Below are 68,661 nucleotides of genomic sequence, written 5' to 3' on the forward strand. Positions count from 1 at the left end.
AGAAAAGGGTCTGTTATTTCATATCATACGTCTTCTTGTGCGTAAGCTACACGTCATGATGGCTTATACGGTGGTGTGGAGAAAAGACTCCACGCATTCTTAACCTCGACACCACGATGTTATGAGTGCTTACTTTCCTGCTAATGTCGCTTTAATTATATAGCTTTATAGAAAGCGTGGCCAACGTGAAGAACGAAAATATCCCAGCTCCTGTCAAATCCTTTTCCTCCAGGTAGTCATTTTATGGACCGAGCTGTCCCAATAAATTAAGTTGAAAGAAAAGAAGAAAAAAATGTGTGTTGGTTTATAGCTTTAATTTGTAAAAAGTACATAAAACTTTCTGGTGGGGTGTTTTTGAGCTATAACAGAATCTAATCGTAGCAAAGAAATGGTTAATTCAATAATAGATTTTCTATAAAACTCAGTAGAAGTCCACAATGAAAGGATTAAAACAAAAGTGAAATAAGAGACAAGAGACTAACGTTGAGATATATTTTAAAGAAAATTAAGAAAGTTGTCACGTCACGTCACCGCAGTCCCATTAGAACGACTTCAAAATGTAGGGTTCGCCGCGCAAAGGGCGACTGACTTTCGGCTTCTAATACGTGAGGCGGGTTACTGTAGTCAGACGCCAGCCTGGCGAACACCTCACTTATTCATGCCCCACCAGTCAATAGCACGGTATTCGCATGCAACTGTCAACCGAAATGTTCTAATGAATTCGAAACTCCTATACAACAGAATGTCATTAATAAGTGAACGAGTTTGTACCTTCCTGAAAAAGGGGCATATCTCGAGGTATTATTACATATTTCACATTCGGTAGGTTCAGTGACACAGGACAATGTAGTGCGACTGACGTCACATCCGGGAGGCACCCACTTCAAAAAAATAAAAGGCAGACCTGTGTTTGATATACTGAGACAGAGGGGTATACCTTCACGAAAGAAGAAATAAGGGGATATAGGAAGAAATACGAAACAAATGTGGACACTAGCTTATCTACCTTTCAAATTTCACGAGATAACAAATCGATACACATTCTCACCACCGTGAAATCCTCAAATACAATACAAATTATAAATATAAACAAATACTTTAGCGTCGATAAAGTTGTTTTATTTGTGAATAATTACAAATATTAAGGATTTTTTTTAATTATATCTTTAGTGTATCAGGTAGTGGGAACTCTTTTACGACGAAACTCATCTAAATATTATTTAAGAATTCGGCCCGTACCGCGAAGAAAACACAACTCTTCACCATTACAAAGATCGACTGGTTAACGCTGTTTAAGTAAATAATCGATGTTTACACTGAGAATCATACGAAACCTAAAAGAACACAAAATTTAAGAGTTACTGATTGTCAAATCAAGTAGTACATATAGTTACCAACGAGCATTAAAGAGTAAAAGAAGTATTATAGATCCTGTACACACAGGAAGGCTATTAAATTTACAAATAAACAGTTTCTGCTCGTCATGACACTAAATACTGCTATCATCATGTTTTGCTACCCCTGATTTAAATTTGAAAGTTAATGGAGTTGGTTTTCAAGCAGAATTTTCCCCGGGTAAGATATTTATGCTGTTGACCGTCTAAGTCAGTCAAAAGGTATACCTGTTTTGAACTCTGATTGATAGCAACGCCACAGCCACTGTGCTGGGTGACAGGGGTAGATATGTAAATGTACATCCTGCTGAGTTCCTTAACATTTGAATATAAAGCAGCCGTGGTCCCACGTCACACAATACTGCGCGTTAATAACGCAATACGCAACCACAGCTGAGGCCTGTCTGCTACGGAGACATTCCTGTAATTCCAAGTACAGGGTGACTACCAACGTTAAGTTAACTAACTGCAATAAATATAAATTGTTAAAACACAGATTATATTTATATGAGCTTCGTGTGATTCTTAAAATAGACAACGATCATTTCCTTAAACAGAAAAAAAACAGTTATTTTTTTCAATTCGTATGTTTTCTTTGCGGTACGGACTGAATTATTACATGCTAATATTTAGACGAGCAACGGCATTAGATAGACAACTGGTAATAATCTGTTGATGTACAGTCTTATTTATTGTTTTTTTTATATTCTGTCATGTAGTTACATGGTTCGTTGACTAATTACCTAGCTAAGTAGTTAATTAATTAGTTGATTAGCTCTTTAAGTCGGTCCGTATGTAAAATAAACCAAAGTTTCGAATCATGTGAGGATTCAGTTCACGTCACACAGGTTAAGAAACATTACGTGTGTGCGAAAAGAAATGCGAAACAGGAAATTCGCTCTCCATTTACAAGTAAAATTGAAATTGTAATTTCGAAACACCCAGTTGCAACCAATTAATAATAACTCTCTTCTACCTGCCTCAAGCGTTGCCGTAAGTGTTTTTGTTTTTTCTAAACGCGTTCACAGTCTGAGTACCAGCTGCCTATAACATTACACGACTCTCCGAAAGCTTGACCATCATTCCCACAAGAAAACAGCCTTCAGACACGGGCAGTGCATAACAAAATCTGTAAGACGTAATGACGTCTGGAATTTCTGGTTCCGCTTTAACGAGATAATCAGTTTCATTATTGACGCAGGAATTGTTGAAAGGCCGTCACAGAATAATGTACATAACGTGATTATTGTTCATCAGTTTCCATTATAAAATGTGATTATTTAAGAACATTAGTTACCAAGCCTTTACTAAATTCCTACGATCAAGGGAGTGTTTTTGATTTCGAATGCTTCAAGAACTTAACGAATATTTAAGTCATTCAACGCAACGACTTACCAGTAAATGTTCCCTCAGTACGTCCGTCCTTTAAAAACACCTGGGGTCTCGGGTTCGATTCCCGGCGGTGCCCGTATTTATAACTTGTGTTGGGCAAGGCCGTGGTCTAGGCAACACGGAGTTTTCCTCCGTGGCATCCCAACAATTACTCCATTCACACACAGAAGAAGGCAATGGCAAACCACTTCTGGATCATCTGCCAAGAACGTATATGAACAGGTCCCAGTCCGAGAAAAGGATGGAAGGATCCTGTTCATATGGACCTGTCGTCAGACAGAACACTAAATAAATAAATAAAAAAAATCACCAAGGGACTGCCTTTAAAAAATACCAAGCGACTTACAATCTTATCAAATTAATCCACATGCAATATAAAGTACTACAATATGACAGAGAATGAAATGAAAGCAGATATTAAATGTTATTGTTGTGCTAGTATCAGAGGTTTTGAGGTTTTCACTGCGGTGAGTACAAAGATGGCTTATTTCCGCCCACAATTCGTCCGACAGAGTAAAAAAAAAATAGGTGAACTGTAATTTACAGATGTTAAAGTCAACTCAGTGCACGGGACAGAGAAAAAAAAATGGGCTCGTCCGGGATTTGAACCCGGGACCTCTCGCACCCTAAGCGAGAATCATACCCCTAGACCAACGAGCCGATAATAACACAACTTAGTCGTCATAATATATAAAGCGAAAGTAAGCTAATTAGTGAAAGTAGAGCGAAGTTTCCTCTGAGCAATCGTGGCTAGTTTAGAGCTTGGTTCATAGGTGTCACTATGGTACCAACGAGACGACGACCTCCACGAGATTCTGAGTTTAGATCCGTGTGGAACAACTGATGAAAATCAATATTTTTTTTTTAAATTTTAATCACTATAAACGTCAGATTTTTTTTGCACATTTCAGACACCCCTTTCAAAAGGCGACGTTACGTTTTGTTTTCGCTGGGCGAATAAAGAACAAAACCCGGTAACCATTGCATAGAAGACTCAGGCCAAAACATTTGAACTCTGTTGTCCAGCGCGAAGATTCCGTAAAAAAAAAAAATTGTATAAATGGGTATTTCTGTTTCTCAGGTTGGTAATATTACCTCCCTTCTGCAGCACAGTGTACAAGCGATTATGTAATTTTTACATAATAAGATAATATTTAAGACTATGTACGTGTTGAGCACAAATTATTACAACAGTTGCCATGGTAACGCTATTAATCGATTCTCGGCCTTGTGGATTGCGTGACCGACCGTAAAATCACTGCCTCCGGTGTCTGATAAACAATCGTCATGGCCCACTTCTGTCAAATCTCGTAGTTCTCGAAGGCTGGTATATTTCAGCAATTGAGAAAATCTACTCGATTCTTTAAGGTAAGAAGAGAAGCCCGTGGTTCTCAGTTTTATTTTATTTTTCAATATGACTGAAATGTTTTCGTTAATGTTCTTATCGTTGTTAATGTCAAATACTTTTTCTAACAGAGCTAAATGTTTACAACAATAAGTGTAGACTGTTATTTACAGCGACATTATATCATAATGTATACTTATGTTATGGGTTCGTCATCATCATTAAGCACTTTTTAATTTATTTATTTAGTGTTCTGACTGACGACAGGTCCATATGAACAGGATCCTTCCATCCTTTTCTCGGACTGGGACCTGTTCATATACGTTCTTGGCAGATGATCCAGAAGTGGTTTGCCATTGCCTTCTTCTGTGTGTGAATGGAGTAATTGTTGGGATGCCACGGAGGAAAACTCCGTGTTGCCTAGACCACGGCCTTGCCCAAACAAGTTATAAATTCGGGCACCGCCGGGAATCGAACCCGAGACCCCAGGATTACAATAATTATTTTGAAATTTGACATTGGTGGCTATGTTTTAACTTCGACACACCCATCTTGTATCAAATTTTGAACACGCGTAGAGAGCCCTGTCCCCAAGCCCCCTTTTCGTCTGTTTACAGACAGAATCATCGCAATCATCAACGTTGGGTCTTCTGCTTAGCAACCAGCTGTGTACAGAGAGTCTGTGTTAATTATAGTGTCTGCGCTGGCCACATGAGTAATGACGAAGGCCTCGGCCTATACCTACAGTAAGTCAGTCGCTTTGACCAAGTAGCGACTGCCGACAATCACGAGCATGCGCAAAAGCGTTCATCTTAACTGGCAAGTCGTACGACTCTGTCCGTTATTATTATAAATTAATGGTTAACTTGGGTTCATTTCTACCGACGTTTCGGTCGCAAGTGCTGCTATCATCTGCAGGACAGAATTTTTAAACGGCGTCGATTCCCGGCGGTGCCCGAATTTATAACTTGTGTTGGGCAAGGCCGTGGTCTAGGCAACACGGAGTTTTCCTCCGGGGGCTTCCCCGGTTTCTCCGTGGCATCCCATTCACACACAGAAGAAGGCAATGGCAAACCACTTCTGGATCATCTGCCAAGAACGTATATGAACAGGTCCCAGTCCGAGAAAAGGATCGAAGGATCCTGTTCATATGGACCTGTCCTCAGACAGAACACTAAATAATAATAATAATAATAATAATAATAATCACACACAAGCTTGGCGATACAGAGCAAAATTCTCTCGACCCGACATTGAGTCTCGACTCATATTTTGAGAAACATAAACTCAGAGTAGAGGGAAGTTTTCCATTGATGGAATAACCAATAGCCTGGACTGTGCGCGTTCTCTTCTCAGCAGGCATTCTGAAAGGTCCAGTACGCTCAAATTACAGCTTTCACCTCCTCTCCGTCGTAAGCTTGTTTTGACAGGGATGTTAATATTGATCAGGGACTTGATTGATGGACCGTGGGTTGGCTTCACACCGGCAGATCAACACCTGCCCATGCATCAATACAATGAGTGGGGGCGAAGCCTTCAGATCACACGCATTCAAAACGGATTCTTCGGGAATTCGATCTATATTATTATTATTTAGTGTTCCGTCAGACGACAGGTCCATATGAACAGGATCCTTCCATCCTTTTCTCGGACTGGGACCTGTTCATATACGTTCTTGGCAGATGATCCAGAAGTGGTTTGCCATTGCCTTCTTCAGTGTGTGAATGGAGTAATTGTTGGGATGCCACGGAGGAAAACTCCGTGTTGCCTAGACCACGGCCTTGCCCAACACAAGTTATAAATTCGGGCACCGCCGGGAATCGAACCCGAGACCCCCAGGATTACAAGGCCAGCGTTCTAACCGCTAGACCACCTCATCTTATTATTATTTAGTGTTCTGTGTGACGACAGGTCCATATGAACAGGATCCTTCCATCCTTTTCTCGGACTGGGACCTGTTCATATACGTTCTTGGCAGATGATCCAGAAGTGGTTTGCCATTGCCTTCTTTTGTGTGTGAATGGAGTAATTGTTGGGAAGCCATATAGTGCATGAAGATTGGCAGGATATGTAGCATGCACCAGGAAAGAAAGAAATGTCTACATACTTTTAGTCAGAAGACCTCGAAAGAAGAGATTACTTATGGGAGAAGCCGCTTATATGTAACAAAAGATGGATGTTAGACAAATATCCTTTGGACTGGATTCGACTGACACAAAAGTCTTCTATAATAATTATCTTTTAAATAATCTTATGTTAATTCCCGACCGCTCCACAAAATAGTTAATACGTATATAAAAAGTCAATTTTTGAATTAACGCTGTCTAAAAAGACTTAATAAGTGTAACGTTTTAATTATCACTTCCTTTGGGAAGCCTCGTAGTATATAATAAGAACGCGCAATGTATTGCAAACAGACAACAAAGGTTGAGCCTGCCATGTTTGTGTGACCCACACATGACCCCAATCTACTGCTCTGGTGTGAGACATGTCGATCAGTGAACTGGCGATTAGGTTCCCCCTCGGTTGGGTCAACCCTCGACACGGCACGAACACAGTCAAGGTTTATTAGATGTACAGCACGGCCGCTTCGATACCAGCAACTTAAGACCGATTCACAACATGAGATAAAGCACGGACGTCGTACGAAAACACGTCAAAAACCAACAGATTAATAAATAGATTAAAAATAAACACTTGCAAATTATTTCGATAAATCAATTAATTTATAAATTACGAAGTTGGATGAAAGTCTTCTAGGTTGTAGCGCCATGTAGCCTGGTACAACGTTTCAGAGGTCCCTGCTGCCTCCATCATCAGGGCGATGAGTAACTTATCGCTCTGAAGATGGAGACAGCAACTTCAACCAGACCACAAGGCGCTACGATTCAAAAGACAGAAAATCTTTTCACTCGCTGTAGTCAGAACCTCAAACACTACTTAATTTATAAATATGTTCATATATGGGCCACCTAAAACGTTACATATTAGAAGGTAATAACAGATTCCTTAAGAATTAAGTGTTGTTGGTCTGAATCGTGTGCATTGTCCTTCATTGTCTGAAATTTTCGTAACTCAACAACACGACAATGCAGTGTCCAGTCACGCGTAGCGGAACCTTGCTTTCTTATTCAACAATCAAGTTGATAATTAATTAGGAGACATCAACCGTGACTGTGATTTAATGAGCATTGTTAAAAACTACACGTGTCTTCCCGACAATTGAAATATATTAATTTTTAACTGGCTGCATGGTGCGACACCGAAGGCCATCGCTGAGACTAAACGGTGAGATAGAAAAAGTAAGTGAATCAGAAAATGCCTGTAAATCGAATGAAAAATCAAATTGGAGGAGTAAGAATATACAAAGAAGGCATGAAATTCAAAATTTAATTAACAGCATCGACAATAACGGACGGACAGGCGTTCATTTTGTGATAAATTTCAATGAATATTTTTACCTGAACCGTTAATATGTGAAGTCGTGTCGTCGCCATGTTTATAAAGTTTAGCAAACAAAAATACGTACGAACTCTGTCCATACCGGATTTCAGATCCTTGGTCAACGATCCTACGTCTTGTTACGTCTCGCATAGAATTCGTTGCTAGAGGCAATTTCAAGCGAGATGACTTGCGGTAATGGTCAGCACCTAATATCGTCACGGCCGTCTTGATCATTACATGTACTGGTGCTGCCCTCTATTAGCAGATCGGCCTGGGGGCTTATCGCATTGACCATTATGGGTACAGTCACGTGTATTATGTAATACCACGATCTGGCCCTACACAATACGTTCCACCTCTTCTACCGTAGGCGTTTTACTCCTCAAACACACATTCACGTAGGCATTGTACTATTTTAATGTCGTTCCATCAATTACTAAAGTCTGATAAGTGCGAGACTGTTAAAAAGATACCAAACTTCACAGTCGGAAACAAAAGTGTGAAATGTCTGCATACATACATTATCATACAGGAACGGGATAAAGAAGGAAGTCGAACCTGTTTCCTAAGATATTTTAATATTATCATACCATGCACGTCTGAGTCAACCGAGTGTCTCAAAATTTCCGTCACGAAATTTCGAATGTATTAACTGTTTCCGACTTTGACATCAGAATTCACTTATTTCGCGTCCTTAATTTCTATTCCGTTCTGTATTTACAGTTGTTTTTTCTTTCTTTCTTTCTTTCTTTCTTTCTTTCTTTCTTTCTTTCTTCCTTTGTGTAATGCCCGCAGCAGATTCTAGCGTCGAAGCTTCAGGACGCTAGCTCATTCACCTGGCGTTACATAGCAACCGATGTTCACAGTTTCAAACTCGCCATCTCCCGAAGGAAGAATATTGATACAGAACAGTTACACGAGAACAAACATCTGACAGGCGTATAGATGTTCCATCAATTTATCGGAGGAACAATTAGAATCACTGACTCATCTTGAAACCCGGATGTTACCCCTTCTATAAGCATTGATCGGGTTGTCTTTTATTTGAAGTTTTTCTTTATTTTCCGGACGAAACTCTGGCAAACCCACTCGTGTTATGTGAGGGCAATCAGATGTGAATCTGTCCCCCCCCCCTTGGGATCTGTCGTCCATCAGGTGCACCTCGTACTGGGCGGGGAGATACGTTCTCCGGCAGGAAAAATGCCTAACCTCTCCTTTTCCTGGTCGCTTTATTAATAATCTTTTATCAAGCCACAATATTTTGTAATGGGAGGCACTGAAATTGTTACCCTCGCGGTAATGCATCTGGCTAGACAGATTTTTTCCCTCCATTTAACGACGCGTTTTCTGCGACATTGCTCGGCTCTGTTTTCACTAACCATCGGTGTATCATCCGCTTGTGCTGCTGTTCCTTTGTTAAGAGTCCCCACCCCACCCCGGGCTCGGGATTTGGCAAATGCTTCTGACATGTACCGCTAAACCACGAATCTAAGAATTTTTATTTTTGCGTGTGTTAACCGGGAAAACATGGCTAACATAAGCGCTCTGTCAAATTTTACGAATCACAGCTGAGAGAAACGAATTCATGGTACCACCGATCGAGGGGCAGTTTTCGATCGTGGTTATCGAAGTAGTCGAGAGCTATCGACGATCGGTAGTATCAGAGTCGACCGCGTTTTTGGTACTGTCTCTGACACGACCCATAAGATGAGAACGCAGATTTTCCTACGAAAAGAAAATTCAGGTGCTCCGAGAATGGGAGGGAGGGAGGGAGGGTGTTCCTCTGCCATGATGGATTACGAAGACAGTTGTTGAGTCACGGGGTGAATTCTCCTCTTACTTCTGACTTCGACGCAAGAAAAAGGGTTGGATTCACTTCCTGACCTGTTAACGCTGTTCGGGGTATAACGATTTGGCGTAAAACCGACACAAGTCAATTCTTCGGTTTGTTACACAGAAAAGGCAACTTAAATTTACCAATGCTTTCCCCTAGCGTATTTCTTAACCCTTTGAAGCCGAAGCTCGTCTGAATATTATTTATGAATTCAGTCCGTACCGCGAAGAAAACACTACACCTCACCATTACGAAAATCAGCTGGTTAACCCTTTGAAGCGGAAGCTCGTCTTCATAATATTTACGAATCCAGACCGTACCGCGAAGAAAACACTTCACTTAACCATTAGAAGTCGAATCAGGCGGTACCACATAAGATTTAACAAAAGAACATCCCGGTCAAAGCCTTAACAGAGAAATATCACAATTAATTACTTAAGTAGCGTTGTCACTACATGTTTCGAGGCCATGATATAATCTTCAGGAAGCAATTTGTTTAGTCTAATTCAAATCGGAAACGCAAGGTATGTATAAACTTTACATCGGCGATAGACGGTCACCTTGACAACGAGCGAAAGGTATAAGAAGTAACTTCATGGGTTAAGGATGGTAATTAAATTACTCGGGAACAATTTAAATAAAATATTAGAGCATTACCAGGTTTGATTCAGGGAGGCTCAGGGGTGAACATGTTCATACGCAAGGTGACTGACACAACGTCCATGGAGGAATCCATCTTGAGAAGCTAATAGTAGCGTACCCGGTAAAGAAATCGTCCTATTCATGGAACCTAAATGCTTATTACCGTGTTCACAACAGGCCGGTACTGATAACTATCCTAAGCCAGCTGAATCCAGTCCATTATCACGATTTTCGCGAGATTCACTTCAATGTCTTCAACGCACGCTGGATATTGGTAGTCAGAACCTCATGAGGATTATCAAATCAAGGATTATAACAGGTCACAACATTTCGGACATTTTTAGTCTCAGATTCCAATAGCACAGAAAACTGTATATACTTTTCTAACACTGGCCCATACGCCTGTCTTTCAACGAAGCTCGGCCTTCTTTTGACGCTGGATATGACTGAAGAATGACTTCTTTTTTCTATACGATGATGTACAAAGTTTTCACAGCTGATTGAGTCCAAAGACACTTTGAATTCTAAATTCTAGTATCGGCATGGGAGGTGCTGACCTCTGGGGTCAAGTTTCAAATCGTGCTGGGGCATCTGCGTGATATCAATGCCATCTACTGTTTACTTATGTGAACAACAGATTCACTGTTGTGAAACCGGTTTTATTGGGAAGGGAGTTGGCAGGATATAGCACATCAGCTCTTAAATTTAAGCATCTACAACCCTAAACCATTTCGGAGGCTAAGTTAGGTCTCCGCGGTTCGGCTATTTTCCTCCCTTTCCACGTGCTAGAATATGATTTCTTATCTAAAGGTTTCTCTGTCTTTATGTCCATTACCGTGTTCACTGGCGTCCACCATTAATTAGTCATTATCCGGAGCCAGATAAATCCAGTCTGCAACTTCCCAACACAATTCCCTTAAATTAATTTTAATATTATCCTCCCTTCCATGTCTTGGTTCTATCAAGCTGTTTCTTCCCTTCAGATTTTCGACCAAAATGTTATACACACTTGGCAGGTCAAAATTTTTCTCCTCAGTACCCCGTTTCGAAACACACTCAGTCTCTGTTCGGTGCTTCTTTTCATACAAAACAACAGTTAAAGTAATAGTTTTTATTTCAATCTTCATAGTTTTAGAGAAAAGGCTGTAGAAACAGTTCGGAAAATCCTCGAGGCAAGTATCCCTACTCTCCAATTCTTTTTCGTGAAATCATTTCCGTGTCGCTCCCTTGCGTTTAAATTTGTCCACACTTATGTTGTAATTTTTTCCTGGACCCCCGGTGAAGAGACATTTGCAACACAGGCCTACGTAGTTTTTAGATCAGTTCCCTAGCTAGTACCTAATTTTATTTTAATCTGACAGATTCTCCACGTTTTTGTTTATTCAGTTTATATTTTTAAGCAATAAATTAGCGTAAACAGAAGCTGGTGTATCCCTTTCAATTCCAATCTCCCTTTTCGTTTTTCTCATAACAAACAGCGATGATTTCCTTAAACAGCGTTAACCATTCGATCTTTTGTAATGGTGAAGTGTTGTGTTTTCTTCGCGGTACGGACTGAATCCTTATATTACACAGACAGTCTTCGGATTCAAAGAGTCAGATATATTTTAATCAACGCACTACCTTGCAAGTAATAGGCTAATGAAAATATTTCAATATTTATTTATACTTTATTACGTTTATGCTGTATTGGAGTAATCTAGGCGAGACATTTCCCGTCTGTCAGCGTAAAATACAATTTGGAATAGCAGTACAACCCAGCAGGTGGTAGATGTTCGGTAGTTACAACTGAAAGCCAACAAAGGCTTAAGTTAATATTTCTGTCGAAATCACGAGGCATTGTCATACACCGAAATGGACGACACCGAAGTGTGGGAACGTCCCGATACGTTATTGATACACCATTACTAGGCACAAATCAGTGGCGTGACTCCCGGTACGTTCTCAAGCCATGCGTCTTCATGAGCGTCTCAGCGCGAAAGTAGTATAAGTCACACGTCAGAGTTCTCTGAACTACGGAAAGGAATAATCAGCTGATAAAATATGAATCATACGTACAACGTGGCCGATTACCTTTACCTTTATTTATTATTTATTTAGTGTTCTGTCTGACGACAGGTCCATATGAACAGGATCCTTCCATCCTTTTCTCGGACTGGGACCTGTTCATATACGTTCTTGGCAGATGATCCAGAAGTGGTTTGCCATTGCCTTCTTCTGTGTGTGAGTGGAGTAATTGTTGGGATGCCACGGAGGAAAACTCCGTGTTGCCTAGACCACGGCCTTGCCCAACACAAGTTATAAATTCGGGCACCGCCGGGAATCGAACCCGAGACACCAAGATTTCAAGCCCAGCGTTCTAACCGCTAGACCACCTCATCTTATTATTATTTAGTGTTCTGTCTGACGACAGGTCCATATGAACAGGATCCTTCCATCCTTTTCTCGGACTGGGACCTGTTCATATACGTTCTTGGCAGATGATCCAGAAGTGGTTTGCCATTGCCTTCTTCTGTGTGTGATTGGAGTAATTTTTGGGATGCCACGGAGAAACCGGGGAAGCTCCGGAGGAAAACTCCGTGTTGCCTAGACCACGGCCTTGCCCAACACAAGTTATAAATTCGGGCACCGCCGGGAATCGAACCCTAGACCCCCAGGATTACAAGGCCAGCCTTCTAACCGCTAGACCACCGTGGCTGTCACCTTTCTCTTTTCGTTTAATTAATTTTCATTCTCTCTTTCTTCTTTAATTTTCCTTCCTTTATATCTTTACATTTCTTTCTGTTCTCAATTCCTTCCATCATTTGTATGGGCTGCACATGTAACATGCGTGTGAGAGAAGGAAAACGACGACACGGAAGACCTAAGAGTAGATGGAACAATAATATTAAAACGTGTCTTCATAATTCAAGGTGGGAGGGCGCAGACTGGATTCATCTGGTTCAGGGTAGGGACCCGTTGATTAATAAACCTTCTTATTCCATAAGACGCGAGGAATTTCTTGAGTTGGGCTACTATACGCTTCTCAGGACGAACTCTGAGCCATGTGACCAGCTAATTTATATTCCCTTTTGTGTTTTTTGAAGCCGCGTGACCCGAGACTCAGCTCCTTGCCGTCATAAACACGCACCGCAGATAACATAAGTCGTTGTTGCACTGAGCAGCCCATCTGCATACAATGGTCTGCATTCATTACTTCGACAGACCCATTCAAGCCTGAAAATTATATTCACGCAAAGACTTGTGACATATTTCATAGTCGCTTCATAAGTTACAGAGTCATCCCTGTCGGAACACGACACAGCGTCTCAGGGTTGAATTGAAAACCTACAATTTAGTCCCTACACAGAGGAAATGCAAGGGCTCCGAGCGACAGCCCTAACCTTCACGTGTGGGGGTTAATCAATTTAAAACAGCGATCGACATACGTCGGTAAATGTGAGGGTAGGAAGCGCGCCAAGTGAGAGATGTCGCAACTAAGAGGCTATTATGATACTATTCTGTCAGCATTTGCTTGGAGCCTAATTTTTACGTATTCCACGCATAAAGAACATGAAGTTTGTTCACACATAAAATGGAGAGGTGACCTTCCGAATCTTCAAAATGAATGTCGACTAATTTTGGTTAAAAATTAATGTTATTGGAGGAATTTAACAACAATTAATAACTCTTCGATTTGTTTGTATTGGTTTCGTTTAAGTCTTACTGTAAACACATTTTCTTTGTGGTACGGAAAATGGTGTGTGAGGATGTAGACTATGTTTAATTGTTTCAACACTGGGGCCCAGAGATGTTAACGCAGTAATGACAATTCGCGTGCCATAAATTCAGTTACCCCTGTGACACCCCTAGCTTCTTGGGATACCTGACTTCACTGTTATTGTAACTTTTAGTGTATCATTGGAAGGCGTGTTCATGACTTATTTCAAAGTAATGTGCAGGAATTAGCTTGGAAGGACTGACAAAAACCACGAAAATCCTCAGTAAAAAGTTGGTAATTGGTCTAGATTTAATCCGGACACCTCCCTAGTATATCTGCAGGGTTACCACTGAACCAACACCTCGGTAACTTGGAGAAGGATGATATTAAAACGGATCATAGGAGAAGCAAATTTTTCAGGGTGTAGGCTTGGATTCGACTGGCGGAAAATATACAGTCTAACGGCGGGAATTTTGTGGATACGGCGATGAATTTCGTGTTGTGTTTCCACATAACTGTCACCTGCTATAGAAGAATTCGGCTCATGAAGCTGTCTGCTGTGTTGTGTACAATGTAGTAGCGAAACACACCGGATGGGTTTGTAAATATATTCTTGGGAAGGAATCAATACCCAATTACAGGGCTGAAGAAAGAGAATACTGGTAGATGGAAAAATGCATTCACAAGTCTTCTGTCCCCCGTTGCAGGGGCAGATTCAATGGGGCTGAGCTGTTGCGTACAGCGAAATCTGATGAATGCGATCTCTTTCAGATCTTGATCTAACTGATAACGCGTATCACAAAACCCCGCTCCCTCCCGGAGCCTCTCGCTAATAAGCAGCACCAGCTGCGTCCTAACATTCTTGCTCCAGTGGCGTATTTTGGGGAAGAAACCCCAAAAGATGGGAGACGAAGATAGAACTGAACAAAAGATGACAAACACCTTTTCATCGTGAGACAAGGTGACAATGCATGGCCGATGACAGTCTCTCTCTCTTCTTAGTTTTGTACTGTATTTAACGATGCTTTCACAACTGCTTCTGTTTCGAATGGGGGGGGGGGGAGAGACCGTATAGATCTTTGATGAATTGGGGGAAAACGAATAAAGAAACTGTTGTGGTCTATTTAAATGTACCTTCCGTTATTTAACTCAAGACATTTGTTTACGCTTCATTCATTTATCAAGATGATAAAACGGGTAATGAATAATGAATTGGAAAGGATATGGAAGGAAGCGGTCGTGGACTAATTTCCCCGGTGTCTGCCTGGAAGGACTGAGGAAAATCAGGATAGCCGGCACCCGAGTCGAGATTTTCCCACCAAAATTCTGCATGTTTTTTTCGTATATTCAATCTACATTCCCAGGCCATCGTAGGTTCACAAATTTCACTACCATAAAAATATTGCGTGGATCGTTCACGACAAAATACTTTTCCACCTGATTTTTAAGAATCTGCGATCTATTTGATACGGCATGAAACACACAGCACGTGACCAATCATCGCGTTCCAGCAAACCTGTAGCTGATACTCACTTCTTGAAAAAAAACTGGCAATGAAACACGGAAGTCTTGCACCGTGGATAGTTACTTCATTTAACGACGATGTGTCAACCGCGTAAGTTTGATATCAAATGGTCGTCGTGGCATCTTAAATTACTATCACCGGAATTGAGAGCGACTTATAAAAACCAGATAAACCTTCAGACAGGATAGTCGGCTTCTGAGTTAAGACGCTAACGCGGGACTTCCCGATTACGGATTTGGAATGCACAGTCGCGTTAGTCAGGTCGTTAGTTAGTTAAAGACATGATCTGTATCTACGAATGACAGATTTAATAATATTAATGGAAGAATTTCTAATCTTTAATATCACTTTTACAGAACTAAGTCCCCCTTCGCCACTGACTAAAATTTACATGGGATCAAATGTTATTTTCTGTTCTCCCCCTTCCCTTCACTTCTAATGTTGTCCAACACAGAAGCAGGTAGCAATATCTTATCGATATCTCTAAACTCTATCGATAGCCAGGTATCGGTTCTCCGAGAGGTAGCTTTACCATATAATCTGGGCACAGATCTCAGATTGGAATAACTTCATTACCTTTTTGTGGCCGTACGCAGCGAGCCATGTTACTTTAAATTACAGTCGACTTTACGTTTAGGGGCTGGCATGCCGAATGTGACGGGTTGCCGTATCATGCACTCGTTCATTACACTAAACCACTAACAAGACTTACTGCAATGTAATGTGGGATACGAGGCTGTCCGACTTTCATTCATTTATAATTTTGAAGTTATACACAACAAGAAAAGAAAAATATACTTCATTTTGAAAAAAAAAGAGGTTCAGCCATTACATTATCGTGTTCTCAACATCTCGCCTATGGACCCTACCCTGAAGAAGATAAATCCTATTCAAACTCTCACCCTTAATCTTTAATATTTAACGTTACGCTTCCATCTACAGTTAGGTCTTCCAAGTGGTCTCTTCCCTTCACGTTTTTCGACAAAACTTCTATACGTCCTTCTAATCGCCCCACATTCGTTCTACATAACTTTCCCATCTCATACTCCGTAATTAATGACCCAAATAACATTCTGTCAATTTTGAATCTTAAATCGTCTCCATAATGTGCAAAACCTATATACGTTTTTAAAATAAACATATTTTTTTTCTATGGCTTCAAAAGTCCTCGTGAATATAATTTTAAATAAAAATCAAGAGTTTTTAAGGAATGTCTCATGAGAAGACTGTCGCGTGATTTCAGGTCCCAGGTACGGTTTGTGGGGGTGGAACTTCTCCGGCAGCTGATGGTATCTCAGCCTATCTGCCACATCCATCTGGAGCTGTGGAAGCGGACTGACAGGATTCTTCTAGCGAGGCTAACAGATACCATCTCCGGCAGAGGACAAAGGAGACGCTGGTTGCGGGTGGACGAACGCTATGGATCCAAGCTGGTTCCAACACGATGGAAGAAAGTAACACATCTGCAGGAAATCCCCCCCCCCCTCTTTAACCCTTTGAAGCCCGGTGGTAACTATATATACCATCTACCATATTTATATGTGTTTCGTACTATTCTCACTGCAAACAGCGTCAACCAGTTGATGTTTGTAATGGTGAAGTGCCGTGTTCTCTTTGCGGTACGGTCTGAATTCTTATATATATATATATTTAGACGACTTTCGACTATAAATGGATGATACAGGATCAACCTTACATGTTCATATTCATTCTTAATGCTTCGTGAGGCTTAACCCAAAGAAAACAAAGAACGAATCAGAATAATCTATAAAAATTGATAACCGTGACTTAACTTTTTAAACATCCTGTATTTTCAGTTCTCTGTCCTTGGCGACCTATAAAGCTGGTTGGGGGTTTTCAAAAGCAGGTTCTTAGTTCTGAAGTATTTACAGACAGCCTTTTAAATTGTAAGAAGCTCCATGGTCTAGCATTAGAACTATTATGTGGAGTTTATCGCGGTAACCATGCCAACCGGAGGAAATGTAATAGCCTGTTGCATCGTTATGACGTTCGACTGGAGGAGACTGAGGAATACCACGAAAATCCTTTGTGATGATAGTCGGTATATGGGCAGAGGATGGAGTACCTCCCGAATAAAACTTCAGAACATTGCCGCTACATCAAATCCACGGTGAAGTCTGTTTGTATAGAAACTGACAGTCGCACAGCTGGTCACGAAAGTTCAATTCATAGGCGCCTACCAACTGATAATATCCTCAGGCATTCCAATATGTGTTTCTCTCAATATCCGGTTTAATATTATCTTCTCTTTCCAAGATGTCTGGTCCCTCAGGATTTTGGATTTATATCGTGTGCCCATTTTTTCATTCGCCGCACGCGTGCTACATGTCTCGCCCATATCATCTTCCGTCCAAAGAACATGTGTAGGCAACCCGATGTTGCAGAATCACCGAAGACAGACGCGAAGGTCCTTGGGTGTTGTTCCAAGAAAGGCACTTGTGGGCGGAGTCAAGCTTTCCCACGGCACGAGTGAGGTCCTGTCGGCTCATATATTCTGATCTCGCGTTGTCCAACACAATACAGCGCCGTGACGTCACAGCTGTCACTTGACTTCAAAAGGTGCCGATTTCAAGGTCATGGCTCGAGGTGCTAACAGCGCGGGCTGAAGGTTAGGCGGGGTGACTCATTCTCCCCTGACCGACCGATCTACTGTCGACTAACAGATGAAGCGACTTGCTCCAAAAATTGTTTAAAGACGAAATTTAAATTTGTTGAAATCTTTGTGCCGTGTGTTCGCAAGAGACCGCGAGTCGCCCTCGTCCCGTTGCAGAAGAATTCAGTTCGTTAAAAATAATATTTTTTTAATTAGATCCGCTTTAATATTATCTTACCAGTTATCGAATTTCTCAGTGGCCTGACGCGTACTACAGCTCTTACCCATCGAATTATTCTTGATTTTATCGCTGTAAAGTCCGAGGAGAAGGTTGACCAAAAGAATTATCAAGGGAAATACTGTAAGGACCGAGTGGACTGAGCTGGCTCACTATCGCATCCTCCAATTCTCCTCGCCTAGATTTTATGGCTGATTTTCCAATTACGAATCTGCAACATTTGAACCGGTCGGAGCACGTAGCTCGTCTAAATACTGATTAATAATTCAGTCCGTACCTCAAAGAAAACAAGAGATGTCTCCATGATGAATTGCTCGATGATGTCTGAAGAACGACGCCTATAAATACACGCTGCGAGTTATAACAGTGTTTTGTGGCATTTTAAACGAGACGTACTCTCTTCGCATCGTGTAACTTTGGCTTCGTGCTACCAGAAGCGAGCACAGTCTCTCTCTCTCTCTCTCTCTCTGTCGACGGCACGTGGAAGCGTGTTGGGTGTTGTCACGGACCGCGAAGTACCTCATTCCGTCTCACTCCTGCCCACGTTCGTCGATTCTTCTGTCTCGAAAGGAGATTCAAGACGATAAGGCAACCGAGCGGGGTATTGGGACGCGCGGGGGACGTCGGAATGCGGTCTGTCCGACTTGCCGTTGTTTCCAGAACCAACCAATCACATGTCGAGTGGCGCATGCCAACATATTAAACATCCCAAAAACATTACCCCCAAAATAATGATCCCTCTGCTCAATCATTACCCCATCTTCGTCTTCTTTATCGCATTCATTTGCTTCTCCTGTCCCTTAGCTTCCTTCTTCAGGTCAGTTGGAGTCTGTACTTCGGTTTCAAACTGGTTGGTCCCCTTCAAAGAAGCAACCAGCCAAACAATCGACAATCCGCTTTCAAAACAAGAAAGAGGTTTTGAACCAGCGGTCTTGAGGTATAAGCCGTTTGCAAACAGTTTAACGACGCTGATTTTGATATACAATGCACTTCAACTCCGTGCTTTGTAGGTGATCTACGAAACTTCACTTTCAGTCATCACGAGACAAGTTTAATTCGTAATTAAGTCAGGAACCTAGTCATTTCGTTCGTGAAAACATGAATGACTATTAAACATTTATAGCTCAGTGGTAACTACATTTAAATAATTAATAACTTGAATTTTCTTAAACAGCGTTAACCAGTCGATCTTTCGTAATGGTGAAGTTCTGTGTTTTCTTCGCGGTACGGACTGGATTCTTAAATACGATTTGCCGAGCTTCGCGTTTAAAGGGTTAATAGGCTCCTCAAGCAGTCGAACTATGAAATTATATTGGCTCTGATAAGTAACAAACCATAATTTTTTTTGTTTCACGGAAAGAAAAGATCTTCACTAAACTGAATAATTACAACAATGAACTACTCTTTTTCTAACGCATGCAAGAAATTTGCAGCATGTTAATAACTGCTCACTGTCTTGATATTTATTCAAACTGGCAAAAATTTAAAAAAAACAAAAACCCGTTCATTGTTATTACACGCACGCAAAAACATCGAAATCGTTACTGAAACAAAGGCTAAGGATATCACAACAAACACTTCAAAAGTCTTTTCATCATTCACAGAGAACTTTTTACAAACACACACCATGTAACAACAATAAAACTTTTTTTAAAAGATGATTAAATACTATCTAAACATTTTCATGTGCTGGCAGACAGACCAAAATCACTTTATCTCAGTCCTTCGTCTGTCGGGGGGTCATCTGAACAAAACTTCGGAATTAAAACCACGACCGCCTCACACAAGAATGACGTAAGATGAGAATTGAAAAATGTTTTCAGGTACGTTAGTAGTGGGTGACGTAAGACATTCGGATTGGTCCATTGGGAGCCTGGGAACCGGGAGTGTGTGTAGTTTCTCACGGCCCCTCCGAGACATATATAGTCGATGCCACCGCCATCCTCAGAGGCTCCAAGAACCGGCTTCAAGACAGATGAGGAGCGTGTTCCGCGGGGTCGCATCCTAATGTCACAACCTTCCACGTCCCGTGGCCATACTAACGTATAAACTACTGTCACGAAAATTCGCAGACGCGACATTGCTGTTTCGTAATCGGGAGGTCCCTGTTGAAATGTCGGCCAGGAGACTGGCCCGAAGTTTCAATGTTTTATTTTAAGCTCTCCACCAAATGCAGTGAACTCACGAAGTAAATGGAACAGATTCCTTTTGATAGTCAAGATATTTATCGTCTTTTATGGAACATGAATGTTCATTACAGCTTACATAAGATCCCGCCACTGGAATCATTTCTGAGCCAGCCGAATCCACTACACGTGCCCCATTGCGTTATCCCGGTACTTTCAAAAGAGGAGCTTCTATCAGTGCTTTGACACATTCCTTCCACGTTCCAGTGAACTGATTCCAGTCGTGAATTTTTCACTACGCGCTAAAAACTTCCGTACTTGGCACAGCAGCTTTAAAAAAGGATCAAAATGAAAAAGAATTGTACAAACTTCAAATGTTTTCACTCAGTAATGCCATTGCATGAGTAAGACCTCTTACGCAATCCTTTACCAGTGACGCCTTTAAGATATACCTTACACAAATAACGAATTATTTGCCATCCACTCCGGATGTGGTAATTTGATGACTTGGTTTATTTAAACATAAGAGCCGTAATTCGTATTTTCATTATAAGGACCCGTGCTGGGCAGTTTGCTCAGGTAATGAATAACACGTGGATTTTGAGAACACGACGATGAAAACATTGTCTTTCGTAACTTTCGTGCCATTGGCGAGAAAACGTTAATATTTGCAACAACTAAGAAGAGACCTCAGTCCCAAAAACGCGGATAAATGTTTACACTGGCATTTAATAACGACTGTGATTTCCAACCACGGTTCCAGCAACCCTGACACCTTGACACCCTTAGGAAACCGAACCATTCTAAGATGAGATGGGCTAGGAAGGTAGCACGCATGGGAGAGAAGACATTAACATAAAACTTAATTTTGGAAAACCTAATGGGGAGAGACCAGTTGAGCAGAACAAGAAATAGAATGGAATATAATATTAAAATAGGACACTTGCATGTAGCTATGATCTATGCGGGGCTTGATGAGGTGGACTTGTGGTTAAGAAATTAAGGCAGAGTGGTAGCTATATGTACCACCTACATTAACATTCAACAACTTTGTATTTATCCCAGAGACAATATTTATGAATTACTCTCCTCATCTGTTTTGCTTCTTTTCTCAAGGATTTATCACGAATTCTACTACGACATCGCGAATCAAACAAAGCCCCTCCCCCCTACATTCGTCATGTCTGACGCTCCTGTCCCGTATCCTAAAAGTCCGTGGTTCTGTTCCCCTGACGTCATGTTCCAGCACAGTAGATACTTATTTATTTTTTCAGTAATTTTCAACAAAAGGCAAATACGATCTAATTCATTAGCGCCTTATCATACGTTTCGTTCGGTAACAATGCATAAAGCGATCTATGTCCAGCGCTATTTAGCAGTTTGGCAACCAGACAAGGTTTGATGATTAAATCACAGTCCAACGCCATATTGGTGAGAAATGAATGCCCCTTGGAGGCTCGCTTCTTTTCTTACATAGCGAACGTTGCAGTAAGTGAGACTCCCGGGTTCAAATTATTTATTATTTAGTGTTCTGTCTGACGACAGGTCCATATGAACAGGATCCTTCCATCCTTTTCTCGGACTGGGACCTGTTCATATACGTTCTTGGCAGATGATCCACAAGTGGTTTGCCATTGCCTTCTTCTGTGTGTGAATGGAGTAATTGTTGGGATGCCACGGAGGAAAACTCCGTGTTGCCTAGACCACGGCCTTGCCCAACACAAGTTATAAATTTGTGCGCCACCGGGAATTGAACCCGGGGCCCCAGGCTTACAAGGCTAGTGTTCTGACCGCTAGACCACCCTTAAACTCGTTATCCTCAATGAATCCCTTTGTAAATTTTCCTCAGTCTCACCAGGCAAATGCCTTGAATTACGCCACGAACGCTTCCTCCCACGTCCTTTCCAATTCACTTCTCATGTACGTATGATCACTCGAAACATTTTCTCGGAACCATGAGAACACGAGGAGCGGTGCCGGCAAGTCTCAACATTGGTACAGACCCGCGGTGCGTTGGCTTGCGTCACCATAGCAGCAGCCGCCGCCGATCGCCTCGACACTCAACTACGCCCGCTCCTGACTGTCACACTCCTCGACCACTCCTCTGCACTCAACGTGGCCCCCAGGCCTGCATTCCGAAAGGCATTCACGACTTTCTATCAACTGCTCAAGTTACGCGGCAACACCCCCCCCCCCTCACCCCGGAGAGATGTGCATGCGACCGTGGCCGATTTGAATCACGATCTCTGCATTTTCCCAGAGAGCCAAAAGTTAACCAGTTCTAAGCCTGGTTTTTGGACCACATGTCTTAAATATATTTTTTTTTACAATTTTTAAGGCGTTATTTTTGCAACTACGATAAATATTAATGTACACCTAATATAATAGCCAATGTCCGTCACGCTTGAATTTGAAACTGAGATGTTCGTTTGACGCGTAAAATATTGACGTTCTGACGGTGGCGACTCTGTTAGCAAGAAATGCCTTCATCCAAAGCCGAGGTAAAGAATGCGTGGAGGTATACCTCCGCTCCCCTCCATACGTCTGCATAGCGTGATACTTTGGGAAGCCCCAGGGTAACGTTAAGAAAAGTACAATAAAACAACAACAACAACAATAACTTAAAGCCAAGGCAGGTGGTCACAACATTTCAAGGTAGTGGCAATCTGAAAATCGGGGTTAATATTAAAGGCAGGGCATTTGATAGTTATCAGTCAAATTTCTCCCTTGCGAAATGTTTATGAGCCTTCTTTTAAAAAAAAATATTTGTTTGGTTTATTTACGTAGAGGAAGACAGTAAGAAAATTCCATTAGCAAACAACCGAAGGTCGGCGAAGACCAAAATGTCCCGACAGACGTATTAATGAATGATAAATGGTAATACAAAATACAAGGGCATGATAGCTTATCTGATACAGCGATTTGTTTCATTACGAAACAAAGTACTTTGTTTTTTTGTGGGGGCGGGGGCGGGGGCGGGGAGAGACCGTGCCAAAACGGCTGTTAAAGGAGTTGCAGTTCTCAGATAAGATATGCCACATAAAAATCGGACTTCACCAATGCAACGAAGATTTTAAAATCTTCCACATAGAAAAATACACAGGAAACTGACAGACACACACATCGCCAAAAAACATATCTCACAGTTAATTTCTGAGCGCAGGGCCCAAATGAATATAAGTACACAGCAGAACGTAAAGTTTAAGAAAGCTCCCGACATCTGAGCTATAAGCGAGGTCAAAGGTCACGAAGCAGATTTCGTTTAATTTGATGTATCTCCGCCCTGTCGCTGGCTTTTGATATCTCTCGTGAATTCGATGTAATACATCTGTTCCACCGATCTTATCTTATTCTCTTTTATTTTTATCTGCCTTCTTCCGGACGCCCTCTCTCTCAAAACCAAAAGTCAAAATCGTGGAGCAATGGTTAAGTTTGAGCTTCGTATTTCGAAAGTCCTGGGTTGTAGTCCAGACTCGGAGACGAACTAACCTGACAGAATTTCAGGGTTTTTTTTTTTACATACATCCTTCGTCCTTCCAGGAAAAATATTGTGACTAAAATCTACTAATAAAGATCGACTCTGCTTCATATAGTAAATTGGTTTAGGCAAATTTTGAAACAGCTGATATTACAAAATCTTCATATCTTGTTTACAGCCGATCTAATTCTGATTTCTGTAACTGAAGTACATAACAAACATCCGTTACTGGCCGATATTTCTCATCAAATATCTAGAGGTCGTTGCTAGGAGACACCCATGTGTGTTCGACTGACATTCATTTGTCTTTTCGACTGTCGACTTGCCTACATTCCAAATTCAATTCCCCTGCAATAATGAGGTAGATTACATCACTCGTATTTCGGCGTAGATTTCTGAACGTAAGCCAAGTCGTTCTGATAAGACAGTAACAAATAACACCTCATAAATAAGTCACATTCGTCCTGTCAACACCCAGAGCGCTAGTGGGCAATTTCCTAAGCGACGGAAACGATGGATCAGTCTTCGTCGAACTTTCATTCGCGAATTAAGTTTTCAGCCCTGATCATGACGGAACTCAAAACCGAAACGGAAATTCGCAGAAATAAACAAAAGAATGACTCAGGCGAAAGGTTGAACAAGGATCACGAAAGGAACCATCTTCTAATAGGATTAATTTATTCTGTAACAATGAAGATCATTAATAATCATAAAATCATTCTGTCACAAACGTGTTTAAACAATTAAAATCTTATATATTATTTAAATCTTGTCCGTCTAATCACAATAATTCTTATTAATATTAAAATATTACAATAATTAACATTTAAAATATTTAAAATATTAAATGATGTTCATGGTCTAATGTAAATCGAATATTTCGATAAAGAACATCATTTAATATTTTAAATATTTTAAATGTTAATTATTGTAATATTTTAATATTTAATAAGAATTTATTGTGATTAGACGGACAAGATTTAAATAATATATATTTATTATATCACAATATGACGCAACTTTACCATCTCAATTAAAATCTTATAACATTACACTGCTTACAGCTTATAAATCTGTTGCTATAGATCATAAAATTTGATTTTCGATCACATATTCGAAAAGTGCAGTAATGATACCTGGGGAACTCAATTTGTAAATCAGCGCCCCTTGAACAAGTGACCATTTCATCTTAAATTGTTTTTTATAAGCCCGGTTATTTTGAGAGGTGTAAGAGGTATTTTAAATTAATTAGTGACGATTTTCTGAGGTGAGATTGGGGTCCTGTTCTGATACATCGCCTCGTTGGAATAGAAATGAGAATTATGCTGGAAGGCTGGAATGCCTGGAATGTGTGACTCCACTTCCAGCATACAAACATTCACATGAACATGACGAAGGGTTGAAATATTTTTGCATTGCCTCGACGGGTAGCAGTCGCTTTAAACTCAAAAGTATTATAAAAAAGCTTGCCACTGAATACAATCCTGAACCAAGTTAGGCCATTCCAAAGAAGCCGGCTGCAAGGCTTATGTAACATTTAGTAACATACTATTTTATTATTTAGTGTTCTGTCTGACGACAGGTCCATATGAACAGGATCCTTCCATCCTTTTCTCGGACTGGGACTTGTTCATATACGTTCTTGGCAGATGATCCAGAAGTGGTTTGCCATTGCCTTCTTCTGTGTGTGAATGGAGTAATTGTTGGGATGCCACGGAGGAAAACTCCGTGTTGCCTAGACCACGGCCTTGCCCAACACAAGTTATAAATTCGGGCACCGCCGGGAATCGAACCCGAGACCCCCAGGATTACAAGGCCTGCGTTCTAACCGCTAGACCACCGTGGCGGTTTAGTAACATACTGGTACTACGTTATTAAAGACGTTTTTGGGTTTAGCGTAACAAAACTGCCATATCCTTTATTCTGAAACCTCTTGCTGGCCGCATACAGAGCAGTCAACAGATGGCTGGCAGGCAGCATGGAATATTTACGATAGCAACTGCATGCATCGATACAGAACCAAAAGTTCAACGCCATCTTCCTGTTGTATAAAATGACTGTAAAACATGTTTGTATGTGTCTGCATGCTGTGATATATGGACAAAGCTTATATACAACCATCTACAAGGGTTCGATGCATTCATGTATCCACTATTCTAAACTATTTTCATCCAATTCGGACGGATATAGGCCTATAAATTAAGACTCATTAAAGTTTTCGAAGTGAATCACAGAGTCTGACAAGAATTATTCATGGCATGTGCGGGCTCTTTTATAAAACGTAAAGATAATTTATTCGTATTTTAACTATTCATCGGTTAGATCTTTTGAACTGAAATATAGACAAATCAGCAAAATAAATCACTGAAATATTCGCAGTCAACCTTCTGTAGTCGAAAGTCGTCTAAATAGTATTTAAGAATTCAGTCCGTACCGCAAAGAAAACACGACACTTCACCATTACGAAAATAAAATGGTTGTTCTGAGAATCACTACGAAAACCAATATAAATACAAAATCCAGGGTTGCTGATTGTTAAAGACACTGGTCCATCTGTCTGGCACGAGATACTGTTCGCATCTCCTAATCATTTGCATTCGAGTGAAGCAGTCGCTAATCATAACTAGAAACGAACAGAAAAAAGGAACAACTCATTACATAGACCGCGTTAAATGTGGAAAATCCCACATGTCCACACATCACGTAAATGCCTACAGACTGATAGATAGCGAAATGTTATTAAACGTTGCCACACGCGTATGGATACGACAAAACAAACAGCACGTCATCCAGTGACGTCTGTGTTGTCAATAACAATGATAAAGCGTGCAGCTAGACTTGACAACTGTGGAGAACACGTTCCTTCCAACAAAGAACATTCTGGCACAAGAACAAAAGTGGGAAATGCATTTTTCTACGTCTGTCTCAGACTTATCAGATTATCAAAAATCTCGCCATTTCTTGATCTGTTTCAATATCTTCAACAATCGACCTTAGATCCCTCAAATATTCAGTTATCACTTCGTCATTAATCTGGAGAGAGTGTGGAACATCTCTGACAATTTCAATTTCTTCTCGTAGACCAAAATTTATATAAAAAAAAGTATGTTAGTTACTTTTGTAATCTTTGTAGTACGTCTCATAAACTCAGAATCTGTGATTCTAGATTTATTTTTGGTGTGTCCAGGTCTGCCATGATGATAAAAATTAAGTGCCAACAATGGAAGACAAAAATTTAACTGAACTGCTCATAACGCCATCTTTCATCACAATGATTAATTTTTAATTATTAATACCAGTGAATATTTACCGAACTAAGCTAACAGTACATTCAAACAACTCAGTTTTCACGTTTATCCAAGAAAGCTAAAAAAAATCAGTTCAATCGGTTAATCCACTTTCGAGTTGACGAAGATAAAATTTTCTACGTCACATCAGCTGGAAATGAACTAACCTAACTTATTTCCACAATGGGTTATTATTATTATTATTTAGTGTTCTGTCTGACGACAGGTCCATATGAACAGGATCCTTCCATCCTTTTCTCGGACTGGGACCTGTTCATATACGTTCTTGGCAGATGATCCAGAAGTGGTTTGCCATTGCCTTCTTCTGTGTGTGAATGGAGTAATTGTTGGGATGCCACGGAGAAAAACTCCGTGTTGCCTAGACCACGGCCTTGCCCAACACAAGTTATAAATTCGGGCACCGCCGGGAATCGAACCCGAGACCCCAGGGTATCCACGATAAATGAACACCAAGATTAATCAGATGATAAATAATGATTGATCCACTGCGATTCTCACCCTACTTGCGTCTTGGTACTTAATTTGGAAAAAGGAAACCGTAATTGTTTAAAATTTCGAAAGAGGAAGCAACAGTTAAGTCGGCCTGCTTTCTGGGCCTAGCTTTAACACATATTTGTCAGACCTTCTAATGAGCACAGCCAGCAGGCTGCTCTCTAAAGCCGATTAGTACTCATCTGTGATGTGTTCAGCTACCCTATCTCCCCTACATGTAAAAAGGGGATGTAACGCCCCGGTATTAACACCACTTCCGGAAATCATTTTGAAATTGTCTGTATGCATTCGTGCAACATGGGCTCATAACACGTTTTGTTTCCACTGTCCTGTTTTAATGATTTGTTGATTCTTTGTTCATTTTACGATGGGACTGAAAGAAAAATGAACACAGTTTTAAAAAGAATGAAGGTTTATCTACAAACTAAAAAGTTGTCAGTGGAACCACGGTTCCGGAGAATTTGACGTAAATACGTCTATACGGGAAGGACGTTTATATATTGGCTTTATTCTAAATATTTCCTTTATACATGCTTTACAATTGAGATAAGTTTGATTAAGACTTTGCTTATTTAACTTGAATTAGTTACGCTTAAGATGGGTCTGTGGTAGCTGAATGTAATGTAAAGTTTTATAGGTAACAACAATGCCGAGTAAACAGATGAGGTTTCCTAGGTAACAACAATGCCGAGTAAACACGACGTTCCCTAGGTAACCATTGTTACCCTTTTTCGTAACACATTTTTGCCGAATGACCCTTCCTTATAGACGTATTTACGTCTAAAAATATCAATTTGAAGACGGTAATAATTAATTAAAATTGCATAAATTTTACGATGTAAAGGAAAGAGAACGTAAAATAAATAAATGTCAAAATAATAAGAAATAAATTGTATTTGCATACAAAAAATCAAACGGAACAAGTAGCCAGACATAATCAACGGACTTCAACAAATGACCGGCACATCAGTTCCAGCCTTGCAGTAATCGATTTTTGTCTGCAATCAAATGAATATTAAAACTAACAACGTATTCTTCCTACCAGATCTTGTCGAGGCAGTGGGAATCCAAAACGTGTCCATAACTCTGTTACGAACCCCCTGTAGGACACTTGAACATGGGTCAAAGCTCCTGGGGTCTGTATTTTGTCATGATTATCCCCGCCCACAGCTCGTCATTTGTTTCACAACACGAGCGCTCCTTCCGGTTGGCGTTCGTATTATTATTATCAACATCAGCCATACCGGACATAGGAAATGAGAAAGTTTAACGCCAGATGAACAAATATTATTTTGTGAGCTTCTGCTAGCTGTCAGAAGACAAGTCCAATTTTTCAATTGTTGCAGTGTTGTGCTTTTGGCTGTGACTCACAGCTTTTATCTTGCACGTGTGTTAAATCAAAGCAACTTCGTGTTTAACAATCGCCAACTCGTGTAAAATGAATTGCAGTAAATACGACAACTATTTTGATATCTTCTTCATCACAGAGTGTCACATTCTTGCGGGAAACGTAATCGTAGATCGCGGGTAACAAAGTCTCTGTTTAAAAGGACCGTTTTAAATTTTAAATAAGGCGAGTAATTAATTCGAAAAACCAATTCTCTCGTGCTCAAACTAACTTTCCTTCTGGTCACCGAAAATCTGCTTCTTAGGAAGCGCTTTTGATTTGTTCGACAATGAAACCGATTCAATTACCGGCCGTCACGAGCGTCAAACTTCCGTCACATTCCAACGCCAGGCCCTCAGCTTTGTGCCACCACGATCTTGCAAGAGTGACCTAAACGCACGAGACGCGCGCCTGGGACTTCATCTCTTTTGTTAAGCTTCAGGCACCGGGTAGCTCGGGGGTGCCAGTCCCCGTACCCACTGATGTGGGTCCCTGAGGGGACTACGAATTAATGGTAACCACTAAACACGGCTTAGCAGAGTAATTCTTGGGAAGCTAACAGTCGCTCAGTCAGCCAAATTCTCCGCCTTGTGTGCAACTCAAAGGTTCATTATTGTGTTCACAAGAGCGCGCCACTGATCCATAACCTGAGACAGATAAATTGGTTACTTCGAGAAAAGAAAACCTAACAAGATATAAATGAAAAGATGTAAGGTAATGAAGGGAATGATGATAAAAGAGTTGAAAGGATAAGAAGCATACGAGAAAGAAGAATTGGTGAAACGAGAAGGATAAAAGCAGGCGAAGATAACAAAGACGCATCGTTACGAGCAGACGGTCTGGCAGTGTTACCAACATCAGATTGACGCGTCTGATTCCGCTGGATAACGCGACCAGCGGCCCAGATCACAATTATTTAAATAATTTGACTTCCGTTTTACGGGCTGTTACTCATGGAGGGATGACCAGCAGCTCGGAACGAAACCAAACAACTTCGATATGACTTCGAGTAATGACTAATATAAGGCTCAGGGCAGTCCGCGTGGGGTTCTGCGCTAGACAAAGTGGATTTCAGGTGGTTACTGTCTCCATCTTCAGGGTAATTATGGCGTCTTCTTTCAAAAGGAAATTTGCTCATCTGGTCACGAAATTACGCGACACGTTAAGTCCATTACCGTCTTCACAAAATCCCTCCACGCCACCCTAGAGCTAGAATGAAACCAAACATCTTCATGACGTATTTAAAACCCATTTTAATATTATCCTCTCATTTATATCTACGATTCTCACCACACATGCTTCACGCTTCGTGTGCCAACAAAAACTGACCTGTCTTTCGCCTTACTTACTACAGCACGATAATTACAAAGCTCTAAAGAATGAAGTTCTTTGTTGTTTCAGAAAAGTTCACTTGAATCATTCTTCCACTCTGTGTAGTAGGGTGGAGTCGCGTGGCGATCTTCATGGTTTCGCTTCTATAGTCCGAGCGTCGTTATGCTAATATCTACGAAAATCCTGGTGTTTCTAGTTCAGTGTCCTTGCATATGACCAAGTATTCAGGTTCTCAAGGCGGTGAGGTTGTCGGCTTTCGCCTTCCGACCTGTGGCGTCGTGTAGCATCGTCGGTGGTTACCATGGTTTTAGAGAGAGAGAGATCGTGTTCATCCGCTGAAGATAAATGTCTTCTGATGTACTCTTTTAGAGCCACGTGCACGAGCACAATGTTTTACGGTGGTCTAGCGGTTAGAACGCTGGCCTTGTAATCCTGGGGTCTCGGGTTCGATTCCCGGCGGTGCCCGAATTTATAACTTGTGTTGGGCAAGGCCGTGGTCTAGGCAACACGGAGTTTTCCTCCGTGGCATCCCAACAATTACTCCATTCACACACAGAAGAAGGCAATGGCAAACCACTTATGGATCATCTGCCAAGAACGTATATGAACAGGTCCCAGTCCGAGAAAAGGATGGAAGGATCCTGTTCATATGGACCTGTCGTCAGACAGAACACTAAATAATAATAAGATGAGGTGGTCTAGCGGTTAGAACGCTGGCCTTGTAATCCTGGGGTCTCGGGTTCGATTCCCGGCGGTGCCCGAATTCATAACTTGTGTTGGGCAAGGCCGTGGTCTAGGCAACACGGAGTTTTCCTCCGTGGCATCCCAACAATTACTCCATTCACACACAGAAGAAGGCAATGGCAAACCACTTCTGGATCATCTGCCAAGAACGTATATGAACAGGTCCCAGTCCGAGAAAAGGATGGAAGGATCCTGTTCATATGGACCTGTCGTCAGACAGAACACTAATAATAATAATAATAAAAAAAGTCTGACGTATTTATTTTATTTTCAAAGCCTACTTCTCTAAGATTCATTTTGAAATTTTCCTCTCAAGGATTCTGTTCTGTTGAGATTTTTCGAAAAAAAAATTGTATGAATTCGCTTTTCCATTCGTGCTACATACCCAACACATTTCATATTTCTTAATTTCATCGCCCTGAAAACATTAGGTTCTGAATACAAACTGAGAAGGTACTCTTTTTTTTTTTTTGTGGAGACCAAAGTGTCTCGTTTTGTGCCATTCTTAGGGCCAAATATTCTTCTCAGCGTTTCATTCTCTAAACATCTTCAATACTAGTTTTTTCTCTCCTTGTCTAAGGCAGAAAGACCAAATTTCATATCCGCAGAAAACATCCACACGAAGTACAGAAAACAAATGGCTAATGTGACAAAGGTCATTAAAGATGAGGGCTTTAACTTTTGTAAAATTCATTTCCTTATTTAAAAATAAAACGAAAATAATTCCCTCGTCGTTCACGAATAATTTTAAGCAAAGTTTTTGAAAGTAAAATGTGATTTTTTGAAGGCGCTGTTAAGAAAAAATCGGTCATCATCCGCGTTGTTGCGCCTTGTAGCATTCTGGTAGCACGCCAGCGTTTCGTAGGAACACGCTGCCTCCATCATCAGGACATCAGCCACAGAAGACCACCATCAACAAAGTTTTTGAAAAAAAACTCCGCTGTTAACTGAGGTGGGAATATACATCACCCTTCTTACCGGATGTGACGAGCCGGAACCACGCGCTTGGCACCGGTCACTCAGGAATGTCCGATACACCAAGTGAACGAGAGGAAATGAAAAAAATAAATAAAAAAATACCGGCTACAGTCGCTCGTTAATTAACCCTCTCCATGCTCAGAACAAGATGCAGCGATTATCTGAAAAGAAACCTCTCGCACTGACAATTCAAGGGTCACACTGCGATCTGAAAATTTTCGACAAAACGACCTTTCAGGACAGGCGGGCCAACTGTTGAACACAGAAAACGTTTATGAACCCACCGCTTCAAAATCCCCTTTAAAAAGAAAAAGAAAAGACGATCAACAGTTACTGGTCATGACGACACCTTCTACGTCATCAGTGATGGAATCTGACCACAAATCCAAGAGCAGCAAACTGCTGAGGTGTGTATAGCAGTAACACAATATACTTATATTTAAAAGGTAATGCGTTATCGTGCTTTTACTCATGCTCCCCGGGCTAATATCGGGGTCACAGGACAATTATACGAACGGGGTTGGAGCCTGACATTGAAATAAAGATGAAACATACATAAGAAAGAAAGAAAGAAAGAAAGAAGAAAATAAAGATGAAAGGAAACAAGACAAGTAAAAAGGGTGTTATCACAGGCGTATGTACAAAATAATTGATGTTGTTGAAGAAGCCATCAGATTATAACAGATACAAAAGTTACACTCCCCAAAATGTTTTTTTTGGTGTTATTATGAGGAACTATTGACGTCATCTGCTACGTCACACAACATGGAGCAATTGTAAACAAGCGAAGAACACGAGAGGATAAAAAATAACAGTGGTGAATAATGCCATAGTGCCCGGAAATTACGCAATTTTCTGACAGCCTATGAGCACAGTGGGCAAGACGTTTAACCCTTTGAAGCCGAAGATCGTCTGAATATTATTTATGAATCCAGTCCGTACCGCGAAGAAAACACTACACCTCACCATTACGAAAATCAGCTGGTTAACCCTTTGAAGCCGAAGCTCGTCTTCATAATATTTACGAATCCAGACCGTACCGCGAAGAAAACACTTCACTTAACCATTAGAAGTCGAATCAGGCGGTACCACATAAGATTTAACAAAAGAACATCCCGGTCAAAGCCTTAATATGCGCGAGTATAAGAATGTCTGCCTGGTAAACTTTTCAGGTAAGTAACATCTGTACTTATTGGAGATAATGTAGTTCTATGAATGTACGTCGTTGTTAGACGACTTTTAAATGTTTTCATATCTCAGAGGTAGAATGAGACACAATGTAGTGGAATCATTAGTGGCGTGCACTGAGGACAGAACAGGGAATTGCCACTGAAGAAGACCCCGTAGAAGTCGAAACATGTCGGGATTCTGACGAGTGCAACTTTCGTATTCGTCGTAATTTGATGGTCATTTTCAACGAAGTAAAATATTGAGTCAATTGAATAAAAATTTTCTTGGATATTATCCATCGTCTAGTAAATATAAAACGTAAAAACGACGTTTCGGAGATGGGACTCTATCTCCGTCTTCAGGTTCCTACACAGTTGGGCCCACTAGATAGAGCTAATCCCTATCTCCCTATTTTACTTTGTCCGGAGATAGGAATTACCTCTATCTAGTGGGCCCAACTGTGTAGGAACCTGAAGACGGAGATAGAGTCCCATCTCCGAAACGTCGTTTTTTACGTTTTATATTTACTAGACGATGGATAATATCCAAGAAAATTTTTATTCAATTGACTCTTCACCATCGTCAAGAAGTTTTAGATTTGATAAAATATCGAGCAAAAAAAATAATCAAGAAGACGAAGTACAGAGGAAATAAAGACAGACGAAATGGAAGTTAAAAGGAATGAAGCAGGACAGAAAAGGAAGATCACTGCACTGGTCTGCGTACTTATTTCGAATGTGCAATCAGTGTTTTGAAAAGTACGTTTGTCTTTATATAAAAATAGTATCCTAGCACCAAGGAGTCAGGTCAACGGGTCACCAATGTGAGGTCAGACTGCGCACGCGCCTCGTGGTCTAAATATGTGGTCTTGGTGGAAAAATGGTTCATGTACGAAGAAAAGTAAAGAAAACATTCTTTTGTTACAATATTTTAAACAATATCACCATTCACCAGTTTTTTACTGGGCGTGAGGGCAAGAACACGTAATCCATTTTGCTCTGCAACTAGAACCTACCATGAGCCAGTTCAATCCACTGTACACACGCTCACCTACTTCATTATAACCCATCTATACCTGCATCTACCAAGTTATTTCTTTCCACATGATTTTCAAACCAATATTATTACTACTCACAGATAATCATGTATGCCACAGGTCCGACCAATTTCAACCTTTCTGAATAACACTAATCAAAGATTATCAATTTTTGAACGTTCCCTGTGTGTAATTTTCATCATTCTCTTAATTTCCCGCCTTCTTTTCGGCACTGCAAATCAAATGTTGCACAGGCATTGACTTTAATAAGAGAAAGCTAGGAGTTCTTGATGGGGGATCAGACCGCCGAATAGGACCACATAATAACAAGAGTGAATTTACATTTTATGAAATGTACATTCTTTGACGCTGTAGATACATCAATGGATATGATATTTTTTCACATTAAAATCTAATGTTGCAAACATAATCCTACTACAAATAAGATTTTATTTTATTTTGCTCGGTAAATCTGAAGGAAACAGCCAACCTGGAAGATCTAAGAGCAGAAGGAAGGATTGTAATGAAATTTCGTGGAATATCTTAAGTAACTAAGCGACTTATCACGTTAACAAATTTTTGAAATGAAACTTGCACATGGTAATCTTTGTATGACGAGTTTTTTTTTTTTTTTTTTTTTTTTTTTACATTTGGGGTAAAATTAAATATAAAGTACAGGTCCGTACAAAAAGTTAAGTTTGGCAGATCTCCTCCTCACCCAGCGCACGAAATTTAATCAAAATTCATTCCGTCGTTTCGGACATAAGACGCAGACAGACGACGTTGCACCGTTTTTGCACTGAACTTGCGATGCAAATTCACCCCCGCAACATTCTGGCGGTGAATGCGCGCCATTCTTGTTCACGTGATACGAGGCATTGATTTCCGCAAGTCATCGAGTGAAGTCATGGGGGCCCCGACCTTTATCCCGACAATCAGACTCGAGTGTCTGACCTGCAGATATCATTAGATCCTGCAAAACTTCCCACACACAACCTGAGACATCTGACGGCGTTAAAAGAAAACACAGACTTGTTCCAGGTGATCAGACATTTCTGAGCGTATAATTTGTCCTAACACCGGGTTCGAGTTCAGGACGAGTTGCCAACTATTCAAATTGTTTTCTCTTGGTTTTCCTCAGGATAAGGAACAATGTTCGACTCCTGTGAACATCGTAACAGCGGTTTCCTAACAAGAAGACGACCATCTGCACGAGCTAAGTGACTATCAGCTTTTCAATAAGGATTATTAGCAATGAAATTACTTTCATCTATATTTCCAGGTGAATTATAAGACATACTAGCACCTTCAGAACAGCCAAGATCATGTGATTCATTATCATCTTCCCATCTAATTCTGTCCTACTTAACCTCTGTAGCTGAAATAGCATCGTTAGATGACAATAAATGCGTCTAATTAAAGAATTTCCTTTTCAACCGTCTGAGAGCAGGCTTAATGTTCGAGAGAGATCTATCGGACCTTGGATCCTGATTATTTTTGTCGATCTGCGAGTGCATATGTCAGCTTCAATTCCCTGACTATTCTCAGATTCCCTACGCAGGAAATATTTCTTTGACTTTGCGGATTCGAAAAGTTCTTCGAACCAACAATTGTCTGAATATTTCAGAATTATCAGAATTTTGCGTTAAGTACAATATTTACTTGGACACTTTTCCCGCTCTTAAGTCTTGTGAAAACATGGCGGAATTACAGAATCACGATATAGGCCCAACACTGACAACGAACACTCTGAAAACGTGATAAAACTGAAGTTAGGTTAGGTTAGGTTAGGTTATGTTTAGTTTAGGTTAGGTTAGGTTAGGTTTAGGTTAGGTTAGGTTAGGTTAGGTTTAGGTTAGGTTAGGTTTAGTTAAGGTTAGGTTAGGTTTAGTTTAGGTTAGTTTAGGTTAGGTTAGGTTAGGTTTAGGTTAGGTTAGGTTTAGTTTAGTTTAGGTTAGGTTAAGTTAGGTTAGGTTAGGTTAGGTTAGGTAATAAAATAATTCGCGATAACATTTTGACGAACTGAAATGGGAAACTTTTTGTTGACATCATTCTTATCGAATGCGAGAAAGTATTTTAGTAAGTTGATCCGTGATGATGAAACAGACGCAAACGGACACAGTGCAGGCTGAGAGGTCGATGGACGCCTCCATACATGTAGAAGCAAGTAATGCAGGAATCTGTTTCGTCAGCAAATTGCACCTCTCCCAGTCTGTACTACGCGCGTGTCAAGCACTGTACACACTGTGACGAAGGAATACGAAAAACAACAGCGAAAGAAAGGATCACTCAGGAAACGCCACACACGAAGAAGCCACCTGAGCCTTCTTCGAAATCCTTCCTTGTAATTCGACGTCATTCATCCCGCGCTGTGCACTTCAAAGAGGACCATAAAATAAGGAGAGAATCAAATCATAATTTATGATAAATGGGGGGGGGGAGGGGGGACTACGTGGAATCGGTTGTTTCGAAATTTAAAAATATTATCCCAGCATTTGGCTAAACGCGCTGAGCAAACTCACGGATAAATCCGTGGGTATATCTGATTCCGCGCTCATGTACGAACCCGCGACCTCCCGAATACGACATTCTATCAACCCTGGAATGTGCCGCGCCTTCTCACACTCCGTCACATGTTCCGGGCCCTCTGTTTGTCTTTCCCACGGGTCATATGACGTAATAAGCCCAAGGTGGGGCGCCCAAATGCCTGACCAGTACGGACGGTGGAACAAGGGAAGAATGGCGGAAGAAACGTACAATTGAAAGAACTAAGAATGGAGGGTCGGAAATAAGACAGAAAAACAAATGCCATTCGTCTGTTATTTGAAGAGCTGAACAGATCGAAAATATTAAGTTTTGTAGGACTCATACAGTTTTTGTTTTGTTTTCAAAGTTAATGTGGTGTCCTAAGAGACCACGGACCACGGTTTGCAGATCCTGTTGATAGTCGTAATTGTGGCTTCTGTGCTATTTAAATCAACATATCAAATCATGACTCGGCAGAAATTGAGAGAGAGAGAGGCTTTTTCCTCCCCTCCACAGGGGGGATAGTCAATCAGTGGCTCAGAACAAGCTCATTAATTAGAATCTCGACCCCACGATCTTCAGGTTTTGTTAACTCATGATTTGCCCTCTTACGAAACACATTTACTGACACAGTATCCGAGACACAAACCAAATACCTTTAAAAAAAATAAAGAAACAAACTATTTCGGTCTGTAGTAATAGGGAATATTTACGTGCGTATGTTGGCATCACGTGTCATTCAAATTACAGTCCAGACAATAATAAACTTCTTTGTGTTTGAGACCTGGTCACAGTGTTTTCGAGTACAGTTACTCATTCAAACGCTCCAACAATTGACCCGCTGGTTATCTGTGACTCGTCTTACTAGTATCTTTGACTGTAGCGGAGGTTCTGGTTCGATCCCAGCGTTTAAAGATAAGCACGTGCTTCCTGTTTCCCAAGAAACCGAGCAGAGGTCTCGACCTGCCGTGGCATCAGATGCCTTAATAACCGCCTCCTTTACGTCAGTGAGACTTATCGTATTGACACTCGAGGGCCGGCGCATGTGATGAGTGTGTGAGCGGCGGCCCACAACACAAGGATGAATGGATGGATGTTGGCACAGTCGAACTCTGACGTCTGAGCCACTCATTGCTGCTGAGAGAGAGAGAGAGATATTGGCATTTCACTGAAGTGACGGAAATATGATCATACGATGGCCTCCCCCCACACACACACACACTTTCGTTTTTGTTCGTCGCAAAAAACAAAAACTGCAAACGTTTATCGAAACAGGATTGGTCAAGGACCACTTCACGTCGATTTAGTGCAGGTTTTAAATTTAAATTAAAAAAAAAATCAAATTACTCTCTTTTCTGTTTGCGTTACCAGGGCAGCATATACAAAATCAAAATTGTCGCCTCTCGTCTCAGGCTGGATGATCTTGCCCATTGTTAAAATGAAAAAAAGATAATTTATCGTATGTCCATTGTTATTTCGTCGCTTGTCAATAGTTTGGTATCTGCCCGCATGGAGCGCCACTGCGGAACACGAGACAACAATGGCGGTCATGATTATGCCATTCGTAAGTCTGTCGTAATAAATAATTACTTTCATTGTTATAGTGTAGTTTATTTTAAGAAAGCCTCGGCTAGCTGTCAAATAAAAGTAATTAATTTCCCTCTTTTAAAATTGTTTTCGTGGTGAACATAAAACTAAATTTCTACTTAGCAGCGTCGAACACTTCTCGACTGCAGTCGTCTAAAAGTAACGCAAAATAAGTTCCTGATGATAAATTTTAAACTAAATGACAAAGAATAAGTGGCGTTTCGTAACGAATAAACAAGATTAAGAAATAAAAAAAAAATCACGAAAATTTCCACTGAGATCCGCTAAGATAAAAATATTACATCTTCACAGCGATTCGTTCTCTCGGGCAATTTCGTCATTCAGTCTTCTTTTATAAATGACGTAAATGGCCCGAAACGATCTACAGAATGACCTTTGCGGGGCTCACAAAAGAACGCTGGTCGTTTATGGAGCAGATAACAGTGTTCAAAGCAGACAGCTCGGTCGGCAAAGAGACTAGCTGCAGGTTCGGCGACTGGGGTTTTGTTCCTCAGGGGGTGAGGCGGACGACGTGTGAAGAATTGGAAAGTCGCCCGTCACGGGAGATTAAAGACAACTTACAGACACAATAAGTGAAGATACGACCCTGAAAAATCACACACACAGATAAAAAAGTCACAGGAAAAACTATAAGCAGATGGAAAGACTAATTTAAGCTCAGAGCATGGGAATAGAACTTAGAAACACACAAATGTTGACGATGTAGAATAAGAAACAAGGAAGATGAATATAAAGAAAAACCTTAAATTCAATTGCCATGGATCCATTTTATGTAGCTTATCGCGTTCTAATGGATCGCGTTGTTTGGGAACACCTGCGAGCGGTCTGACACCAACTTTCTGCGTGAGGCAAATAAATGATGAGTGTCACTTACTTTCAAGTGACATTCCAACAAATCCCTGTCCAGACAGAAAGACAGCTAACAGATTAACAGAAAACAACAACAACAACAACCCGGGGTTTCCCCCACCTACACAGTGTTTTAAATGTACTTAAACTTATCCGATAGGCGAGCGCGTGTGTTTACTCCGACACTTAGCATCTTTACTTATCTATAGTCTTCTATGAACGCGGTGGTAAGCCAAAACATGCACACACTTAAGAACTGTTTCTGTCTATGGCTTTGTGCATTAAGTGTTTAATGGAACGGCAGTGGCTAATGTGTTATTTCACATGTGAGTTTATGAAGTGATGAGTTACAAACACTTGAACGGTTACAGAGAGTATAAGATCCAAATTCGTAAATAAAAAATAAAAAACAAACAAAAAACAAACAAACAAACAAACAACAAACAAACAAACAAACAAACAAACAAACAACAAACAAACAAATAAACAAACAAACAAACAACAAACAAACAAACAAACAACAAACAAACAACAAACAAACAAACAAACAAACAACAAACAAACAAACAAACAAACAAACCAACAACCCATCCACGCCTTGGTGTCTCCAAAACAATTTTAGGTTTTAATCTGAATGGTTTCCGGTCAATTTAATTTCGGTGGCTTCCGTTTTGTCCGATTAAACAATTTTTTAATAACGGTTCGTAATAAGATCTACCTAGGTACATCTAATAATATTCAATCTCATTTCGGTGTGATGTATCAGGTACCTCTGAAACGTCGGTACACGTCCACCAGCCCACAGGACCACCATCCACAACACATCCTTCTTCAAGTAAAGTCATGTTAAATTACGTTGGGTCTACTTTGGCACGAGACAAAAATTGTTTTGTGTATTTTTGAGCTGTAACGATAATCACACAAATTGTATTCTGTCTGGGGTCCAAAAGACCCCAGACAGACCTTCTTTTTCATCTCCCCCTCCTCCCCACATGCCAAATCTTGGCAGCAAAATTCCGTCTAGTCTCCACCGAGTTTTGCGTCTCGCTATCGGCCGCAATCAGGGGCAAGTTCACTGCAGTCTTGCAGCCAATCACACGCGCTTATAAAATTTATGGCGCAGATAATGATGGTTCGAGTTAGGACCTTAATCGATCACCGCCCTCACATTGTCTGCACGTGATATAACAGGCGAAACATTTGCGTCATATAGCTCCAGCTGCAAAGGATCAGGAAGGAAGCGAAGGATAAATGGACAATCAAGGAGGAATATACAATAAAGCAACGATGAAAGAAATGAATAAGGGAAGGAGAATAAGAAGAAAGAAAAAATTCCATTTCGAATTCAAACCAAGAAATCGAAAATGTACAATCAGAGTTTTCATATTTACTCCCTCCAGGCGCATGTTAAGATACGAAACAACAAACCACGAGCGTTTCCTTCCTTATTTCTTCATCCTCTCACCAGCTATATAAGCATACGCAGTTGAAAAGCGTCGTTAAATAAACCAACAATCAGTGAACACAAACGTAACCTAAGATGGAATTTGAAACGAAGGTACTTTGGTTTTGCATTTGATAAAACTGTTGTTTTTCAGGGGGCAAAGCGGCCGAGGCCTGAGACTAACCACCCATCTCAATCTAGAGTATTTTATTTTTATTATTTATTTAGTGTTCTGTCTAACGACAGGTCCATATGAACAGGATCCTTCCATCCTTTTCTCGGACTGGGACCTGTTCATATACGTTCTTGGCAGATGATCCAGAAGTGGTTTGCCATTGCCTTCTTCTGTGTGTGTGTGTGAATGGAGTAATTGTTGGGATGCCACGGAGGAAAACTCCGTGTTGCCTAGACCACGGCCTTGCCCAACACAAGTTATGAATTCGGGCACCGCCGGGAATCGAACCCGAGTCCCCAGGATTACAAGGCCAGCGTTCTAACCACTAGACCACCGTGTAAGGTAATCTAGAGTAGAGGTTAAAGAATGCGTGGAGCTACACTCCACTTTTCCATACGTCTTACTGGAACAGTACCTGATCACAGTGGCAACTTCGCTCTTTCCAGCTAAACATAAAGAAACGATTAGAATTTTGGATAAGGGATATGAACTTGTACAACCGGATTTCCTTGGTTCAGGCACAAAATTAATGAAGGTTAAGTGACTTAATTAGTCGTTAAGTCACGAAGGTGCACCAAGGAAATTAGCGTGACGCCGACTTATTTGCAAAGTAAAACTGTTTCATCGGATTTTTGTTCTTGTGTTTAGCGACCAGTTCGGAAAAGAACGTAATTTGCATAAATTATCTCGAGTTCACTCTAGGAGCTGCGAACAAATTTACACAACCTGTCAACAACAGCAAAGCTTTGCATCCAATTTGAATTCCGAACGTCGGTGATAAAAACAGAATCTTAATTAAGTCGTCTCCTGCTCATTCTGTTGACTTGGCCAAGATACGAGGGCAATGAAATACTTAAGTGGGCGAAACTGTTTTACTGTACACTGTTACCGCTTGCATGTAACTGAAACTGATTCAGACCCACCGGGTGTTCCAAAATATCAGTGCTCGTAAATTCCGCGCCACATCCATCCCAAGTTCCTTCCGACAGTACAAGCACTTGGTGAAACTTCAGGTCCTCACGGAAACTAGCACGAAGACGATTTTCCTCTGGGATGTTACGCCGTATAGTCTGTTATAAGTTGAACGACGTTTCAGAGATGCTTACAACTGAAACGTCGGTCAATTTCTACGAGACGACACTGCGTAACATCCCAGGAGAAAGTCCTCTTCAACATCTGCATGTCATACACCGTCGAAGAGAGGTTTTTAAGCGTCACGTGACACTCATTCTCACACATCTCCCCCCCCCCCCCAAATGTGATTTAAGGTCGACCTCATAGCACAAATTCAAAGTGAGCCGACATCAACAATCACCAGCTGGCACGCGCAAAGCACCTGCACCACTGCCTTGACCCGCGGCTCACAGAGTTAAAACCCCTCTAACCAATTCCAAAAGTTACTTAACCTCAATGCGCTTTCGAAATATTTATCTCCCTTCATTCTCTCATTAATGTATTAATCTTGAATATCTCGAGTTTAAATTTTTACCCCAGATATTTTCTACCATTTACGTAGCTATAGTTGTCCAAAATACGATGTACCGCCACGTCTGGCCTTGGTCTCTACACAACTTGTCGTTTGCTTACTCACTTCTACAAAGACGCTTTGGCTTTTCTGGTAAGGAAGGAGTCGTGAAATACTGGGCTACTATCACAGCATTCGCTGAGATGGAGGTCGTAAAATTACAATTAAAATCTGAAGATGACACCCACGAAGATCAAAGCGCACCTCAGGATCGCCCCCACGAACCTACGTCGCAAAATAAACCTCTACTGAAGTAAACAGTTACCAATAAATAAATAGACACGAAGAAGGAAGGTAATGAAGAGAAACGCTGACAACATGGAGGAGAAGGAAAGAAGGAATAGGCACTTTTGTGTCCCTCGTGAGTTCAGACCCACCCCTGATCGCTACACCCCTTTAATTCTTGGTGCTCGACCCTCCTTGCTAACTGCCACTTTTCACGGACACCTGCGAGTTTCCATCCCCAATTTATCGACGCAATTAAGTGGGTGGTTTCCATAAGGGATGTTCTCCACAATCACGAGCCACCTCTACCGACGTCTGGAATGAACTAACCCTTCTTCGGTTCTGTAAATTTACATCATAGACAAATGAGAATTCGTCACGTGGTCTCAAAACAACAACAACAACAAAATTAGAATATTAGAATAATCGCTGCGATGAGGCGAGACTGTGTCTCTCCTTGGTCGTTGAATTAACACATGAGTGAATACGGAACAGCTGTGGAATGACAACTTACAGGCGAAGAACTGAGGATTCCGTGACACTCTGTCCACACCGAGAGTGTGACTTAAGCTGTACCAGTAAGAATTCGGCTGACGAACAGTCGAAGCAACGCAAATCAGACTCAAAGGAGGTATAAGGAGTGTCTTCTGTGCAAACAGAATGCTAGACTACAAATTACCAAAAAAAGTGTTTTCAACTACAGTTCGCGAGGAAAGTGGGACTTGGGAAGACAACGAATGAGATGGCTTGAACAGTTTGTATAACGTAAGAACTGGTGTAATGGGTCTCATTTCTGGTATGTTTATTTTACTTTCCTTATAATATTATTTATTTATTTATTTATTTAATTGTTTTCTATATTCATTAATGTTTCTTTGAATCACTTACTTCACAGACCGATGTAAACATCAAAAGCATCACTTCAAACAATAAAGTTGATCCATTATATGAAAATATCTGGACACGACCTCCAAAAAACTACACTACGAAAAATTGTAAAAAAATTGTAATTCAGTTTTAAATTTAATATAATTTTTACACCTGATGATGGTTTAATAAAACCGAAACATGTTGTAACTGTTCCAATTGTAAAATCAATTATTCGATATGGAACACAGAATGATATTTTAATTATTTTAATTATCTTATTTTAAATACATTGTGATTTGACGGAATAACCAAATAATTTAATTTTAATTTAATAAATCACAATATGACGCAACTATTCATTTATTTAGTGTTCTGTCTGACGACAGGTCCATATGAACAGGATCCTTCCATCCTTTTCTCGGACTGGGACCTGTTCATGTACGTTCTTGGCAGATGTTGCAGAAGTGGTTTGCCATTGCCTTCTTCTGTGTGTGAATGGAGTAATTGTTGGGATGCCACGGAGAAACCGGGGAAGCCCCCGGAGGAAAACTCCGGTTGCCTAGACCACGGCCTTGCCCAACACAAGTTATAAATTCGGGCACTATTTTAAGCAATGAGAAGTTGATATGAGGGTTCACTTAGGAGTACCGTAAATCTGACATGTCGCCATTTTGACAGTTCATAACTTGGCGATTTATCAGCTGCAAATGTTAGTAACCTCGAAAGAAATAAGCATTCATACACGCACCGTTTTGTAAAGTGAAAATTTCTCAATCTAATTAAAAAATTACTTTGCGTGGGTATAATATGGGTCAGTTCAGCCTGTGATTTTAGGTTAGGTTAGACTGTTACTGGGTGCCCTTTGTGTAGGACCGCGCAAGTAGTTTACCTGTAAAACACTGGAGAAAAACCTTGAGGTAGGCCATGGTAACTTCGTTTCGTGTTGTGGTTGAATTAAAGTCGCAATCCTACGGCTTCGTTACGAGGTTTCGGGATTATCATCAATCGCTTTGAGGGCTTGAGGACTTGAATTACAGCCAAGCCGTTGCATAATTTATCCGAAGCAGCTGATAATCACGGATCAAGTCGTTAGTGGTCTGGGATACTACCACGAGGCCGGGGGGGGGGGGCTATAAACACGAAGAACAGAAAGCTCGCAGACTGGTTACAATAAAGTATGACCCCTCCACCCTCCACTAATTATCACATTCATTTCGTACAACTTAAAAATAATGACCCTTATAAACGCGTTTACTCTCTGCGGGGCTCGTGTTAGAGAAAATTGCCCGCTAATTACTGTAAGCCCTGATGAGTTCGTAATGTGATACGGGAGGTTAAATAATATTTTTAAAAAATTTGGTTCCTACCTCAAAGAAAACACCATATCATCATCGTTTAATGGAACAAAGTAAAAACCTATTTACTCTAAACCAAAAGAATTCCATTAAAATACTAATTAATTAATTAATATATTTCTAATTGCGAGTGAATAATTTTATGAATCGGTTGCCTTCTGACATTTAATAAAGGGTAGCTCGTTCAATGAACATCTTCTGGAACTTTCACCCCCTTTATTACAGTGATCCGATCTCATCAGACTTCCAGGTTTTTACATTTTACTATATTATTATTTATTTATTTATTTATCTGTCTACACTGACTCACGTAATATAAATTTTAAACTGATTAATAATACAACATATGAAGTAAACCAACTTAAAGAGTTTTAAAACGCATGCATCAGCGAAAAACAAAAACAAACTAAATATATTAGGATAAAAATAAATTAAGGAAAACGTAAGTTCAATCACATACTCTAGTTCACAGTAAAATATATATTTAAAAAAATTATTTAACAATTCGTTTGAAAAACCCTTGCCATTAAATAAGAAAATTCATTACAAACGCCTGAAAAACAATACATCGGAAGAAAAATTCTTGGACCTAAGACATATTAGGGATGACATAAGCGAGAAATTTACAATCCTATTACATGACAAGGAAAATCTCATTGCCTACTTCTGATTGACAACGTAAACGCTATAAACGAGTTAAGTCGCTCAGAAACATCAGTTACCTACGCTCTTAACGTTTTAAGCGTTTCTTATACGAGAGTAAAAATTAGCTTTCTTCCCATCTCCTAATGTTCTGGGCTAATTTTTCATTAATACAAATTGCTTTAAATACCATGGAAACAAAATAAAGTTTCCTTTTATAAAATTAAAGTCTCCAAGAGGATAAAAAGTGGGAATAAGTTAATGACGCTTATCTCACTTAATTTTTAAAAAAAACATTATCACAGCAACGTTTTGAATGACACGTGTGAATGGTAAATTGGCTGATGTACGAGTCGGACGAGGTCCACGGGCCGCTAGTTGGCGACCGCTTGCCGTCTGACACGGCCCATCCTCCCCTCCTTATTTACGAACTATGTGCTCTGTCCGCAGACAAGTATTATTTCCATCTGACTTATTATTTTGAGAACGAGGCTTAGTTCTTGGGAAATATTTCTCGAAACTACACTCTCAGCATGGGGCCTTGGTTCGAGTGCAAGATCGGGTCAAAATGCCAGCTTCGAGCCCTGCGGGGAGTCTCCAAAAATCGTGACAGCTTGTAGCTGAAGTCAAAATGCCATCCTGTACTGCCGAAGCACAAACCTAATTCAGGTCTGAAAAATGAAATTCGATAACAACACTTAAATACATAAAACAACAGACGAAAAAAGTTTCTCGAGAAGTTTTAAACAAATGACAGTCTTAGGTTTAAAAATATTATCATATAGACCCTGATGATGTCAGGAATCAGGCCGAAGACATACTAGGTGAAAGGTCAATCATTAAATTAATTTATATTACTATGTGTATAATTTAAAACTATCAGAGCTTTGTAATCCTTCACGTCAATCTTAATTTTAAATGCTCACAGGTGTCTGAATAAGTAACTTAACTAGCATCAGATAAGAATCTTAATGGTTCCATTAACCCTCCTTAGCCCAAACCCATTTAAATAATATTTAAAAATTCAGTCCGTACCGTAAATAAAACAGAACGCATCTCATTTACAACGGCCAATTTGTTAATAATTATTACGTAAATAATAATTCTGAGGCAGACTGAAATGTTATTGGGTATTAAAGCACGTGGTATGTGTATTTATCACTTAGCATTAAACGTGTTAACGGAAGACTTAAAAAATTTTCGGACAGTTTACGTTATATACTGAAAGTAAGACAAATGTATTTACTACTTGCGTCGAAGGTGACAAGATAATATTCCTCAATTACTTACAGCCTTGGCATATTGCAGGAAGTCGAGCTTTTTAAACCCAGTTAGAGGCAGGATTTCTTCAGCAGTAGGTCAGTAGGTTCTCACGGTGGTGAGTTTGAAGATGACTGCGTTCTGGGATATTGAGCCGTGCAGTCTCTTAGAAATGGACAAAAGTCGCCCTGATAAAGGCAGCAATCACCCCTAAATCATCATCATTCTTCAATTCTTCCTCATTCACAGACAATCTGTTTACCAGTCTGCCGTGAATGAGTCTATCCGGCAATTGCTTCATCTCATTTCGTAATAAGTTGCTTTTTTAGAGGGTGGGGTTGTCAGCCCCACGTCCAACCCCCAACCTGGAGGACCAGACCTCCGTATTTACAGCCCCCCGGAGGTAGGGTGGCCCAGATATACCCCCAGGAACTGGGTAGCTCGGGTACCTCGGGGGTGCCAGTCCCCGTACCCACTGATGTGGGTCCCTGAGGGTAAACACCCCTAAAACTTTGCTAAATTTCTGCCAGACGACACGGCAAAACATCTCAGAAGACAGCAGTCTCAGCTTTTATTATATTTTCATTGCGATTGGACAGTTCAGACGTCGAAGAAGCTGAGTAAAAGTTGGGAGACGGCCCGAATCCTGCCTGTGCCTCGTCGCGGGGGTTGTCAGGGGGTAAATTTTACCTGCAGGGGGCCTCACATCAACCCCATTTTTCATAAGAAATGAAATCTGGTACTTCTCAGTTTTCAAAATCGTGAGTGAATTATTATGGTCGCTGAAGCCTACAAATTGTGGAACAGAGAAGGAAGGAGGGAAGAAGTTAATTGCCCACTGCATCATGACAAGGCAGTTTTCTACGAAACTGAGATGTTATCCAAAATGCACGGCCCACAGACATAACTTCGCTCGCAGAGTCCATCACATATCGTTGTTAACAACACATGGGGCGGGGACTGTCTTCAGATGCGGGCAAAGATCCATGTTGCAAAACAGAACAGACTTCTCTACTGATGACAGATTTTGGTTTCCTCATAATCAATTCCATAATTACTTATCACCTTCATGGATACAGTAAGCTCTTCCGAAACGTCGGTCATATCTACCAGACTACGCGATGCAAAACACTCACCATAAGAACACGTAGTTTCACAAGACTACGTTGTACCACGGTAACTGACTGATCCCAGAAGAGGAAAGCAAGAAGCGACTAGAACAAGAAAGAGGCCGGAAAAAGAGGAGAAAAGGAAACGCGAAAAATCATGTGAAGAAAGAGAAAACGGACGAAATGACAAGCAAGAATGAGGAGGAGGCAAAGGAGAGAAAAAGCAGAAGACGAAAAGCACGAGAGAGTAAATAATCAGGACTCATCGCCCTGATAATGGAGGCAGTAAACATCTTCGAAACGTCGGTCAACTTCCACGAGATTACACGACGCAACATCCCAGAAGACAAACATCTTCAGGAATTTTCTGGTCATCAGTGATCTTTCTCGGCTTTGACGCCGCCGTTTGGTGTTTCGGAGGAACTTATCGTATCCATCTTCAGGGAACAAAACAAAATTTTTCACCGCAGTGGAAACTTCATACAGGACTTGTGGATTCTGGTGCTTGAGATTCCACTCCGACGTCGCGATGTTGTTTTTTTTTTCCATCCCCTAATGGAGACTGGTGGGACCTGAGCAGGTAATTACGTGTCTGCAGCCCCCTTCTGCGGCCACTTTGTAGAACTTCAATTACTGTAAAACTTGTTTTGTTGTTATCTGTTTGTTTGCTTGCCGAAAGGAAACAGCAGTTATTTTTACATTTGTTAATCGCATGAACGGTCTCCTCCAACCCCTTTAACCTTCGTCTGCTATCTTCTATCAAGGGTAGAGCTGAACCCTTTTAAACCCTACAATTTTGAGATTCGAAACCAAAGAAGTAGATTACCCTATGAAAAAGCCACCGTCGGGCTTTTCAACAAGCGAAATGGAGGCCCAGCTCCAGACTGTCTGCATGTTGTTTACCTAAAATTACAAACATCGGTAAGTTTAGAGACAGATACGACGGAATCCTACATTACAGTAACATCTTTGATGTCTTGGGTCAAATTCTAGGGTCGGATATCTATTATTTTACCTTCGCCTTTCGCGGGTTTACTTAGTAACTCCAGGCTTGGTAAGGTATACCTCAAACTCGACAGCTATCACTTCATTTCACGTCGTTCACCTCCACAGTTGATAAAACGTTGTTAAACAAGGCAGTAATTAATGAACTGTACATACGTAAGAGAAGCCACGGTGGTCTAGCGGTTAGAACGCTGGCCTTGTAATCCTGGGGGTCTAGGGTTCGATTCCCGGCGGTGCCCGAATTTATAACTTGTGTTGGGCAAGGCCGTGGTCTAGGCAACACGGAGTTTTCCTCCGGGGGCTTTCCCGGTTTCTCCGTGGCATCCCAACAATCACTCCATTCACACACAGAAGAAGGCAATGGCAAACCACTTCTGGATCATCTGCCAAGAACGTATATGAACAGGTCCCAGTCCGAGAATAGGATGGAAGGATCCTGTTCATATGGACCTGTCGTCAGACAGAACACTAATAATAATAAGATGAGGTGGTCTAGCGGTTAGAACGCTGGCCTTGTAATCCTGGGGTCTCGGGTTCGATTCCCGGCGGTGCCCGAATTTATAACTTGTGTTGGGCAAGGCCATGGTCTAGGCAACACGGAGTTTTCCTCCGTGGCATCCCAACAATTACTCCATTCACACACAGAAGAAGGCAATGGCAAACCACTTCTGGATCATCTGCCAAGAACGTATATGAACAGGTCCCAGTCCGAGAAAAGGATGGAAGGATCCTGTTCATATGGACCTGTCCTCAGACAGAACACTAAATAAATATAAATAAAAACATACGTAAGGCAATTTTCCCGAGCGCTGTTTGTTTATCAATCTGAAGGTAAAGTTTCAATGACGTTGTATGGGGAGAATGGAGGTTAGGCTCCATACATTCTTAACCTCAGCGTCAGACGAAAGTTACTTCTCTGTTCGCGGCGGTCTCCTGACCAATCTGTACCGGGGAGGTAAGACAGCCGAAGTGTGAAGCTGCACGTAGTCGAATGTGGGATACAGGACTTTGGAAAAATCATTTCTCCAGTTTGTGATGGGAACGGCCATGTTAATGCATGGTGACGTGACCTAAGCAAGGAGGAAGTGGATAACACAGTAATAAGGAGGCAAGAATGACCTTCCTCAACTCTGAAATGATACCACGAGGCCAAGGCCTTCTATGTCGAAGGTTTCACGACCTCAGAGAATTTTTGAAACTCGTAAATGAAGGAACAGAGAAAATAAACAGCGATCAATACGAGACAAGTAAACATGTGCCGAGGACATGAATTCTGACTTTATAACAACTTCTGGAATTAAAAATAAGTTTTCTTTTTAAAAAAAGTTTTGCAACAATACGGACAGGCCTTCCAAAAAATCTGCAAAAAAAAAATGCTGCCAATACCTTTGAATGGTTCTGAAAAGCGGTCTCTTACTTTGATGCACGAACATAAATTAAGATTCTTTCAAAACAAAGTCCTCAGGAAACTTTGTGGCACATACGAGAAGCCTAGAAGGCGTACTAACACTTGAGTAGCCTCTTTTTCGGATCTGATCTAAGGGGCTGTTCTCGATATGAAGGAAGGAAGTAAAATCACTTAACTTATTAAAAGGGGATAAGAATTCTGAAGTTGTGATACGTATCAGGCACTAATGGCCGTGCTCTGATGCCGGGAATATTGACACTTCGGGGGGTTGTAATTATATATCCCTCATTATCACGTTATATCAATAATTCAAGATAAATCGATTTCTATCCATAAGTCGATAGCCCTTTTTTTGTGAGGTAATACGATTACAAAAATCGACATGAAGTTTTTAAAATACTTAATTACATTCCCTGGAAACCCTTTACAAAGGGGGTAGTAATTAAGGGGGTAGATTTGGAGTTATAATTCGTTCAGAGTGACTACGCAGCGAACGTAAAATTCCCGCCTCTTCTCGTCCACAAGCCGATTCAACCGAGTTCTCTGTACGATGTTGTATTTTTTTAAGAGGTAGTCTGGAAGGTAACATAGCACGCATACACTGACACATTTTAAGTGTTTTAGTGATTAGTGCTGAGTTGTGACAACCTCTTGAAACTGTCGACACGTGTCGAAATGTTTTCTGCTTAAAAATTAAGTGACCAAGTAATGAACTGACTGGTTGACTAACCAAATTGTGCCTTAAAAAAAACAAATTTATTAAAATACTGACTCAATGGCGTCCAGCCCTTTTTCAGAAGCTGGTTAAAATAAATATCCCACACTTTATAAAGCCCCCCCCCCCCCCCCCCCCCCCAACTGACAATTTGTGTGTATCACAAGAGTTTGCCATCAGATTCTACCCTGAGCCTACGTCCAATCTGTCTCAGGTCTTGCGATAAACATTTCATACGCATTTCTAAACTTCGATTTTGACAGACCGGCACTAGACACGATAACTGGCCAATCACATTTAACCTCCCATCCTCAAAGCCTATCAAGTATTCCATTACAAAGCCATCCTTCCAGATAATTTTCAGTTTTCCACTGAGCGTTTTAAGAAGAGGTTTCCATATCAAAATTCTACATGCATTCCTTGTTTCTCCTAGCCCATCGTGACTGTCACTATACTTATGACAGCAAAAATTTGCCGTCGTGAAATATACCCTCAGTTGTCCACGACTTTCCTGCTAGGACAAGGCATTTCCGTGGTAGTGGCGTATGTTTTGTACAAGCGTACAAAAACTATGTGGCAACATACTCGAGCATGGAGATACAAAAGATGATAATGCGAGAACAGCGAATCAAAACGAGGTCTGAAAGTAATGACTGCAGTTAATATCTATATCAGAGCGAAGCTTCATTAGTCCTGATTCGTAAATGTTTACAGCACAGTAGAAAAAAAAATCCGAACATCACGTTCCGTAGCTTTGGTTCCTGGGGACGCAGTTGGATAGAACAGGATGTGTAAGAAGTCAGTGCTGATATCAAGGAATGAGACCTGTATGAGGCAATTTCTGTATATACGAGTTGTTCACCGGTTCAAACCCCACCCCCCTCCTTCCACCCCCCAGCTCACATTTTATTTCTGGGACGACACGATTACTTCAAAACACCCCTCGAAATAAAATCCCTTATACACCACTGGCTGCCCCGCCACGGTGGTCTAGCGGTTAGAACGCTGGCCTTGTAATCCTGGGGGTCTCGGGTTCGATTCCCGGCGGTGCCCGAATTTATAACTTGTGTTGGGCAAGGCCGTGGTCTAGGCAACACGGAGTTTTCCTCCGTGGCATCCCAACAATTACTCCATTCACACACAGAAGAAGGCAATGGCAAACCACTTCTGGATCATCTGCCAAGAACGTATATGAACAGGTCCCAGTCCGAGAAAAGGATGGAAGGATCCTGTTCATATGGACCTGTCCTCAGACAGAACACTACAAAAAAAAACACCACTGACTAAAGTGAACACTGAATTGTATACACCCAGTTGGATACTTTCTGGTGACCTTGTAACTAAATAGTTTAAACTTATGTTCAGTGATTCGACATATAATTCGTCTCTACGCATGCGCTGGAATAGAATTACAGTCAATTACAAGTTCCCCTGCCCTTCAATCGTAAAGCTCTGGCATGGAGATGCTAAATATCATTTTGAACAGATCTCTCTCTCTCTCTCTCTCTCTCTCTCTCTCTCTCACAAATTGTCCAATGAAACGCGTCCACTGCAAGACAAAGAAAGTTACCATCAGTCCAGGTACTGAAAATGATGGAAAGGCAAAAATCTTTCTTTTTTTTTTATTATCCCATCTCATTTTATCTCATTCTTTTTTAAGGGTCTTGATCTGGACAAGGTCTGATCCTAAAAACCTATTCCTGTCTCTCTCACGAGCTACGTTCACACTAGAGCGACGTGGAGACCTGCCGAAACGGGTCCGACAGCGTCTTTCAGATGCTGACAGTCGCTAAGCTCACCGACAAATATCCCACTGCATCATACATTAGGTGAAACCACACGTACATTGGCAGTAAGAATAAGACAATTTGAACTGCCTCACTAGGATATTTATATCAGCATTAAACATACTTTAAGGGCGATGAGCACTCGGAAACACGTTTCCTTGTCTTCTGGTGATGCACTCATTTATAAATGAAACTGCGACCTTCTTCCTAAGGCACCAAGAGGTAGCCTAAAAAGTTGAGACGATAAAGGTGGATGTCTCTGGGGTGCTACGCCGCGCAGTCTCGTGGAAATGGACTGAGGACAAGGACGATAAGGGCTTCCATCGTCCCGATGACTGTGATAGTGAGAATCTCTGAATTATCGGCCAATTTCTACCAGACTACACGCCACGGTATAAGAGTTTCTACAGAGGACAGCACAAATTGACATTATGACGCAACCAGCGTAGTGTATGACCCCGTCAAAATTTACGGGAATGAAACTTTTTTTTATGTTAAGGAGGAATGCAGATTGCTGCAAATATTATCAATGCGAATCGCTTCGAAAGTGCAGCGATTACAACATTTACTTTGAAAGGAAATAAAATATGAAAACATCTTCTCGGCGACTGAAGCCACATTCCTACCAAATGCAGACTCAACAGAACCCCACCATAGGCGCCACCGTCGAGAATTAATTTCATTTTTAAGGCACCGGACAGACATGCCATTCGGACGGACTGACATTAGACGTGGATACATAAGTCAGCAGTCGCTTTGAACTGACGCGAAGTGACAAGCAACATTTTGCGTCGCCCTGGTGTGAACGGGGCTATATTTTGGAAGACTGCGCAGGTGCACACTTCTACCTGATGCTGCCCCTCACTGGGCGCGTGATTTACACACGCACGCACATGCACACGCACACACACACGCTTCGGCGGGGGAGGAGGGAGCCAGTGCCTCAGGCCGTTTGCCCCCCGCTCAGAGCCAGAGCGTCACAAAACTCAAGTGCGCTGTTAAGCGGTGACTCAATATGGTTTCGTGTCTGACGCTAATCTGACGACGAAAAAATACGTTTCGACAACTGAAGCATAAATTAGGTGAGATTTCATGTTCTCACCGCGACGTATATGAAGATGGCTGCGCCGTGTAATCTGGTAGACGCTGACCGACGTTTCAGAGGAGTTTGCTGTATAAATATCACCGCCCTTATAATGGAGACAGCAAGTACCTCTGAAACGTCGGAAAACTTCTATTAGACTACACTACGTAACTTCACGAAAGAGAATTGACTTTGGGTTTGTGCGGTTTTAAATCTATCTTAAATCTGAACCAGGAATTTGTGTAAAACTTGGACGAGTCCAATCCGAAACGTCACTGGTTCTTATTCACAGGCGAAACTATGAAATAAGCATATAAATGAGGAAGGTGGTAAGTGTGGGCATCATCATTTCTTCTGAAACGTCATCAGTCTGGGTTTGTTACCGATCCAGCGACCTAGCGAAAACTGCCAGCACGACCGGAAACCGGAGGAACGAACGGGCAAAGTAATCCAATTACGGATTTCGTCGGCCGATGCCGACATGCGCCGCTGTTGCTCGGAGCCGGTCACTCTGCTGGCAGGTGCAGCTGAGAATAAGAAGAGAAGAAAACACTGGCACGAGGCTACGGGTCGGGGGTGGAGCCCGCTCGCTTGGAATTAGGCATAACGGGTGCCCAAACACCACAGAGACACAAGTCGCATCAATTTAAGAATAGAGGGGTGCCCAAAATGCGTCACGTATAATCAGGGCCCGCAAGTACTTCGCGGTTAGTTTCAGGAAGATTCGATTCTTGGAAGATTTTTATTTTTATTTTGTAACAAAATAAACAAAGGATAAAGACGGAATGAAAGAAATTAAAAAGAGAAAAGAGTAAATTAGAGATAAGGAGAATTAAAGGAAAAGAGAACGTAACGAGACATAGACGAATGAAATTCTTGTCAGCAAAACAGTGGATCACTGAACTCGTTCGATCCACAGCCTTCTGTCACGGGACACCTGCTGATGTGCTGATCGGAAGGTCCCGGAACCGGTTCCTTGTCTTTGCCCCCAACCCAGTAAGGAAATCTTCTTCTTTGTCAATTCAAGTCTCTTTTTTTTGTGTGTGTTATTCCGTCAATGGAAACCAATTCTTCTAAGTAAACTCAGCGGTTAGATCGTAACATAAATCTGCACTCGTCTGTTGCAGTTTTAATTAAGGTACGGACCGAGACCAGTGAAAGAGTTCGGCTGTGACCGCACTGATGTCCAGAATTATCTCACTCTCTGTCAATAAACAAATTTCCTTCAACATCCAAATTGATATTACTCACGCTGTTTCAATGTCTGAACCGTAACTCACGATGAAACCTATTTATGTTCGTATTCAGAAGATTCCGGGTTCATGTCTCGGTCCGGAGACCGACCATCACGAGGTTTTGAGTGGTTTTTCCTCGGTCCTTCCAGGCAAATGTCGGGATACTAACTTAAATAAAACCATGGCTGATTCTTTACATAAAACTTCCAATTCATTAACCAGCCCATCATTCGTTAAATAACCCACAAATGCAGAGTAAGAAGAAGCTGATTGTAGCTCAATTAATCAATAAATTTCCAGCCTTGACTTGAACCATGAAGTACATTTTCGTGTTAAAAGAAGACCTCATGAGAGAGATTAATCTAGTCCACATCCATAAAACCCTTTTTTCTTTAAAATCTACGTTCATATATTATCCTTCCTTCTACGTCTAGATCCCTCAAGTTGTCTCTTCCATCTTGGTTTCCCGACTAAAATGTTTTTGACATTTCTCGCCCGTCAGCTTCGGTGTTCACGGCAAAAATTCCAGGCGATTTACGAAATATGAACAAAAACGAAACGTAACCTCCTCGTTATAAATTTGCATGGTCTGACTTTCACGCTAAAAAAAGTTGCTTATCACGACCGTGACCTTTAAAACACTGTTGCGTGCTGCAGTTGTCAGGGAAACAGAATTCCGTAACCATGGTTACCCGAACACGGCAGAGCATTACCACCATAATGGGTTATCGCTCTCTCGGAGTGTGCCAAGGAAAAAGTGTCCAGGTGCAAGAAACTTTCGAGATTTCATCTTTACTCTGCTCTAGCATCAGCCGGCCACTTAACGAACTAGCTTAAGGCCATTCCGCTTAAGCCTGATTAAAGATGTCGTCGCCTGTGCTCATAAAAATCGAACGTGTCGCAAAAGAACGCGGTGTGGGCTCTCACGTGTCTGCATTAGTTCCACGTCGTCTTGTAATGAAAGTTACTGCCGCCCGTCCTGCAATATTTTCACTGAATTAATTCATGCTTCCAGGTGAATGCCTTAACGGAACACGGGATCGAATTCACAGCATTCACTGTCAAACTCAGTAGAAAATTCTGAGTAACACGATCGAATCTTCTAACAGGAATTATATAAAGTCAGTTTCCTATTGGATCATTTAACGTCTCTCTTTCGACAGTATGCGTCATACGGGGTAGGTCCATTACGTAGTTTTCTCCAGGCCCCATCGACTTCTCTCCTAGGCCCAAATATCCTCCTCAACACCTGCAATCTACGTTCCTCACTCAGAGTGAGAGACCATGTTTCACACCCATACAAAACAACGTAAAGTAAAGTAAAGTTTGTCCCACTATACGCCATGTAGGCGCTTGGGGGGAGTGGAGGTATAGCTCCTCTCTTCCTTGACCTCGGCACTAGATGGGGGTGAGTGGTCAGCATCACGCCCCGGCCGGCTTTACCCCCGGGAAAGGACCCCGGTACCCATTGTAGAGGAGGCTGGGTGGGCCCCAGAGCCGGTCTGGACGCAGAGGCTAGAGGAAAAATCCTCTGCCCCCGTCGGGGATCGAACCCCGGTCGTCCAGCCCGTAGCTAGTCACTATACTGACTGAGCTATACAACAGGCAAAATTATTGTTTTGTAAACTTTAATTTTCAGGTTCTTAGAAATCAGACGGGAAGACAAAAATGGTTATAATATTATCTTCCAAAAAGCCCAAAATCCCTTAACAGCACGTGATCGCCATACCATGGTAAAGATTATGACAGAACACACGTTCAAGATATTATCACACACGGACAGAAATCCGATAACAACAACAACAACAACAACAAATGATAACCTAAGCAACCAACATTGTTTGTTATGTGGACGGACACGCAGCTGAGCAACTATGGACTTTTCCAAGGTATGAATTAGTTTATTATTTAGTTATATAGACTATCCTAATGCGGCCCTCACGCTGAAAACCTTTCTTATCGCCTTACTTCGCGTGAGAAAGGAGAAACAGGTGTGAAGATGAGGTGGAGAAACGGAACAGGCGATAAGTATTTGAGTAGCCTTGAGGTACAAATGTTTTCACACGAAAAGCGTCGGATCGGACAAGTTAAATTACACAATTTAACAGGAATTTTTGATTGGAAAGATATTCGTATAGGGTGTGGAGAAAAGTAGAAGACGACGTGTGTTTAAATTAGAAATTAGAAGATAAAGGTGACTGGGGTAAAGCCTTCTGGAATCCTGTTAGAAATTAAAAGGGAGCAGAGCCATGTTACGTGGCAAGTGCGACATGTTTTTTCGGAGAGTTATTCAGAATCAAACGCTCCAGCGGACTAACTTTTTAAGTGAATAACCACAAAGACCCCATACGAAGTGCCTGTGGTTTGTTTACGAGTAAGAGAATAAAACATTTGTGTAAAAAGTGTAACGTGAAGCTTCGTCAATTCTGACGTCAGCTCGGAGTAGATGCGAAACATTTTCGTAACACACACACAGAAGAAGGCAATGGCAAACCACTTCTGGATCATCTGCCAAGAACGTATATGAACAGGCCCCAGTCCGAGAAGAGAAAAGGATGGAAGGATCCTGTTCATATGGACCTGTCGTCACACAGAACACTAAATAATAAAATAGTCTAGCGGTTAGAACGCTGGCCTTGTAATCCTGGGGTCTCGGCTTCGATTCCCGGTGGTGCTCAGATTTATAACTTGTGTTGGGCAAAGGCCGTGGTCTAAGCAACACGGAGTTTTCCTCCGTGGCATCCCAACAATTACTCCATTCACACACAGAAGAAGGCAATGGCAAACCACTTCTGGATCATCTGCCAAGAACGTATATGAACAGGTCCCAGTCCGAGAAAAGGATGGAAGGATCCTGTTCATATGGACCTGTCGTCACACAGAACACTAAATAAATATAAAAATAATATAATTCATGCAACGTGTTTTATTACACACTCATGCAATAATTACGCCAGAGACATCTATGATTGGTTATTACGTAGCGCGGTTGTAAAGACTTCCAAAAAGAGTGAGGAATATTAAATTACACCATTTCGGGGCTCCGATGGCAGGCGTCTTGGATTATTTCACACTTGCTACGCTATAAACGTGATAAGTCGTTCTGAAACGGGCGCCTTGTCTCCGTATAGCCTATATTTTGTGTCAGGTAATGTTAGCTGCGATACCATCTCTTCGAACACTTCGAGCCGACTATAACAGAACCGTACGAAGCTGACTAAGTTGCCCTGGAAACATAAATGAAAAGAATGTGCTTTCTGCCGAACGTTTTGGGCACATATATGATTACACGAAGACTTATACGGATCTCTTCGCATACCACGACGATGTTCTGAAACAGGAAACGTTCATTTTGATATCGGCCTTCAGGGATTTTACAGCCGAAACTTTTGGGAATATTTATAATGTAAGGCATGTCCCTTAACAGATACAAATGTTATAAAAGCAGCCTGACGAAATATATTCTGCCTGAAGAGGTCTCGCCCAACGCCAAAAATGTAAGTAGCAGATGTTAAAAGTAGTATTTTATCCCATATTATTGCAGCAAGTTTTTAAAATGTTCTGATTACTTTTTTTATGGTCTTATCTGTACATAACTTAGCTTCGTGGAGATGTCTTCTTGTTCTGCTCCAACTACAGGCAACCGTTGTGAAATCACTGTAAACCTCAGACCCAGTATTAACTGCTCAATTAGTAACATTGCGCTTCGCAACCATCTTTTATTTCAGTCATGAACAAGCTAAAAATAAAACAATTTTTATTAATGCAAATAAAAATGCTGAGAATATATACATATTAAATAAATGTTTCATTGGAGTGATATAGTTCAAGGTTCTAAGGATCATCGCCCTGATGATGGAAGCAGTAAACTTCGGCAACATCCCAGAATACAGTCTACTTCACCACATGAACTACAGAACAGCTGCTGGTATTCATTCTTAGTCACGATCAGAGCAGCTGCTTAAAACACTCTGCTATGACTTAAAACATGCCTTTCTCAGGGACGCAAAAATTAACAATTTACGACACAGAGGCCATACACAGATGTGTCGCTTGGTCTTTCTCATGAGGAATAAAATCCATTGGATCGACGCTATATAATCTAAGTCAGGGGTTCTAAAACTTTTTCGCTGGCGTACCACTAATTCTAATTTAACACATTAAATGTACCACTAATCAAATGCGTTCAGGGAAAACTTATTTGTGTTAATATTATATTTTGATTTTCTTACTTAGTTCAAGTATCACTTAACATTGTTACGCGTACCATAAGTTGAGAAACGCTGGTCTGAACTACTGAAAAATCGTCGTTAAATAAACAATAAATAGGATATTGTAGTTGCGTCATATTGTGATTTATATAGTATTAAAAATATATTAAAATTAGCCGTCAATCACAATATAATATTATTAAAAGATTAAAATATCATTTTACGTTCCCTATCGAGTACTCGATTTACATGTGGAACATACACGACATGTTTCGGCTATATATAGCCATCATCAGGTGTTATGTATTTAAACTTTTCACTTAATTACTGATTTTTAATGATTTTTAGTCTTCATTTTTCTTATCAGTAATTCAGTGATAAGTTTAAATACATAACACCTGATGATGGCTATATATAGCCGAAACATGTCGTGTATGTTCCACATGTAAATCGAGTACTCGATAGGGAACGTAAAATGATATTTTAATCTTTTAATAATATTATATTGTGATTGACGGCTAATTTTAATATATTTTTAAAACAATAAATAATTGCAGTGGGATGTCGATATAACGCGCGTGTCAGGAGACTGTTAAAAGTTTCCGCGTTTAAGAAAGTTGGATTGACCAAAAAAAAATATATAAAAAAATCACAAGTAAATCGTAAAAATTGTATGAAAATCGACAAGCCCAGAACAGCTGAGTAAATTTACGTCACCGCGTATTTGGTTTAGGAAGTTCAGAATTGTTTGTGTTCCCGAGTTAACACTGCAAGTCCTTCTGATTGAAGCAACTGGTAGAGGATTTTTTTGAAGGTTTAAATGAGAGTGCCTGAAGCCACCAATTAACAATTTTCTACCTGCCGCATACACAAGTGTCCTGTCTTGGAGACTCCAAGTACAGTCCGGTCAAATACAATGCAGCACAGACTCCTATTTGCGGAAATACAAGTGAAGTTTCACGAGCTGACAGACTGAAGAATTGCTTCTGTATATTATAAGCAGAATCAACCATATAATCTTCGTAACTGTGAAGTGTTGTGTTTTCTTTGCGGTACGGACTGAATTCAAAGGGCTTTAAAAGGCCAACACCCGTGACTACGACTCACATTCCTAATAGGTTTTCTAACCAAAGTTCTGCATTAATTTTTAATTTCTGTCATGCGTGCTACATGTACAGACCGTCTAATCGTACATGGAATAAGATTATGTGATATATATATTTATTTTCACAGTCCATACACAAACGTTGTAGTTAAAATGATGTTGTTAAAATTATATAATATTAAAACATTATGTAGTACAGGGGTGGCCAACCCGCGGGCCGCATGTGGCCCGCCTTGAACATTTTTCCGGCCCGCGAGATTCATCACACTTTTACAAAATATATTTATTTTATAATGGCCAAAGTAGTGAAAACCAATGTATTAAAAAAATACATTATTTGTGCATCCATATATTCAAAAATTATATTTATATATTTTTTATATTTAATTTTTAGTGCTATATATTTCTTTACAATGTACGCTTAGTATCATTATTATTATATTATCTATGTTTACATGTAAGAATAATAGTAAACACAATAATAATAACTCATTATGTTTCAATTTTTCACTCCAAAAAAATGTCTATAGTGTATCTAAATCTAATATGGGGATATATAATTTTATATGTGGCCCGCGGAGTTATGATGCATTTCCAAAGTGGCCCGAAAGATCATTTGGGTTGGCCACCCCTGATGTAGTATAAAATATTATATAAAATATATAAAATATATATAATATTATATATAAAAAAATAATATTTTATACTACATAATGTTTTAATATTATATAATTTTAACAACATCATTTTAACTACAACGTTTGTGTATGGACTGTGAAAATAAATATATATCTAATCAACACAAACATGACGCATTTAAGCTACAAAAAGATTATGTGAATTGGCCTGTTTATGAAGCTATAATTACGCATAATTTTATCCAGTTACGTGTTACTCCTTTTACCTTATGCACAAATTCCTTCCTCAGAAAATTATCTACAGTCTGTGTTCTGCCCTCATACAGAAAGACAAACCATAACAGATACATTTATAACCTATATTAATTTACATTAATTTTAGTATGATATTATTAAAGTGGATAATGATTTTTTTCGTTTTATTATGTTCTTAATACAAATTAAAACATATTATATGTCATGGACACTTCTAAATGACTATAATTGCTTCTAAATCTAACACAAAATTTTACGGAACTTCCAGAATCCAGACGTTCTCAATCTCTTTAGCAATTTTGTTGAATTTTTCTTACCGGCATCGAGAGGACTATTCGCATTCATCAATGACTGTACCATTTCCCATAGTAATAAAGTCCGAGGCTGATGATGAGAAATCAAATCATTAATTCATGGCAGCGCCGCTAGACCACGCCTCTTAACAACCTGCAGTCTGCCTCAAAAACATCCGACGCTCGTATACCTGGTGGTGTCCCTGACGGGAGCCCATATACGTACCGTAGGGCCTTGGGGGTAGGCCCTTAACATTTGCAGCTATAAAACTGTACTGCGTTCACCACCGTTTTACTCAAAATGCTTCCAACACATTTCAGATATTAGAATCGTGCTCTAAAGCTAATAGTAAAGCCATCTTAAGACGACCACCTGCAAGGAATATCAAGTCTGTTGTTATCCTCTGATAAAAGTGAAATTGTCACTGCGTGAGAAACCAAGTCGTGAACTTGTATAGGAGTCATGAATAAAAGTACCAAGTGTTTTAAACATCCGAACTATCATAAAACTACAGTCAAATCAGCGAGTTCCGCTAAGGCTAGACGTCAACGTCAGTCAGTACTTGTTATCAGTACATCATTGAAAAACTGATGAAGCAATTGAATTAGTTTATGCTGGAGCATGGAAATGTGAAATACCAGCGATAAAAATGTCTACTGATAATATATTAATTAATTCGTAGGCCTAGTATAATGACGATGTCAACAAGTAAAGACTATATAACGTCGGTTGATACGATGATTAATGAATAATGAATTGGAAAGAATGTGTAAGGAAAGAGTCGTGATCTAATTAGAGGCAGTATCCCGGAATTTGCCTGGAGGACGTGAGAAAAGCCACGCAAACCATCTGCTACGATAGTCGGTCATCGAGTCGTTTATTTGAAGACAGCGACCTTCATGTAAAGAAGCCTAGGTTTTTCATTTCACTGTTTCTTCAAGACGGGTTTCTCTCCAATCTCACGATTAGGCCCTTTATTCACAGGGGGGGGGGGGGAAACCCCGAAGAATTATTCCTATGTCTCTTTTCGCTTTTATTCTGTTATCTTAATTAGAGACACAGCTTTGCCTTTTAATTTAAAAAAAAGTTTAAAAAGGAGTCTTTGTGTAATAGTAACATCACGGTAGGAGTTGCTACCTCTCGAGACGAAAAACCCGACGCTGAAAAACAGGAGAGACGAAAAACCCGACGCTGAAAAACAGGAGAGACGAAAAACCCGACGCTGAAAAACAGGAGAGACGAAAAACCCGACGCTGAAAAACAGGAGAGACGAAAAACCCGACGCTGAAAAACAGGAGAGACGAAAAACCCGACGCTGAAAAACAGGAGAGACGAAAAACCCGACGCTGAAAAACAGGAGAGACGAAAAACCCGACGCTGAAAAACAGGAGAGACGAAAAACCCGACGATGAAAAACAGGAGAGACGAAAAACCCGACGCTGAAAAACAGGAGAGACGAAAAACCCGACGATGAAAACAAGAGAAAGACCACTGTGAGACAAGAAAGTCATTTCTCAGGTCTGCTAATGTTAATTCATTCACAATCACTTTAACGACCACCAAGTTTCCAGTAATACGATATGCAAATTGTTAAACAAAAGAGGATCATAAAAGTGTTCTTCTTAATGAAACGAAATGAGGAAACCCTTACAGGCTTGCCGATGTCCAGTGCTTGCTAACAAATTCAAAAAAACCTTTCCAAAATAAGGGAACAATAGAATCATGACCTAAGGGGAAGATTCATTTTCTCATTCTGCCTTCCAACGCAGACAACACAAAGTTACATTAAAAATAAAAAAAAAGAGAATATAGCTACAGGGTGGTTCCAAAAACACGAGTTACGTGTATAATACAGACATATTCATGTTGGTTTCTGGCTTGTCACAATAGAACAAAACTCCTGAAGATGAAGGCGGAATTTTCGAAATAAAATTCTGTACGGATATCTCATTTACCCTGCCCAATTAGCCCTCTCGTCAACCTAAAAACAATTACCCCTACCTTACAAAATTCTACGATCACGTGAAGTTAATTTAATGAGTTATGGGAAAACTATCATTCAACGAACAATGCATATTCAAGAACGAACAGACCAATGTTTTTGTAAGGGCCAGTACCTCAGTATTTGTGATAGCTCAAATTACAGTTTTAAATTCGTGGCCCACCTTATTTTTACGTCACCTCCCAGCCAGCTCGGTAATTACCACATCAGTACTGTGTTGCGGGCCCCAGGTTCCCTATTTGTCAGCTCGCTTTGTTTCGCAGCCGCGCCGTCTTTTGTTTCCAGCTTCTTTGTAGCCCAGGTAATTAAAGTGGCAACAATAGCTGGCAAGATTCATTCCCTGCATATAAACAGCCAATCACAGCGCCAGGTTGTATATTACGTCACCTGGCTGGCGTCTGTCGCTAATAAAAAGGCAATAGCTCGTATCTTGAGCATTGTAGCAAACAAAGTTTAATTATTAATCCCACATATTGCCAATCGATACCTTTTTATCATTGATTAATCTTCTGATTTGTAAATTGGACATGGGACGACACAAGGTTCTAAACTAGAAACGACATCGTATAATATTCTCTTGTTGGGGTTTGCATCGGAAATGAGATGTTCTTTTTTTTTTTTTTTTAAAAAAAAAAAGTTGAAGCACGAAACTCGTAAATTTTAGTAGACGGCAAGAACCTGTAGGGAAAATGGAGGCTTTTGGAAGATCCACCCTGCCCCTTTTAATATCTGTGAATATTATTATTCAAGTGATTACGAGTTATAACTACAATTAACAATAGCTTTCAAGATCAAAAGTTTTTAAATTCTATAAAGGAGAAAGGATTATTTTTTCTTTTACGTTTTATAAAACAAGTGAATTTAGGTTAGCGTGACCGGAAATATTTTACAGACGTCTCCCTGCCCATTCAGTGGCTGACTCTAATGAACACGATCGTTAATGTAGATCTTCGTGCTGGTGGTAGAAAGAATACTTAACAGATTACATTGTTAATTCAAATGTTATTTTTTTTTGTAAGCAAACGTAAAAAGACCGAGAATATTTTAACCTCATTACATTGTTGTCATAACTCACTTATAATACTCCGCGAATTTCCACAACTAGGGCAGAACGCTCCTTTCGGAGCTCCTCGGAGGGGCTGGTCAAGTTTTTAAAAAGCAACCAACCCCTTCGGGGGGGGGGGTTGGTTGCGTTTTAAAATCTTGAGTAAGACACTAAACTCGGCATTGTTGTGGAACACAACAATGCCGAGTTTGTTTATAGTTGACATTGTTGATGACGTAATTTATTGACGACGACGAAATCACAAATTTTTATAGTAAAAAATTGTGATTTTTACATTGTTGCTTTAAAATAATCTTTGTGAATAAGTCATTGTTGGACTCACAGTTGTTTTTTTTTCCATCGTCTTGCCTGACAAGGGTGACGAAACATTTTAAATTACAGACTATATCACATATTATAAGGTATGAAACACATTCAAAACCCTTAATTTTAATTGGATCTCACACTCTGGGTTGAATTCAGAAGACCTCTCTAAAGACCCTTCAGATTTTCGATGTTACATTGCAACCTCTACCTAAGATTTATATATTCACTGGTTATTTATCGATGTATCAGGTTTGAGAATGCAGTGGCTAAGACATGTACCACAATACAGAGGGGTCCGAGTGTGGGATTGGATAACCTATTATATAAATAACATTGAGGGGGGAAGGGATTGATTCAAGAGAAGAAGGTTTTGTGGGTTGAGGAAACGAGATTGGATGTCCTGATAACATTTTTATAACCTGAACAAGTAGCAATACAAAAGAAATGGTAACCCAATCACACATCAAGGACGAGAAATGGTCGAGGCTATTATAATTCACTCTGAATGAAACGTAAAAATTTCATTTTACATTATCCATATTTCCAAAGGCTTAATCACTCGAGATAAAACCAGCAACAATCAGACAAGATGGCGGGTAACAGAAGAATGAAAATCACTGTCACGTGATGACACATGAACCAATCAAGAGAGGGGATGTTACTTCGCAGTTAGCGAAATCTGCTGTCCTGGTTTTGCTACTAAACTTTACTGACTCAGGAAATGTCTCTGTACCCGCACCTTTGTGACGTCATCGGATTTTAATTTGAATCGAATCCCCGTCGCTTTTAGTGCGTCATGTTACAAGACTCTTCTTTTGTCGGTTTGGTTGAAAGTAACTGACGATTAATGCTTAAGGACGAGCTTATAAAAGGCTGAACCGATATCTGGAGGACGCCTTGTAAGGTTACAGAAAACTGAAAGCTCATTATGCAACAGGTCAGGTAATTCCAAAAGTAATTATACGCTATTAAGAACGTTTAACTCAGACATGTGACAGTTCATAAGCATCCTGAGCAGTGAAGCTATTACGGGTTGTTACGGATGCTGTGATAATGTTAGAGTCTTTTGTGACCCTCAAATCGAAAGTTCCTGGAAAAAAAAAAAACTACTGTCACCGATTATTTACGGTAACCCACAGTATCACGTGACATCGCCAACCAATTAGAATCCCTTTCTTCACAAAATCGATAAAATTACTACAGGACAGTGTCTTCTTTAGCTATCAATTTGTTCATTATTACTAATTATGTTGTCACCACGTGATCCTAACCTTACCTAAAACATTACCCAACTTAACCTAATAAAACGTAACCAAAATGGACGTCTTGAAACTTAACCCACGTCAGCTTTGTTGAATATCACGATATCATAACGAGATATGCTCTGAGTATTTTTTTTATCAGATTTCTCATCCCTATAACAACAGGTAGAATGATTTTATTGGAAGATGTTAGGTTAGGTCAGGGGCTGGTATGAGCATTTGGGTGGAACAATGTTTAGTTGGGTAGTTGGATGCTTCGATGAGTGAGTCACAGGCATCCACAGACATTTCCATTTCCAACTTGAAACGAGAATAGAAAATCGCCAGTTTTTCTTATAGAAGGGTAAAGGATTTGGGAGCTTTGCAAGAAATTCGTCGTGTGACTGAGGTTAATTTTTCTGTAGAGCAAAACCACGACGCTTTGGCGCCAGGATTAGTTTCCTTGCCGATCGGAACCCATCCACGAGCAGGTAAACTCAGAGGCAGCCTTCAACTAATGCAGGTTTCCACGAAAGGTCTAAGACTGACTGACTCACTCAGGGGATATTTGTCGACGCCGTATCAACAGCAGACAGTATATAGCGTCGAATCTTAAAGAATATTAGCAAAAGACTACACAAAATGTCACAGAATAAAATACTTATACCGTCCCCTGGTACTTAATTAAGAACCACATATGCAGACGAATGTGTAAGTGGAGGTATAACTCCGCCCGTTCTTAACCTCTGTACTAGATTCAGGTAAGAGGTTACCTTCATACTCAGCCCGCTTTCCCGTCAAGAAAATACCCCGGGTAGCTACTGCATAGGAGGTTGGGTGGGTCCCAGAGCCGGTCTGGATATTGTGACAAAATATCCTGCCACGCCGGTCGCAGAGCCCTGACTGATCCATCCCTGTTCTTGAAAGAAACGAAAAAAAAACCTAATTAACATGAGTAAAACAATAATTTTGTCCGGGATAAGACCTCATTGTGAAGGTGTACATTGAGTTGTAGGTAATGTACCATACTTTCTTAATTACGCTGTGATTGGTTGTATTAATGCTTCAGTTGCTTTAACCCGCGGAAAGAACGCCTCGTCTACTGACTGTGACGTTTGGTGCGGTCCAGACAGCGTAAACGTGGTGGAAAATTGCCGGGGAGTTGAACCCCGGTCACCTCGCTGACTGACAACTGCGCCCGTATAATTTGGCATGGCCACGCGCTCCACAGCTGACTCACTTTCACAGGCAGAAACACTTTTAGCGATGGTGCTGGAACAAATGGGGAGAAAGTGCGAAAATCTGCGGGTCATGGTACCTTCAGATGTTGGATTGAAAGCGAAGGTTACCGTCGGGCGTGCACAACGTTCGATTCGCGGGCTGCATCTGGCACAAAGGCAGAGCCCGAAAAGTTTCCCCTGCCCTGCTGGTCATATCAATGAATTTAAACGATTCGGTCCGGACCGCGAAGAAAACACGACACTTCACCATTACGAAGATCAAATGGTTAACGCTGTTTAAGGAAATAATCGCTGTTTACTCTGAGCGCTCCTATCGCGTATCCTGACTGAGGTTTTCCTCAGTTTATCTGTTAAAGTTGTGAGTTAGTGTTCCATACCTGTCTCCTACCAAATCCCTTCTTGCCTGGCGACATTTCACACTCTCACGGTGGCTGTCTTCTGAGATGTTTAGTCCTGTAGTCTGATGTTAAACATTTGTTTAAGAGATGTTTACTTCTTCCATCACCACAAGCACTTCTGAAACGTCGGTAAATATCTACCAGACTACACGGCGTAACATCTCAGAAGACAGATATCTTCCCACATCACTCAACCTCTGCAGTTGAAAAATGTCTTTAAATACTCTAATAATGTATATAATTCATTATCAGGCCCACATTCAAAACAGTAAATGTTTTGGACATAAATTCCAGAAAGGTTTGAAAGGGGTTGGGGGAGGAAAATCATGGTAGTTAATTTAAGCAGAGAATAATAAAATGCATTTCAAAAAGAATAAATATCGCGGTTGAGTTGTCGGGACTCCAGCTCTGTACTTGTTAAGTATTATTATATTATAAAATCTCAGCCCAGAGACCAGCTATCCTGACTGAATTTTTTCGCACTTTTCCTCAGTCCCTCCAGAGAAATACTGGGGATAATAGTTTAAATTAGGCCACGATCGATTAATTTCACATTCTTTTAAATTCATTATCACTAATCCCCTCATAATTCGACGCTACACAATTGAAAGCGGCTTTTAAACACAGAAAACATTTAAAAGGGAATGGAATAACCGAAAGTTTTGGAAAATACGAACGATAATAAATACGAAAGACGATTATAAATACCAAATAATTTTGCACCCTGCTAAACTCGGGGATCTTTTAAGGGTAAATTTTATTACTCTGATTTCTGTGTTGCTCACCCCTGGTATTAGGGTTGTTTTCATCCTCGCTCCCTCCATGCCCTTTTTCCTGCGAATTAATTTACAGTGATGACACAGTGCACGTTTATAGGTCAAGGAACATATCCCCCCCCCCCCA

The 68,661-nt window shown here is 40.7% G+C and overlaps 1 long non-coding RNA gene and 1 other non-coding gene across 2 annotated transcripts; one reads left to right on the forward strand and one right to left on the reverse strand.

Annotated features, from left to right (window-relative positions):
* Positions 1-3,374: 3,374 nt before the first annotated feature.
* On the reverse strand, positions 3,375-3,446 carry TRNAP-AGG (transfer RNA proline (anticodon AGG)). The gene has a single exon. It is a non-coding gene; the product is annotated as a tRNA-Pro (tRNA).
* Positions 3,447-35,119: 31,673 nt separating this feature from the next.
* On the forward strand, positions 35,120-35,603 carry LOC110839875 (uncharacterized). Its single transcript, XR_002546670.2, has 2 exons — positions 35,120-35,220; positions 35,321-35,603. It is a non-coding gene; the product is annotated as an uncharacterized LOC110839875 (long non-coding RNA).
* The last annotated feature ends 33,058 nt before the right edge of the window (positions 35,604-68,661 follow it).

Source organism: Zootermopsis nevadensis, unplaced genomic scaffold (assembly GCF_977971745.1).
Source record: "Zootermopsis nevadensis isolate Lab colony 2312 unplaced genomic scaffold, Znev_1.0 Znev_ptg000027l, whole genome shotgun sequence".
Lineage (NCBI taxonomy): Eukaryota > Metazoa > Arthropoda > Insecta > Blattodea > Termopsidae > Zootermopsis > Zootermopsis nevadensis.